Source organism: Cannabis sativa, chromosome 2, assembly GCF_029168945.1.
Source record: "Cannabis sativa cultivar Pink pepper isolate KNU-18-1 chromosome 2, ASM2916894v1, whole genome shotgun sequence".
Classification (NCBI taxonomy): Eukaryota; Viridiplantae; Streptophyta; class Magnoliopsida; order Rosales; family Cannabaceae; genus Cannabis; species Cannabis sativa.
In genome coordinates, this window is record NC_083602.1 from 5,175,852 (window position 1) to 5,247,940 (window position 72,089).

General features: G+C 33.3%; 5 protein-coding genes and 1 long non-coding RNA gene across 7 annotated transcripts; 4 read left to right on the forward strand and 2 right to left on the reverse strand.

The window, feature by feature from the left end:
- The first annotated feature begins 16,080 nt into the window (after nucleotides 1-16,080).
- On the forward strand, nucleotides 16,081-18,458 carry LOC115718717 (uncharacterized). Its single transcript, XM_030647538.2, has one exon. The coding sequence runs from the start codon at nucleotides 16,265-16,267 to the stop codon at nucleotides 18,131-18,133; it is 1,869 nt and encodes a 622-aa protein (XP_030503398.2). The 5' UTR covers nucleotides 16,081-16,264; the 3' UTR covers nucleotides 18,134-18,458.
- A 6,661-nt stretch (nucleotides 18,459-25,119) lies between these two features.
- Nucleotides 25,120-33,601, reverse strand: LOC133034674 (uncharacterized). The gene is made up of 2 exons (XR_009686070.1): nucleotides 31,907-33,601; nucleotides 25,120-25,266 (listed from the first exon to the last, which is right to left on the reverse strand). It is a non-coding gene; the product is annotated as an uncharacterized LOC133034674 (long non-coding RNA).
- LOC115719419 (beta carbonic anhydrase 5, chloroplastic) lies at nucleotides 25,188-29,180 on the forward strand. The gene is made up of 9 exons (XM_030648463.2): nucleotides 25,188-25,851; nucleotides 25,957-26,024; nucleotides 26,634-26,795; nucleotides 26,886-26,934; nucleotides 27,068-27,181; nucleotides 27,301-27,354; nucleotides 27,619-27,701; nucleotides 27,797-27,902; nucleotides 28,734-29,180. Exons 1-9 carry the CDS (start codon nucleotides 25,771-25,773, stop codon nucleotides 28,935-28,937), a joined length of 921 nt encoding a protein of 306 aa, XP_030504323.2. The 5' UTR covers nucleotides 25,188-25,770; the 3' UTR covers nucleotides 28,938-29,180.
- A 22,727-nt stretch (nucleotides 33,602-56,328) lies between the features above and the next one.
- Nucleotides 56,329-61,043, forward strand: LOC115718596 (NAC domain-containing protein 40). 2 transcript variants are annotated; one of them, XM_030647407.2, is made up of 4 exons: nucleotides 56,329-56,828; nucleotides 57,540-57,793; nucleotides 60,046-60,321; nucleotides 60,581-61,043. In XM_030647407.2, the coding sequence occupies exons 1-4, from the start codon at nucleotides 56,630-56,632 to the stop codon at nucleotides 60,989-60,991; spliced, it is 1,140 nt and encodes a 379-aa protein (XP_030503267.2). In that variant the 5' UTR covers nucleotides 56,329-56,629; the 3' UTR covers nucleotides 60,992-61,043. The 2 variants fall into 2 exon arrangements, with proteins under 2 accessions (XP_030503267.2, XP_060965954.1); XM_061109971.1 differs by having other exon boundaries at nucleotides 56,365-56,828; nucleotides 57,561-57,793.
- A 563-nt stretch (nucleotides 61,044-61,606) lies between these two features.
- Nucleotides 61,607-64,531, reverse strand: LOC115718595 (histone deacetylase 8). The gene is made up of 3 exons (XM_030647406.2): nucleotides 64,186-64,531; nucleotides 63,356-63,936; nucleotides 61,607-62,196 (listed from the first exon to the last, which is right to left on the reverse strand). The coding sequence occupies exons 1-3, from the start codon at nucleotides 64,454-64,456 to the stop codon at nucleotides 61,888-61,890; spliced, it is 1,161 nt and encodes a 386-aa protein (XP_030503266.2). The 5' UTR covers nucleotides 64,457-64,531; the 3' UTR covers nucleotides 61,607-61,887.
- A 1,725-nt stretch (nucleotides 64,532-66,256) lies between these two features.
- LOC115718597 (uncharacterized) lies at nucleotides 66,257-70,352 on the forward strand. The gene is made up of 3 exons (XM_061109972.1): nucleotides 66,257-66,514; nucleotides 66,774-66,955; nucleotides 69,763-70,352. The coding sequence occupies exons 2-3, from the start codon at nucleotides 66,788-66,790 to the stop codon at nucleotides 69,925-69,927; spliced, it is 333 nt and encodes a 110-aa protein (XP_060965955.1). The 5' UTR covers nucleotides 66,257-66,514; nucleotides 66,774-66,787; the 3' UTR covers nucleotides 69,928-70,352.
- The last annotated feature ends 1,737 nt before the right edge of the window (nucleotides 70,353-72,089 follow it).

Below are 72,089 nucleotides of genomic sequence, written 5' to 3' on the forward strand. Positions count from 1 at the left end.
GATTTTCATCATGATACTTAAATATTTCTTTTTCATGACACTTAATTAAATAGAAAATTATTTTTAGTTGAAATTTATTTTTTCAACTAAATTTGAATAATTTTCAAAATATTTTTTTATTTTATTAATCAAATTTCAAAATTGCATTTCTTAAATGCTGGAATTTCGAATTTTATTTGAAAAATAGATTAAAGTTGTAAATTATTTATTTTAATTTTGGAGCAACTTAAATCAATGATTTTTTTTCATTTAATGATTAATTAAAATAAATGAAGTAAAATATATTCTTTATTTTATTAATCAATTTTCGAAATTGCATTTCATAATGCAAGATGATTTTGAATTTATCTTGAAAAATAGATTAAGTTGTAAATTAATTATTTATTTTAATTAATTCTTGGATCAACTTAAATTAATGATTTTTTCATTTATTGATTAATTTAAAATAAATTGAATTAAAGTATATTATTAGAAATTGAATTAATTAGTCAAAGGAAAATCTAGATAGATGATATTTTTGCTTGAAGTATTTTTCTAGTGTATTTAATTAAATAGAAAATTAATATTTAAGTTGATTTTCATCATCATACTTAAATATTTGAAATTTTTCTTATATATATTTAATTAAATAGGAAAATTATATTTTTTGTTGTAAATTAATTTTATTAATTAATTTTGGGCCAACATTAAATTAGAATAATTTTTCCAGGATTTATTTTTTATTTTAACATGCATTTTTCGAAAATTGTATTCTTAAATACTTTAATTTTTCGAAATGCAATATATATTTATAGAAAATAAAATTTGAGCTGTAAATTAATTTAAATTAATTTTGTAACAACTTAAATTGAATATTTTTCTAAATATTTATTGAAAATTATTACTAAGATGGAAATAATTCATGTTATTTTCATATCCATCTAAGTAAAATTTATAAATATTAAATTAAAATTTATATTTAGAATTTTTCATTCTAAATTGGAAATTTTAATTAAATAAATATATATTTAAAATAAATAGATTAATAAAGAAAATTAAAGAAAATACAACTCTCTTTAAATAATGAGCTTTATTATTAAGATATTCGATCTCCATTGTGGGTTTTACACCGCGTTTGTTTTAGTGAGTAATCCTCCCTAATGGAGGAACGTTCATTAGCAATTTCGCACCGTTTAATCTCGAATGATAAGTAGTTTGTAAGTGTTTTGTATGGTATAGATCACCCTAATGGTGGCGACCATACTTGACTTGCAAATTATGAAACAATGGTGGAAGCTCATAAGATAGAATTGCCTTGACTCTCGCCTAAACGGGACAACGCTGAATTCCAATCTTGATCGAATAAAAGGTTGCTAGAATGTTTAACATTTTAGATGAGCTGACAACTCTATTCAATGAATGGTAACTTTGATTCTCGCCTAAACGGGACACTGATATCAGTTTGTTGAAAACCTTGGAAATTATTTAGGATTGTAAGTTTTAGTATTTTCACTTGTCATTCCTACTTGCTATATGTTTAATAATTTCTGAATTGTGTATGAATTTATATTGAACCATGTTATTTTCTGTTATTAAGTTGTAGTTTAATTTCGAATCTTCATTGTTGGTCTAACTTGGCTTGTTTATCTAATGAGATAAATCCCTAGTGGATTTTCACCATTAGACATACATAATAGTGTTAGATCTCGAAAGATAAATATTGTATATGCGACATCTAGCTGTTCATCAATTGATGACACCTTAGACTAGTATTTTTACGATATGAAACAAGAAGATTGTATAAATAAGATTACTTTGACTTTCGCTAATCGAAGCATCGTTGAATTCTTATTTTAAACGAAATTATCCTAATTCCTCTTAGCTTATTCATTTCGAATTAGCTCAATAACATATCATTGGATGAATGGTCTATAAATCATTTCATGTCATTCTATATTTTCTCTTAAGAAATTAAATGACGCATATGATTATTATCCCAAAATTCTATTCCCAATTGATATAAATCCTCAATCGTAGAAATCTCCTACTTGTATGGGCAAATCTGACTTAGAGTTTGTATTAGTAGTGCTGATCCAAGATAGAATTACTCATTATATTTGGTATAAATTTAAGTCTTTGACTTTAATTTTAGATTCCAAATAGAAATTTTCTTATATTTCTAATTCCAAAATACAATACAGTTACACTTTCTCAAGTGTTTAATATCCATCTTCTATTAATGGATTAAAACTGTATGGAATATGAGTTAGGTATTCTGTGACCAGGATCCACTTGCAGTATTCTAAAAAAACTCTTTGATGTAACTAAACCTATGTCATCAAAAGACACTACCATTTTTTTTAATCTATGACATTTGTATCTTGTTCATAGTGGATTTGACAAGATCAATCTCTGCAAAGAGTTAATATGCCTATATCCACTAAAAGTAGTTCATCTCATTCGCAGATGGATGTACATTCAGGGGTGATTATGAGTTTTTCGTTGTATTCTTAAAACGATAACTCTAGATTATACCTTTTAGCAAGAAATTTGAAATGTTTGAAAAATTTCATTAATTTCTAGCAATGGTTAAAACCATTAAGGTAAGTGGTTAAAGATCTTGCGAACTGGTAGGGGTGGAGAAATAGTTAGTAGATATGCAGTTCAAAGATCATTAAATTGATTTTTGAATTATATCCAAACTTACCTCCCTAGAAATTTCGAGTTGCATGTTGATGATTAGTTACTAGTCATTGCCTAATTCCTTCCATGGTAATACAATTTCAGAATGATGTAATGGTTGTATACTTAATGTAAATCATTACTAGATTCATAGATGATCTAATCAAAATCTTAAGAAAAGCTAGAACTGTTAACCATGTTTTGTTAGCTATTCTAAGTGATTAGGGGTGGACCATCCCATAGTCAATAGATAAGAAAGTGTTTGTTCAAATAAATACTACTTTTCTAAGAAAATGACTAAGTTTGAAAATAAAGTAGAAAATAAAGGAGATATTTATTTCTTGATTCCAAAAGTGTTCTATCATCTTATTTGACATATGATGATCACACTGCCTCTGTTGTCTTGTCACAACCAAAGAGGTTAAATACCATTTAGTTTTCTTAGACATAATTCACGGTACCTTGTTATAGTGGGAGAGTTTCTAGGAACTCACCTTCTTATGACTTGGGAGACACTAGTGATTTAAAATCCATTGTGAGTTTAAACAAGTAATGGATTGTCAAGATAAAAAAATTAAGAAGAAAGCCAAAAGAACTATGGTTTAATCCATTCACATGGAATAACCTAAACTTTTCTATTACAAGGACATAAAAGGAAATTTTCGTTTATAAGCCCATTCAATGGACTTAACAAAACTTCCTGTTCCTAGTATTATAGGTTTGAGTTTATCTAAACCTATGGCTTGTGGTATACCTGAGAATTACTTACTCTAATGCAAGCAACTTACTTTAGTAAGATGCTGAAGCATTTTCTTTCTAATGGCAATCTATAGAAGCTTCACAACTTCTTATGTATAGATTTTATTTATCTAAGGAAAAGTCTCAACTATTCCAGAAAAGATAAAGCCATGAAAGAATTTCTTATATCAACAGTGAGAGGTCTTAGATATGCTTTTGTATGCCTTAGACCAGACACCTGATGTTGAGTGGGAGTAATGAGTAGGTATCAGATTAATCCAGGAGAAGAACATTGGAAGACAATCAAGTAAATCCTAAGATTAAGAAGAGGAACTATATGTTAGTCTATAAGAGTGTGTTTAAAACTCTTAGACTACACCACATCGGATTTCGAAATTTGCCTTTGTGCTAGTAAATCTTTCTGATAAGATGGTGGTTACTCTGGGGGTGGAATAGTGATTTTGGAGAAGTGTAAAAACCTATCTGAAGTCTCTAGGTCTACCAGGAAGGGACTGAATGTTAAAGTTACAGGAAAGGTACTTATTCAGTCTAAGGAAAGTTCTATACATTTTTGGCACCATTCCAAATTGCCTAAACTACTAGTGTTAATTTCCTGATTAACCAAAAGTAGTTGCCAAAGGTATAAGAATCCAGTATCCTAAGAGAGTAGACATATAGAGAGGAATTTCACATTATCAATGATTTTGTGATTAAGGAAGAGTAATAGTGGAGGAAAGGTTGTGGTTAATTCAACCTTTCAGATCCTATTACGAGGAGTTTACTACTACTACACTTGATTTGTATATCGAGGTGTTGAGATTATTTGAAACACACTTTTTGTTTTATATTAGTGTACGTGGGAGTTTGTTGGGTTTTATGCCCAAAATAAAACTCATTTCAATATAATCAGATTTACTTATTAATATAGATCAGAAATAACATTTAATGTTGCATGGTTCACATGATTTATTTCATGATTATATGTACATAATGTATAAATTCATCTGAAACCCTTTTCACATACTTGATCCTGTTTGTTGTGTCGTCAACACATTGGAAAGTAAACATGACTATGTGAATAAAGTTTCCTAGATTTATCAGACATAGGGTTTTACTGATATGATAATCTACAACAGATTTTACTATCATTTGGAGAAGTGCTATGTTCTTTCCAGAGCATTGGTTAAAGTAAAGCTCAGGTTGGATTCATGGAGTATGCATCGGAAGGGACCGGTATTGAACTTTGACTTAGATTTATTAAACTTACCGTAAAATCTATTCAAGTCAATATCGCCTAGTTGATCCTAGATCAAATGTTCTTAATCCTGTTATGATTAGGCTCAATCTTGAAAGGCTATTCGTGTTCTTTGATTTGTTAGTTAAGCCTACTTTTAGGTCAGGGTGATACGTACATTTTGGGAACACGGTAGTGCAATTGAGTGGGAGCGCTAGCATAAACATGGAATCTATAGCTTCTATCTGGCGAATAGTAAGCAAAGGATGATCTCCTTCGAGCTTGACCAAACGAACATAAATGGTGGAGTACTCATTTCACATAAGCTAAAATATCATTTATACGGGGTCAAGTATTTTAAGGATAAAATACATTGTAGGGTGTAACGGTAATCTAATCCCTTTACAGTTTAGATCATTCATATAGAGGATCATTGATCAAATTAGGATTATAACAATGGATAACTAATGATGCATCTATATGGTGGAACATATAGAGCATTCTATATACTGAGAGTGCAATTCTAAGTTCTATGCGTGGATTTAACGAAGAATTAATAAGTTAGTAAATTTTAGTGCTAAATTCTTGATCTACTTATTGGAAGCTCGGTTATATAGACCCATGGTCCCCGCACTAGTTGAGATAATATTGCTTGTAAGACTCATGTAATTAGTTTTGATTAATCAATTATAATTCTCAAATTAGAGTACGTCTATTTGTGAATTTTTCACTTAGTAAGGGCGAAATTTTAAAGAAAGAGTTTTAGGGGAATATTTGTTAATTATGATACTTTGTATGGTTCAATTAATAAATATGATAAATGAAAATATTATTTAATAATTATTTATAGTAAATAAATAGTTAGAATTGGCATTTAAATGGTTGAATTAGAAAATTGGCGTTTTTGAGAAAATCAGATGCAGAAAAGATAAAACTGCAAAATTGCAAAAGTGAGGCCCAAATCCACTTGTATAGGGCCGGCCACTTTTGTAGGAAATTTAAACTGATATTTTCATATTTTAATGCCAAATAATTCAAACCTAACCCTAGTGGAATGCTATAGATAGTTAGTGAAGGCTTCAGGAAAATTACACTTTTCTTCTGACACTTCTGATTCAGAAAAACCTGAGCCTTCTCTCTCCCTATCTGGCCGACCACTCCCTCTCTCTTTCTTCCCTCTTGAATTTCGAAATTCTTAGTGTATGAGTAGTGCCCACACACAGCAAGTGATACCTCAACCATAGTGAGGAAGATCGTGAAGAAAGACTTTCAGCAAGAAGGAGTTTCAACATCAAAGATTCAGAGAAAGAGATCCAGGTTCAGATATTGATAATGCTCTGCTACAAAAAGGAATCAAGGGCTAGATATCTGAACGGAAGGAGTCATTATATTCCGCTGCACCCAATGTCAGGTTTCCTAAACTTTATATGTGTTTATTTCATCGTTTTAGAAAGTTCATATTTAGGGTGTTAATAAACATACTTGTGAGTAGATCTAAGATCCTGGTAAAATAAATTCCAACAGTTCCTGGAATGGAAAAGCCTCTGGTCCTACTTTGTGATAACAATGGAGCAATAGCAAACAGTAAAGAACCTCGAAGCCACAACAGAAGCAAACACATTGAAAGGAAGTATCACATTATCAGAGAATACGTGGCAAGAGGGGATGTACTAGTTGAGAAAGTTGACACAGAGGACAACCTAGCTGATCCATTTACCAAAGTCCTGGCCGTGACAGCCTTTGAAAAGCACCGTCAGAATTTAGGATTAATTGATATGTACTAATTAGTTTTATATTAGTGCAAGTGGGAGTTTGTTAGGTTTTATGCCCTAAATAAAACTCCATTTCAATGTAATCTATTTTATTCAACATCAATAAAGAAACAGAAGTATTTTTCATTCATTTGTGTATGTTTTGGTTCACTTTATCAATTGCTTGTCTATTTGATTTATAAATTCATCGTAAACCCTTTTCACATACTTGATCATGTTTATTGTGTTGTCATCACATTGGAAAGTAAACATGACTATGTGAATAAAGTTTCCTAGATTTATCAGACACAGGGTTTTACTGATATGATAATCTACAACAAGAGTTTACTTGCATTTGGAGAAATGCTATGTTCTTTCCAGAACATTGGTTAAAGTAAAGCTCAGGTTGGATGCATGGAGTATGCATCGGAAGGGACCGATATTGAACTTTGACTTAGATTTAATTAAACTTACCGTAAAATCTATTCAAGTCAATATCGCCTAGTTGATCCTAGATCAAATGTTCTTAATCCTGTTATGATTAGGCTCAATCTTGAAAGGCTATTCGTGTTCTTTGATTTGTTAGTTAAGCCTACTTTTAGGTCAGGGTGATACGTACATTTTGGGAACACGGTAGTGCAATTGAGTGGGAGCGCTAGCATAAACATGGAATCTATAGCTTCTATCTGGCGAATAGTAAGCAAAGGATGATCTCCTTCGAGCTTGACCAAACGAACATAAATGGTGGAGTACTCATTTCACATAAGCTGAAATATCATTTATACGGGGTCAAGTGTTTTAAGGATAAAATACATAGTAGGGTGTTACGGTAATCTAATCCCTTTACACTGTAGATCATTCATATAGAGGATCATTGATCAAATTAGGATTATAACAATGGATAACTAATGATGCGTCTATATGGTGGAACATATAGAGCATTCTATATACTGAGAGTGCAATTCTAAGTTCTATGCGTGGATTCAACGAAGAATTAATAAGTTAGTGAATTTTAGTGCTAAATTCTTGATCTACTTATTGGAAGCTCGGTTATATAGACCCATGGTCCCCGCACTAGTTGAGATAATATTGTTTGTAAGACTCATGTAATTGGTTTTGATTAATCAATTATAATTCACAAATTAGACTATGTCTATTTGTGAAATTTTCACTAAGTAAGGGCGAAATTGTAAAGAAAGAGTTAATATGGGCATATTTGTTAATTATGATACTTTGTATGGTTCAATTAATAAATATGATAAATGACAATATTATTTAATAATTATTTATAGTTATTAAATAGTTAGAATTGGCATTTAAATGGTTGAATTAGAAAATTGGCATTTTTGAGAAAATCAGATACAAAAGTGTTAAAATTGCAAAATTGCAAAAAGCAAGGCCCAAATCCATCAAGCCATGGCCGGCCACTTTTGTAGGCATTTTAAACTGATATTTTCATTATTTTAATGCCAAATAATTCAAACCTAACCCTAGTGGAATGCTATAAATAGACAGTGAATGCTTCAGGAAAATTACACTTTTGAATGAGAAAACCTGAGCCTTTCTCTCTCTACCTTGGCCGCCACTCTCTCTCTCTCTCTTCTTCCTTCATATTTCGAAATTACCTTAGTGATTAGAGTAGTGCCCACACACAGCAAGCAATACCTCAATCATAGTGAGGAAGATCGTGAAGAAAGATCATCAGCAAAGGAGTTTCAGCATCAAGGATTGAGAGAAAGAAATCCAGGTACAGATCTTGATAATACTCTGCTACAGAAAGGATACAAGGGTTAGAGATCTGAACGGAAGGAGTCATTTAATTTCGCTGCACCCAATGTAAGGTTTCTTAAACTTTATACGTGTTTATTTCAAGAAAGTTCATATTTAGGATATTAATAAACATACTTGTGAGTAGATCTAAGATCCTGGTAAAATAAATTCCAACAGTTTGTATCCTAAAAACCCAACACCTAAAAGAGGAGAAAAAGAGAAGTACACCATACAGCTGCCAATCTTTGAAGAGGAGTAATTGCAGCAAGTACACAGTAGAAGAAAGAAGAGAGGGGGACCAACCTTTTGCATTTGAATTTTCTTTTACCTTCTCTTTATCTTTTTCTTTCTTCTTTTCTTTGCTTATTTCTTGTCTTTAGATATCTCAAACTTGTTGAGCTGTAAAAAACGGGCAGCAGCCATGGATGAATATTTCTTAATTTGGATTTTATTTTTTAACTTGAATATGAGCTAGACTTTTGAGGCTTGAATGGCTACGAACTTCTAAGTTGGGTATGATTAATTTTTAAGCTTACTTTAGCATTTTTTTGCCTTTGTTCATTCAAGTGAGTTTCATTGTATTTGATTGTTGTTTCTTGGCCATGAATAACAATTTGTTGAGCTAGATCTTGTACCGGAAGGGCTAGATCTAGTAGTTCAACTTGAATGGAGCAAGTGAAAACCTAGAATTAGGTTTTTCTTTGTAAGTGGAATAGGAATATTTTATTTACCTTGCATAACTTACAAAATTGATGTTTTCAATAGTGTTCTGCCTGCTGGTTTGATATAAGAATATATTGAGCTAAGTGGTAGACTTAAATTTGTGAGTGTTGGAAAATTCTCACAAGCCTAGAGGAATTTTTGTTATCTCTGTGCAGAATGCTGGGGTAATGCTGAACCGATGCTGTAACACCTGGGGAAAAAACCTAACTAGAAGGAATTAGCTATTCAAGCCATTTTTACCATATTACAATTTTTATCTTGCAGCCAATTTTTCTAGCAGCAGTAGTTTTAATTCTAGCAAGTTTAATTCATGTCATTTTTAATTTTGAATCGTTACTCAACCATTTGCATGTTAATTCCTCTTACTTTAAGTTGTAATTAGTTGGTTTTGCATCAAACTTTGTTTGCAATCCCTATGGAGACGATCTTACTTATCACTTTATTACTTGTTTGACTGCGTATACTTGCGTATATAATTTTCACAACAAGTTTTTGACTTGTCCATTAATGTCTCTTTTCTTCTAGTAGATTCATTTTGTACCTAACAACCCTAACGTCACTTGGTGCTACTACTAGATTCAAGATTGAATTGGAATACACGAAATCCATTTTCTGTTTCACTGCTACGAGTTTGATTCTTAATTCCTTATCAACATTATCCATTGCCTAAAGGAAAATAGTTCGTCGTCACTAGTGTTACTAACCAGCAAGTTAATTTTACTGTCAAGGCCATAATGAGATAGGTTCTTTAAAACTCTCCAACTATAATTTGGTACTGTGACTGTCTAATGAGGAATAACAGTGGTATTTTCCTCTTCATTTAATACGACTTGTGTCATTATCGTTGATGATTTTTTTAGAAGAAACTAGCCTCATCGAAACCTCTTGAGTAAATCCAATGAGCAAAATCTCAAGAGGGAAAAAAGTGTCGAACAATATATTAATCAATAAAATCCGACTGCAAAGAGGCAATCGTAAAATTAGAGTAGCCCGGTCACCATACATAGTGATCATTCGAAGATAAAAGTTAGTTTTGTTAAAAAGTGAGTCACACTATTAGCAGTCCCATGACAATAAGAAAATGAAAGAAAATATACAATAAGCAACAATATCCCTCACTATGCACCCAAGATAAGAATGATAAAAAGTAGGGTTAATTGGGCAAAACCCCCAATACTTTCATTTCATTAGTTATTAACCTCTAAAACTCAAATTTTGGCGGTAAAACCCCTAAAACCACAATATTGTTAGCAATTTACAACTTCCATCCAATTTTAGTTGTTAAGTGCCAGAATGGCAGTCTACGTGTATCGTCCACATGTATACGCAATACACGTGGCACAATTTTATTGGTCCACGTAAATAATTATTAAAAATAAAATAAATAAATTTAAATTTAAAATAAATCATTTTAAAACAAATAAAAATTAGAAAAAAAAAACATAATTCCCAATTATATTTTTTTTTGTCTCAAACATTTCTTTTTTCTTGAGTTTTTATTTTTCTTAATCATTTTCATAATTCATAACATCACCACCACCATCACCATCCACAAACCGAATCACCACCACCACTGACCACCATCAATATAGGTACCAAAACCACCACTACTCACCAACACCATCACTATAACTTATTTTTCAAACCCAAATCACACAAATAAAACTTTAACAAAACTCAATCTAACAAACAAACACACATATATACATATAAAGCTCCAAACTCAGATCTGAAAATACCTAAAAAAAAATTTAAACAAACCCATATCACATAAACACAAACAAAGAAATACCTGCATCACAAATCCATGGAAGAAACAAAGTAACAAACCCAGATTGAAAAAAAAATCTCAGATCCAAAACGAACCTACATCTATCAAAATTGGAGCCATTGATCCCGTTCATCGGCGCTGCCCACTGTCCTGTCGACGCTTCCCACTGAGAAGAATAGGAGTAACGACAAAGGAGAAATCCAGAATGGGAGAGAGAGAGAGAGAGAGAGAGAGAGAGAGAGAGAGAGAGAGAGAGAGAGAAAAAAAAAGGGTGTGTGATGCAATCTAGAGAGAGAAAAATGAGGGTGTGATGGGTTCAACGAGTTTCGTAACTGGCGAGGTCATCCACGGCCTCCAGTTGAGCCAACGGTACCGGAGGTAGCCCATCGCAGTTAGGTTAAGAGGAACGAGCCAAACACGAGAGAGAGAGAGAGAGAGAGAGAGAGAGAGAGAGGAGAAAGTGAGCAAGAGAGAGAACAGGCGGTGGTCTAGGTCGGTGGTCTAGGCGAAGGAACAATAATGGCTTCTTTCTAGGTGGCATTTTTTTTTTGTCGATGGTGGTTGCTTCTACATATTAGAGAGAGAGAGAAAGAAAAGACACCTGAAGAATAAAAGTCACTGAGAAAAAGAAAAACAAAAAAAAATTATTAAAATTATTTAATTTTTATGTTAAATTAATTTATTTTAATTTTTTTAAAAAAAATAATAATTTATTTGCGTGGGCCAATGAAACTATGCCACGTGTACAATATGTACACATGGATAGTCCAACCTAGCACTTAACAGCTAAATTTGGATGGGAATTGTAAATTGCTAACTGTATTATGATTTTTGGAACTTTACCGCTAAAATTTGAATTTTAAAAGTTAATTGCTAGTAAAATAAAAATATTAGGAATTTTACCGCAATTAACCCTAAAAAAATATGCTTATTAATCACATTTACAACATTCAAGCAATCACACACACTCAACATTGACTCAGTTATAACCAAGTCTAACACAAAGGCCAAAGCTAAAGCACCCAAACTAGTTATACTTTCATCCATATTAATACAAGCATCACAATTGAGTTTAACATTATCCTGCTGCATCTATGATCCACCAAACATGTCTTAGCATTAGCATTATGAAATCTGTCCAGATACTCCATACACATACTCCACTTAACAACAACAAGTCTATTAGGCAAGCCAAACTCTTGATTCATAAAGGTATTCCTTCTAAATCAAATTCTCCACAAACAGACAAAATACTTCTCTAACAAAATAGATTTCAGTTCATGCATAACTAAAAGCAGGAACTAATAAAAATTTGGATGAAGTGGAATACCCAAATTTACAAAAAATACTAGATTTTTGATAAATTTACAATTTTATTGCCACAAATAATTTTTTTACAAAAATATTGTCTTTTTATAAAATAACCTAAAACAACAAAACAAAGCAATTAAAAACAACAGTAGAACAACTAAAAAACAACCGTGAAAAACAGTGAAAACTTAACACATAAAACTTACACAATATTTTTTTTTTAAAAAAAAAAAACATAGTATTTTTTCTTAGAAAAAAAAATCCGCAAAAAAAAAATTTCTAGTGTAAAAATTCCCAAAAAATTCAGCAATTTCTTTGATCGTGCTTAAGATTAAGAGATCACAAGTCCAAAGCCCATGTAACACAATCTTGGGGCCCTTAGTTATTATTGTCGTTAACGATTTTCACAGCAAATAGCCTTAAATAAATACTAATACCAATTTTTTAATACTTAAAGTTCAATAATTGTAGTCTAAAAAAATAAAAAATAAAATAACATATTTTTATCAAAAAAAAAATATATTTGTGTTTATACTTTATTCCATGTGTGAGTAATTAGTAGCTACAAAGCTTTAATGCCATAATAAATTTTTGAATATTGAATTAATGTTATGTTTAGTGTAATTTTATAAAAAAAATAATAAATAAATAATTCATCTATCATACCAAAATATAAATATAATAAGTATTGTTTAATAATTTTTTAAAATTTTATTATAAATATATTTTTATTTTATTATAAAAGTGATAAAAGCTCCATAATTACGTCTAGGCTATTCATTTTTTGTGTATTCAGAAAAAAAGGCCATACATTATATTCATTTGTTTTCCTTTGACTTGTAGCTATGCCAAATAAATAGGTTAATCCAAAATTCAAAAATACTAAAAACGTTTTAAATGTGACACCTTTTCTTTTCTTTTCTTTTCTTTTTTCTTTATTTTATCTTAAAATTTATTATTGTAATCATTTTACAGGTAAAATATAAAATAATAAAAAAAAACACCAACTCTATAAATATCTCGGCCTTCCACTTTGAAAACCCAAAAAGAACCTTAGTTATTATTTATTTTTTTATTGGAAAATTTTCACTTTTTTTAACTAGCAAAAATAGTTTTAGCTATTATTATTATTTTAAAAATAAAAATAAGAGAAATTACTTCATTTACTATTTTTTTTAACTTTTTTTTTAAAAAAAAATTTACGGTTTGAGTTTCTAAATTGGTTGCAGCGCTAGTTGCAATAGGGGTTTCTATGTAGAATTTCGTAAAAATGCAAAAAAAAAAAAAAAAAACTGTTTTGAAGTGTAAAAATAAAAAAGTCTCAAAAAATAATTAGCGGCAATACTATTTGAACTTTTCGATTCTGTTTTTCCTTAAAAAAAATTTCTATTAGCTGTCGTTGTCGATTGTCTGCATGGACACTTATGTACATGTAGCATGTTTTAATTGATCCACTTAATTTTAATTATTTAAATAATTAAAAAAAAATGTACATCATAAAAAATAATTTTAAATACTAAAAAATAATTTTAAAACGTAAAAAACCCTAAAAACTAATTCTCTCTTCTTTTTATTTCTCTAACCCTTTCCAAAATTTAATCCCGATTGTCCTCTAACGCTAGAGCTCCGCCCATATCCAACCATGTCCCTCATTCTCTCTCTCGATTGCCTCGTTTTCACCTATAGAAACCAGAGACGCAAACCACTCAAACATTATGTATCTCTCTTTCTTCTTCTTTTTATTTGCTTTTTTATTCACAGATTTTCATATTTGAATTTTGTGTTTGTTATACCCATAATTCGACTACACTTCAAAAGCTAACACGTGTCCTATAAGAAGAATATGAATCAACTTTAATGATATAATAAAGCTATATCATTAAATATAAATTAAAATAACTCATTATTATAAAATAAAAGAATGATAGATAATATCCAAAACTCGTTAGTTGTATAAGTCTCAAGCGAGATAAGGATAATAACTATTAAGCTGATATTGACGAGACATACATCTACCTCGGAATACATGGACAAAAAAAAAGAGATTCTTCTATTCAAGTAGAATAAATGTACACATACAACAGCCTCGGGTTATACATGACGAGACAATCACCTCGAAATACTGAATCAACTAAAGGAATGCAGCGAGGTGAACGACTTACCAACACTTAGTATTTTTTCCTTATGAAGATGCACAAGGAGGATAACTCATATCAAGCGAGATACAATCTTTCAAGTCAATAATAACCATCTAAAGGATAAAAACAAAGAACGGTTGAGTAGTTATTTTGTATTATCTCACATGTGATTTAAATAAAACGTGGGGATTGTCCACGTTTCATTAACAGTTATTTTGAATTGATCCTAAAAGAATAACTGGCAATCTGTACTCCTATAAATAGGGACAAATTTCACAGAAAAAGGGACGAAAAATTAAGAGAGAAAATATCATAAATTCTGATATTGTATTCTGTATTCAATAAATATCCTAATAAGAAGGACTCGTGGAGTATGCAGATTTTAACTGTACAATCACGTAAAAATATATGGAGTTATTGATTTTTCATTATTATTAATTTTTGTCAAGTATATATTACTGAAAGGCTAATTATTTTTGGTTAACGAAAATCTGCGTTAACAGTGTTTATGCAGAGAAGACGATCGGTACCACGGATCTTCATCATCGATGGCAAAGAAGGTCCTCCTAATCGTGGTGGCAACTTGCACGCGAAGAACAATAGAGAAAGAGTGAGACCGTGATAAAGAAAGAGAGATAGAGGACATTGTTCACCATCTTGGTCGCCATCCCTAAACTCTTACGCCGTTAATGGCACTTTCCGCTCACAATGGATCACAAGCGACTTTTTTGGACCGGTGACACTTTAGGCTCACAATAGATCACAAGTGATTCTGATACCATGTTAGAATTTAGGATAAAATAAATGGAATTCTATCTTAAAACTAATTAACAATGAGAGAAGTATCCCAATTATTTTATATATAACAATTTATTTTTACACGTAAATAATCTGAAACTAACTCTAATAAAAATTATAATATTTAATTATTACACACTATAATTATATTTAATTCTCATATCGATGGTCCAAATTAAATAAACAATATTATTATTGAATAAATACATCAATTTTAATAATTATTTTTAATTATATCTGTAGATTTCCAAAAACACATTTACTAGGTTTTTTTTTTCTATTATTTTCACAGTTACCATGTTCCGAAAACAAAAGTTATACTTTATAAAAAATTATAACAATTTATCTACATGTCTTTAATAAAAAAAAACTTATCAATAATTAGATAATAAATTTTGTTCCTTTTCGAAACATATAGAATGTTTTTGGATATATATTGTAAATTTTATTTCATATATACTTCGATTAATGTTTCATATATTATAAACTTAGTTCGTTTTTTTTTTTTTATTTTTTTTTTATTTTAACAAGTAACAATAGTTAGATCAACTCAATCATTAATACAAAAACCACATGAATACATTGTAAAATTTGACCCCACATAATTAATATTTGTCCTTAACTTATGAAAATAAGTAAGCTTCCAATTATATTTTATTTAATTTTAATTTTTAAAAAATATTAAATTCTTATTTCAAAAAGGAAATAATAGTGGATTTTTTATTTATTAAAATCATTTTTTATTAATGAATATTATTAAAATCATCTCTACATATGAATACATTACAAAATTTGACCCCTCATAATTAATATTTGTCCTTAATTTATGAAAATAAGTAAGTTTCATATAAAAATTTCCAATAAGTCCAAGCTTAGCTCAGCTTCCAATTATTTTATTTAATTTTAACTATTAAAAAATATAAATTCTTATTTCAAAAAGGAAATAATAGTGGTTTTTTTTTATTTATTAAAATCAATTTTTTTTATGAATATTGTTAAAATTATCTATCTACACAATTTTAGAGTTTAATGTGAAAACTGCAAAGTCAATTTTATATTATTTATTTTTATCAGATTTTACAAGTCAGAGATTCCTCATACCAGTTTCCATTAAATTACCTTATTACCCCTAACTAGTTAAACTAAAGAGACAAAATACAGTCTCTCGTAGACATTAAATGAATTGTACATTTTCGTCCAAAAATAAAAAATAAAAAATTTCACACACTTGAGTTGAGTTCATCCTCTTCCTCCGTTTTCTCTCTAACCCCTTCTGTCAAACCCATTTTTTCTCGAGAAAGAGACAGAACCCATTTTCTCGAGAAAATTAGAAATAATTTCAATTAATTAAATTCAAACTTGTCCGAAAATGGAGAGAACCGCAGAGGCCAAGCGGTGGCTAAGCACGGCGGAGAAACTTTTAGCGGCAAGAGATCATCTCGGAGCCAAGAGCTTCGCGATCCGAGTCCGTGAGGTCTACCCTGGTCTTGAGACTGTCGACGACCTAGTTGCCGTCGCCGATACTCTCCACGCTGCTGAGCAGCGGATCAACAACCAGTATGACTGGTACGCTATCCTTCAGCTACCGAGGTACACTCAAAATATGGAACTCGTTGCGACTCAGTACCGCCGACTCGCTCTGCTCCTTAATCCTCATCGAAATCGCTTACCTCACTCTGATGAGGCTTTTCAGCTTGTTACTGAGGCCTGGGCTGTCTTATCGAACCAGACGAGGAGGAATTTCTTCCATAGCGAGTTGAATATGTTTGCTAGGTACGATTTCGGTGCCCCGGCTGGGCCTGGGTCAGGTTCGGGTCAGTTGTTTGAAAGGCAATTCTTTCAGAGTCATCAACAGCCGCAACCACCGCCACCTCCACCACCTCAGCAGCAACCACCGCCACCGCAACCACCACAGCCGTTGCAGCCGAAACCACAACAGCATTCGCAATCGCAATCGCACTCGCTTCCTCAATGGCAATTTCATCCTCCTCAACCTAAATTTCAAACTCAAGCTCAGCCACAAGTACAAACTCAATCAAGGGAGCAAACACCGCCTCAACCTCAATCGAGAGAGCAACTGCTACCCCAACCCCAATTCCAACCCCAACAGCAGCAACATCATCAAATGAAGGAGCAACCACAGCCGCAGCCACAACCACAGCTACAGCAATCTCAATCGAAGGAGCACACACAACCACAATCACAACCACTACCACAACAACAACCACAACCAGCAAGAAAAAACCTTGGAACAATAGATGGGAGAGTCGAGGAGAACGAGGAAGAAGAGGAGAGGCCAAATCTCAACAATGTGGCTGAGTCAACTCGTGCATCTCTGCCGACTGAAACGATTGAGGAAGCCGAGTACGAGGGTGAGAGCTTCTGGACTGCATGCCCTTACTGCTATGTCCTCTATGAGTATCCGAAGGGGTACGAAGAGTGTGTTCTACGTTGTCAGAACTGCAAGAGGGCTTTCCACGCGGCGGTGATACCTTCCCCGCCGGTGAGAGGGAAAGAAGATACTTACTTCTGTTGTTGGGGTTTTTTCCCTCTTGGGTTTTCAGGGAACGCCAAAGATGTGAGTGGCTCTTCTGGTTGGACCCCATTTTCGCCTATGTTCTCTTGCCCCATTCAAACCCCGGGAAATAGAAGTGATGATGGGAAAGGAAAGAGACCCCGTGGTGGTTCCCCTAGGTTCATTTATAGAGACGATGACATTTTCGTAGAGCTTTCTGATGACAGTGATGAATCCGACGATGCTGACTGGCGGAATACTAGGAGACTTAAGAGGACAAGAACTTCTACTAGGAGTAGAAATACTCCTACCAAAAATGCCAAGACAACATCGACTACTACTAATACAACGAGGGTAACAAGAGCCAGTCAGAATGTAGGTGCTCGGGATAATGGTAGTAGTGCTAATGGTGAGAATGTAAATGGTGCAATTGGGTCCTCTAAAGGGCCACAATCAAGAGGGGAGTTGAGGAAGACCAAGGCGGTGGCTAGTGGTGGGAAGAAGAAGGGGGCAGTGGAACGGAGTAAATTGGATTTGAATGTGGAGTTTAGCAATGATGTGGAGGAGTCTGCTACAACTGGGGTGAAGAACAAGGGTAGAGAAGCAGGACATGGGGAAGAGGATAATATTGAAGGGAATGGGTTTTTTGAGGGTCTTGATGAGTTTCTTAGTAGCTTACCAATCTTAAATGTCGTAGGGGATGACAAGGTTAAGGCTGCTTAGTAAAGTAAGACAAGACTCCTTTTCTTTTGTCAATGCACCTGGAGGCTGGAGCTGTTATAATTGCTTGTATGTTGTTTTGCTACATTCCCCACTCCTTTTAGATGCCTGAAATGCGGAAAGGTGTAGAGCCTCTTTTGTATTATTTTCTAATGGTTCTCACTTGGTTAATTTTCATATAAATTGGCAGCATTGTTGTATTTTGTAGCTTTTTAGAGGACATCTTTTGTACTAGGTTGGTTAAGATGTTCAAGAAGGCATCTGTCTTTGATTCATGGAAGTCTCAAGTTAAGTAGACTATATTATCATGGAAGCTTGTCTTGTGAAATTTGACAGCATACTCTTTACTAGTAGCTTATATAATATGTCTCTCATTATCATGCTGTCCTCTGCAGGGTTTTCATTTGATATAAGACTAGACTGGTAGGTCTCTGAAATGAGCATAGTAAGACAGCTTAGAGAAAGTATACCTTAATGGTGACCTTTGGCACATATATTCCAACTCAAATGGTTTGTGTATGCATATTTTTGGACAATTTTGGATAGATTCTTATGAGGCAGCTTCAATTATAGGCAAAATATAGTTCTTTAATGACAATTTTGCTTGACTGATGCTGTGTAGGCTATCTAACAGTACTCAGGGAGCTCCATCTTGGTACATTATATCTTGTTTCCTTTGCCTATCTCTATCTGCATTTTACTTTTCCATATAGTAAGGTTTAGATGCTTGTTGTTTTTGTTTAATTTTCATGTGACAGGGAATATACATTCACAAATAATAGAGGAGAAAATAAAGTTTGCTTGCAAATGGGATAGAATTCTGAGTATTTGAACATGGGGACTAACAAATTTTCAAATCTAGGTGACTTTGACTAATTCTAGCTGATGATAGCCGTAATTTTCAGTAGTCAGAACCACCTATTTATGCTCATTCAAGGTTTAGTTGATTTCCCTTAATAACTTAGGAAGGTTATCCGAACAATGCTTCCTTTTTTCAAGTAAAACTTGGCTATTATTGCTAGAGAGCTCGTTGTGGTTATTGTTATTAGTCTATTGAATTAAGCTATGATGGAACTAACAGACTTTACTATGGCTCCAGGGTTTGTCTTAAGAATATAGAAATTTGTTGCAGCACATGCTGCTCTTCAATGTTTATGTCCCATTTCTCCATTGCTTGTTTATGCTTACAAGTTTATTCATCATTTAGGTGAGAGCTAACAGTAAAGAAGATTCTTTGAAAGCTTATGCAGTGTATACTAATCACTAGAATAACTTGCATCTATTTCTTTTTATGTTTCTGGTTAATTTATTTATGCATAAGCATTAACCTAAAAAAAAATTGGGTTTATTCAATTTCAATGCATTGGGTTCGTGTAGTTTCGGTTGTTTATGTGTTGTTTATGATATGAACTACTGACCATTTTGTTCCCTCAATTTGGTTGTGTGGAAATTTTGCCATTGTGTTGTTGAAATTGAAACATAAGTACTGGAAATTCACTTGAGTTTTTCGATGCTATTCAATTAAATAGTGGATTTTATCTTAAACATGTTTTAAATATATGTTATTCCAATCTTTGTTTCTCAATTTCAGGCAAAAACTTGAAAAGTCTGTTCCTTATTCTGAATTAGACGTGGAATTCTGAGTTGATTCTTGTGTAGTAGGGACAGCATCCTTTCATGTTTCTCATTTACAAATCCTTTTTTGAAATGAAACATTTTAACTTGGGAGTTCCCATTTATGTAATTTATGGGTAGTTTTTTTTATTTAAACATTTATATATTATAATGTTGGGACTTGAACTCACACATACACCTAGCTTCAAGTGGTGACTTATGGGTAGGTTTAATACTAGAACTTAAAGAATCTCTAATGGTAGCACTCGAAAAGACTACTTTGGCATTCAAGTCTAAACATCGATAACAACCAATCAAAAAAATATATATTTTTTGTATTGGCACCAATGCTAAGTTTTGGTATCACTCCTGCAATAGAGACATAATATTACCTCAAGTAGCCTATGAGAGGGTGTGTGGGGTTTTTGGGTTCGAATCGCAAGTTATGATAGTATATATAAACGCTCTAATAGAAAAAAAGGCTTACTTTTTTCCCTCATTCACCTCATCTTACTTGATCCACCTAAGCATACATTAGTGATGCTCTTACAAGTAGATTTACGAGCCTTATGAGTAGAGAATTGAATCCTTTTCCTTTCCTATTCTTCTAGCCAAAAGGAAAGCTTAAGAGCTTCACCATTTCTAATGCCATTGAGTAAAGTTGTGCACACTTTTTAAAACTAAAACATTACACACACTACACTTCTACTTATGTAGCAAGCCATTTTATTTTAAAAACCAGGTAGGACCCATATATAAGTGATAAGTGAGCTTGGAAAAATTCATAGTATACTCTTTTTCAGTATACTCTTTCTCAATTTTGGTATCTACGAGAGTTTTTTGGTTTAAGTGTATTTTCATGAAGGTATACATTATAGTGATTTAGGAGTGCTTGCGAATTTTCAGAAAATTAATACTTTATCGTACTAAAATAAAGTTTAAATATTTTGTACGCTTGATTTTTTATACGAATGGTAAGTAATTGTTTGAATTTTGAAAAACTTATTTTCGGTATTATAAATTATTCAGAATTTTTTAAAACTTTACAAATTCTAAAAGTCTCTACTGGACGCCTAAATAAATAAACGAAAACACCTCTTATGAGAAAGTTTACAACAGACTTCAATGGTTAAAATATACTCATATGAACTTTAGCTAAAGGTGTTAGATAAGTTTTACATTTTGTTAAGAGCATTCTCAGGTCTGTAATCTATCTTTTATAATAAATAATATTCATTGAATATAGAGATTAGCTAATATACATTAGTAGTTATTTTTATTACTTCTGAGCTAAAACTATTTTAAAGAAGAAATAATAATTAAAAATAATCTAAAGAATTTGAGAGCACTCTAATTTGTAAAATATGTAAAATAAAAAATGAAGAAGCTAAAAAAAATAAAAAATTAGTGAGGTAATTTTCAAACAAAAAATTAAGATTTTTGTCTATTAATATTGTTGATCAAGATTTTTGACAATTAGTTAATCTTTTTTAATTATAAACTAATGAGATGTTTAAGAGAAGGATTTAGAGCTAGAAAAGAAAAGAAATATAGAGACTATAATTTTTACATGGTTAGAGCATTAATAAGCTTTAGTCCACGAGTCACTTGTATTAGTGCTTAGGATCATATTACAACAATAGTATTTTTTGTTTTGTGCAAGGATTAAGTTAGAGAATTCCTAGTGTCTTAATCCTCCGCTCATTTTTCTCATCCTTTTACAGTGACATTCTCTCCTTATTTATATGAAAAACAGGGTGGCCATAAATGGTCTGAATTTACTTTCCCTTACAAGTTGTAGCCTATATGGCTATTTTTCTAAACAAGGAAATGTTCCCTTGCAATGGGCTTGTTGAATAGGCTTAAGGTAGGCATTTGATGAGACAATACGGGACATGTCCGCGACTGATGGGACTGCAGATGAGCAAGTTGTCGCTAGGCGTTTTGGGAGGATGTATCTCTGCTTTTTTATTTGAACTCATTTTTTAGCTTGTACGGAAGGAGTCAACAACGGTGTTTTTCCTCGAGAAACGTGGTGAGAGTTGAGAATAAGTACATATATTAGGGGTTCATGAGGTCTTGTGGCTCTGTGCTGAGAGGCCACGTATATCAATAAAAATCAGTGGCAATGTTTGCCCCCCAAAGTTCCAACTTGCATTCTTGTAAGTTGAGACTTGCTACAAGACTACTCTTCGTTTCCCTCCAGGAGGGTTTTTATCATGACGTCATAGCTAGATGGGATACAATTGTTTGCACGAGTACATTACGTGTTACTTTATGAATGGCTCATATGTCAGCATGCTTTTTTGCCTCGATTCTGGTGAAGTCGATTTGCATTTTGAAGTAGAATCCTGAGACGTTCCATAAATGCAGAGTGACAGTCAGATACTCAAGTACTCCAAACATCTGTTAATTAATGTGTTTCTTTGCATTCGTCCTTGGATCAAATTGTGTTACTTGCAATTTGAAAGGGGTCTTTGGATGAGAAAGGGCCTGGATCGAGGTCTTGAGTCTTATAAATAGCACTTGTCTCTTCTCTTTCACACTTTCACATTTTAAAAATTTCTTTAGAGTTGGAATACTTTTCAAGCAAACCTGATTTTCTTCTACTTTTCTTTGACGTTGCCAAGCACGTTTTTACTACCACCGCTTCATTGTGCCTGCACAACTATTCGAACCTCAATTTTGTAATAATTCATTTTCTTTTCTTAAACTATATGTTTGGCACAATGCTTCCAATAATTAGAGCAAACTTTCTTTTAAGGGAAATTTTTATTTAACTTTTAGAATAGTTTTAGGAATCTCCTTGATGGGCTCCTCTTTCTTAGATTTTTTCAATCTACTTGAAAAAGGTGGAGGAATGACATAAGTTGGTACAATTGGTTTGTACGGCTTTTTCAGTGATGATGGACCCACTAAAGTAGGAGATTCGACCTTTGGTGGAGATGATCCTTCAAGGGATGAATTGTTGACTCCTTTAGTTGGAATCAAATCATTAACTTCTTGGTGTGGTGGTAATTCAAGTTGTGCACCACTTTGGATAGTGATGCCACTGACATTCTCTATTGAGTTACTCTCCACTTGTGAAGGCATAGAGTTTGAACATTGAATTTCATACTCACTCATAGATGTATCCATTAACTCCGTAAGATTCTCTAACTTTTGAAGAGATTGTTGAAGGCTCTACATAGTTTCATGACAGCTTTGTTGAAACTGTAAGGAATTAGCTACTAACATTTCAATCAGCTCAGCAGTAGTTGAATTTTCACTATATGGTGCAACATGAGTAGGTTGTTGAAATTGTGCACAATTATGTTGCATCCGAGTAGTAGAAGACTCCAAAGTGTTGAGCAGATCAATAAGAGAATGATCTTGATCTTGTGGTGCTACATGAGGATAGTAAGAAGTTAGTTGAACATATTGATTGATCCCACTATAGGAAGTGCTAGAATAATTTTCCCATTGTTGAGTGTATGTGTAAGTGTCGTAGTACATCTGCAAATTCATAGCCATCAAAAGCTACATCAACTTCTCTTTTGCTTATGTCTCTACTCATCTTGGTCTTTAGTGCATTACACTCATCCATAAAGTATCCTTCCTTGTGGCAATAGTAGCATTTCTTTCTAATCTTGAACTTAGACTTCGAAGTAGGCATGTGCCCACCTTTGTTCTAGTGATCTTTTAACTCTCTTTTATCTAATCTTCCCCTAGTGAACAATCCTTCACAACTTGATTCAACTCTGCCTTCAAACTTCTTTTGAATCTCTTTGAAATTCAAGGTAGACTTTCCTTATGACATGGTTAAAGAGTCATTTTCATACAATATAGTGTCAGTAAAATGCTCAAATGATTTTATAAAAGAGCTCAAAAGGATAATTATTTGATGTTCCTCATCAATTTTGACATTTGTATGTTTAGCTGTAGGATTATCTTGTTGAATTTGTCCATATGCCTCCTTAGTTCTTTTGATTCACCCATTCTCATGGTGTACAATTTCTTTTTCCGATACAGTTTGTTGGCCAAAGATTTCTTTAGATAAATATTTGCCAACTTGTCCCAAAGTCCTATGCCAGTCTCTTCATCTGAAACTTCGCGCAAGACTTCATCTCTAAAGCTCAACAAGATTACACTGAGATTTGATATGTATCTCCTTTTCTTTCTTCTAATCTTTAATTTTTCCCAAGGCGTTTGCATCAATGGCCTCCGAGATACCTTGGTGGACTAAGAGAGCTTTCATCTTGATCCTCGATAGCCCAAAATTATTTTTCCTTGTGAGTTTGTCCACATTGTATTTAGCTAGAGCCATTCTTGAATCTTTGAGTCTTTTCTCGAACAGTTATTGATCACTTAAGCTTTACCAAGCTCTGATACTATTTGTTGCGAATTAATACCTCATTAAGAACAACATAACAATAAATTCAATCAATAGTTGTACACAGTGGTGATAACTAATTAATTCAAAATTAAATTCACCACACTCATGAGACTTGCTCTTTTACAAACCAGCTTACTTGAGAGAATTTATTTCGAGAATCCATCAAAGAACTTACAATTTGTAATCTAATAATGTTGATCCTAAAACTATCTGTCTTGAACTCTCTAATTTGTAGTTGTTAATTTAAAAAAATGAGACACGCTTTATTTATACAACTCGGTTTAGGGCTTTAGTTGTAACAGAATTAACTATTTATGGTGAGTTGGTCAAGCTTAGACAAAAAATTGACTATTAAAGTGGTGAAAGTAACAACATATATTTTATTGAATGTGTTATAATAACTCATATTTATCTAATTTGATGGGAGTGCTCTTATCCTTCAAACTTATTTGATTAAGTTTCTTATTATTTGTTATGTTGAGAATCGTAGGGTTCCATCTCAAAACCAATTGGTGATGAGTAGAGTAGCTCATGTTCTTTATATATGGCTCAATATTTTTACATTTAATCTATGTCGGACAATATTGTTCAATATGCTCATTCTTTATTTCTCTTCCTCTTTTATCTTATTTCAATTAAATAAATAATTAAAATGTAGTATAAGAGCACAACTATTAAGCACTTAAGTGCTTGACACCACTATGTAATGACACTATAATTGGTTTTTTCTATAATTTTTATTAATTTAAAATAAGTGAGACTCAATATTGAACTGTACTAATAACAATATTACACCTCACAAGTTTACTAGACACCATGAGTACTCTTTAGTATTTTTTTAAAATTATATATAACTCGATATTTAATTTTACTTATAACGATATTATATTTTAGAGAGTGGTAGATATTATTAATATTTTTATGTAATATAAATATATGAGGTAAAATAAAATATATATATTTTTTTTAAAAAAAAGTAGAGAATTTGTTGAGTAGGGATTTTTTTTTTTTGGTAATAACACAACATTTATTTAGGTGTAGTGTAGGGTATACCTTCTCTATGTTCCACTAGTTACTTTTTCATGGGAGAAGTCGGATATGCTATTTTACTTTCTCTTCAGGTAAACGGATATGCTCCTCTCCTCTCCTGGAAAATTCATACAGTAATTCTTTTGGGGTGAAAAAAAAAAGATTTTTAAGTAATTAATTACATTTCTTTTTGACTAATTTTATTCTATTTATTTTATTGGTTATTAATATAATATAATGTGAGTGAATGAGAAATGGAGAGAGCTGGCGTTTAAAGCAAGAACAAACAACAAGAGCAATTGCTTTTACATGTGTGTTTGTCTGTGTTTGGAAAGTTCCAGAAGAAAAGTAGGGCCTTTTTTCAACTTCAAATCTCAATCTTTGATGAGCTGGGCATTGATCTAACTTGACACTTTGCAAAAATTAATAATAAGTTATTAGTTGTTTAATTAAACTGTCATTGTTTTCTCCGTCTTTCTTGGAGAGAAAAAGATCGCCAAATGCTCATCGATCAAATCACCCTACATTTCTACTTTTTCACACCCTATTATTATGTTTGTTCCAAGAACCCAACTTTTTTCTTCTTCTCTCAAAATTATACCCACTTCTTTTTTCATCTTCAATGGCGTTTCTTTCTCCTATTTCTCTCTCCCATGACCCACCTACTTCTCTCATTGCTCCTCGCACCATCGACTCAACCCAAGTCAGTATGCTCTTTTCTTTTCTTTTCTATGCTTTTTTCTTTCTGTGTTTGCTTATCTTTTTCTTGGTTCTGTTTGTTTACGTGTGGTTTTCTTTTTTGGTGTAGATCTTTGGTTCTAAGCTGAAATCAGGGGAATTGCAGCATACCCAGTTGAGATTAACGGCTAATTCCAGGTGGGTTGCTGAAAGATTTTTACTTTTTCTGTGTTTTTTTCAAATATTATGATGTGGGTTGCTCTCATATTCTTTGCTAGTTAAATAAAAGTATGTTGTAATAATGCATGAAGGTTGGAGAATTTAATTTGAATGTGGTATGTTATCATGTGAGGACTTTTTGCAATTTGATTTTGAAACCTTTTCTTTTTTCCCACCAGATTTGCCTAATTCAACTCTGCTACTGCTAATCAATCTAACTTTTAATGGCACAGTAAATTTCTACTTTTTTTTTTTTTTTTAAATTTGAATAACTATTATAAGTCTGAGCAGTTAGCTGTTCATGGTGGTGGTGGTGGAGGTGGTGCTGCAAATTTATGGATTACAGTTTTTATTAGTGAGATTGACTTGATGGAATTCCTTGGGTCGTTTCCTTGGTTTGTGTGGAAAGCTTCTGAATTATGTTGTTTCATGGTTTGTACAGAAATGTTTTGCAATATAGGATTGTGAGGGCGTGCAATCCTTGGATTGACCTCGAGAGATAAGAATGTTTTCTTTTGATGTAAACAATCTGTGAAACTCTACTTTAAAGATTTACTTGTAAAGTTGTTTTTAGTTTATAATTTGCAGGACTACTCCAGGTCTAACTATGAGTGCTTCGAGGGAACCACCGGCATTGACTCAAGAACACAGAAACAACAAACTGGAGACAGTAGTGGAAACCGAAAGTGGAACTGATTTGTTTGACAATTTGAAACGTCGTTTTCTAAGCTTCAAGAAGCACAAATACATGTAAGCATAGTCTCTTTTTCTTTTTAAGAATGTCTTTTATTTAAACAAAATCACTACTGTTGTCTAACTTTCTGATCAATGTTTCAATAGGGAAAACTTAGAACACTACGAGCAACTTGCAAAGAATCAAGAACCGAAGGTTGTGATTAATTTGATTGATTTTCTACAAGCCTACACTATTATTATATTCTTGCATTGTACATAAGGCTTATGTTCTGGTGAAGCTCGGTATTGAAAATAGTAACTTTGTTTACTGATGATTTGTTGAACAGTTCATGGTGATTGCTTGTGCTGACTCTAGAGTTTGTCCCTCTGCAATACTGGGATTCCAACCTGGAGAATCATTTACAATACGCAATATTGCAAACCTGGTGCCCCCCTTTGAGGTGTGCAACATATTTTGTAGAATTATGTGTGGTTCAGATCTACTTGTGCTTATTCCTACCTATCTTTGTTTTCTCCACTGTTTTTTCTCATTTTGTTTTCTGCTTTCAATATTTTGTAGAAGGGACCATCGGAAACAAATGCTGCATTAGACTTTTCGGTGAATACTCTAAAAGTAAGGTTTCTTATTTAATATATATTGTTATGATGTGATTGTAGTATGCTTACTTTGAATTGATTTCTACACATCTCTAGTTACCAATCTATAGTGATACAGGAAATGTAAGCTGATGAGAGCTGTTTTGTGTATATGTCCTCTTTTTCATAGCTTTTATCTTAGGGGTACTACTTTCACAATAACATTGGTATGCCTAGAAAATCTCTAAGAAGTCTTTCTTTCTTTCTTTTGGGGCTAAAGTAAATGTCATTTCTTTTGTAGGTTGAAAATATTCTAGTTATTGGCCACAGCTGCTGTGGTGGCATTCGTGCTCTTATGAGCATGGAAGGTGAAGGGGATTCAAGGTTCAATTTTCTTCATTTTCTATTTCATGAATTTCGGCTGTTATGTAGAAAACTAGTTATGACTCTATGTCTGATTCTTTTAAACTCTTCATCAGCAACTTCATTCATAACTGGGTTATTCATGGAAAGAACGCAAAACTGAAAACAAAGGCTGCTGCTTCAAATCTGAACTTTGACCAGCAATGCAAACACTGTGAGAAGGTAATTAAAGCCACACATCTATTAGAATTTTTTTAAATAGCCCCATGTAGGATTTTGTATTCAATTAGTTTTATCCTTTTCCTTTCCTAACCTTACCTATCTGGTTTTGCAAAAGTTTCATGTACATTTCTTTATAACTTAGAATTAAGGTAAATTACCATGAATGGATTGGAACCCACTGTTTTTGCTGATTAACATCAAGAAATGCTAAAGGGTATCAAGATGTGTAGCACCACCACGAGGTGTCATACTAATATTAGTTTGTCTAAGTATCGGGTCTCTCATATATTTAATTTAATAACAGTTATAGATAACCGGTAGCCATTTGTAAGATGCCAACTTGTAGTGGTGTCGGGTACCATATAGTATCTAATAACAATGCTCTTCACAAAATTGTCTTTTTACTAGACTATACGAAAGTAATTCTGTTCAATCAATTGCTCCCTTTCAGTGTATTGTGCACGATAATTTTCTGTGTATTCTCTATCATCATTTTCTACTTGCCAGTTTGAACACGACTTTTCTTTACTTCATATTTTCTAAAGTTTGGTCCATTAATTAGTTCCCCACATTAGATAAGTTAGATATAAGGGTAGTACCATAGTAGTTCCCCATTTAATACAAGTAGGTGGTCATAATAACTTCTCTTTCTCTTTTTTTTTTACCTTCCCTTACATCATGGTGTTTTCCTTATCACTATTTTGTCAAGATTACACTTAACACCAATGTATTACAACACTAAATGCTGATCAATTTGTATTCCCTTTTCTGTTTTAGTTTCAATCATTGTCGAGTTAAGAATGCTGATGTTGTAAACTATCTTTAATGCAGGAATCGATTAATCGATCGTTGCTAAACCTGCTGACATACCCTTGGATAGAAGAGAAAGTTAGGGAAGGAGTTCTCTCGATTCACGGGGGTTACTACGACTTTGTTGACTGTACTTTTGAGAAATGGACAATGGATTACAAGGAAACAAGCTTAAGTGAAGAAGACGGCAAAATTTCGGTCAAAGATAGATTGTTTTGGTGCTGATATTTCTTTGTTCTTATATTTTTATTTTTGTGTGAAACTTTTCAAGGTTTTCAAAAGCTCATTTGTAGCTGAAGGAGTATAGATGTGTTTGTGAAATAAGGATTTGAATCTGGAATTTATGTTGTGAGTTTGAATTTGTTTTGAATTTCGGGAAATATAACCCTGTTGTAAAATAGCTAAAATTTGTCTGAACCTTTTGTGTGATATTTCATGTATTTCAATAAAGGAGAATTTTCATTTTTATGGTTTTTCTTTTTATTGTTGGGAAAAATAAAAAAAAAAATTAGAAAAATAGTTTAGAGTAACTAGTTATATTATACTATTTTGTTCGTGTTTTTTAATGATTTTTTTTCATAAATTAAAAAGAAAATTATATTTTTGTACAAGTTGTATAAAAATCTCATATAATTTTGTCAAGGAATAGTGTATAAATTAGGGGTGTACATCAATTTGCTCAAACTGCCTGTACCGCAAAAAAAAATGCGATTTGAAATTCTTCGCGATGCGGTTGCGGTTTGAATTTTTTCCAAACCAAGCGGTGCAGTGCGGTTTGCAGTTTTGAATTATTAAACCGCGATTCAAATTGCACCGCATTGCATGTTTTAAAATTTCAATTTTTATATTTATTTAATCAAGCCCATATGAGCCCAACCTAAGCCCATAAATCTTAACGCAAAATCCATAACTCTTCACAAACCCTCTCTTTTTAGCAACAAACTCAAGCCCATACATGTGTATTGAAATTTGGAGTTGAAAGTTTGTGTTTGTTTTATTTTTAATCTATTGCAGAAAGTATGTTAGTTGTACATTTATATTGTTGTCGAATTTAATTAGTTTCAAGTTTGTTATTTTTAATTAAGTGTGTTGTTGAAACATTAAAAAGATTATTGACTTATGGTTGTTGTTATAACTTTTATTAGTCTCAAGTTTGCTGTATTTTCTTAAGTGTTTTGAAATAATTATATTAATGATAGTTTAATTATTTTATGATGATTTCAAAAAAAAAATTATTATAGTTCAAACCGCAGAAACTGCACCGCACCACATCATTTTTTGCGGTGCAGTTTTTGCGGTTTTTTAGTATCGCGGTGCGGGTGCGGTTTGGAAAATTAGAAAAACCGCATGTGCGGGTTGGTTTAAAAAAAATGGTTAAAAACCGCACCACCCGTACCGCGAACACCCCTAGTTTTAGGAATACCACCACTCACTTGCTCCCTTTAGCTTTGTAACTAAAGAATAACGATTCAATCCAAACTCAACACACAATTGTACATATATGTATGTAACACATTCTATGTAACATGTAGTGATTTTGATAAACAAATTAGTGTAAATTTTTAATTTTTAATTGATATTATCATACGTGAGTGTAAATATAGTCTTCCCCACTACTTTTTCTTCAGTTTTCTTTCTGACTACACCTCTCATATTTTTGTAATTTAGTAACAAAAAATACTTGCAGTTATATTTCTGAGCTACCATGTTATGGTTTAGGTTGTTTTGTACAAAGTAATTTCAGCTTTATTAGCTTGAAAGTAGATGAACCAATTAAAAACTCTATACACCTAATTCATTGAAAGTCATTTCAAAGAATATATAAGAATCAAAGAGTCTCAAACCAACTAAAAGAACACCAAATTTAACAACTTTTATATGTATCTATAGTATTATAGTATAAGGTGATGTGTAATTATTTTATGGAGTATGAATATAAATAATTAGAAGAATAAAGGCTAGTTTCATAATATTTCAATTTTTTTTTTAATATCATGAAGTTTTTCTAAACTACAACATAGGCTAGCATTGATGATCATTATCATCAAATTATAATTAAGATAGGTGAGAAATTGTACAAAAATTGTCCTTATTCTTTCTCACCAATCAAACACCAAACAATCTCAATTCTATCTATAAAAAGACACTACTTACTAATAGAACATAATCATATGCTTAAGATCAATTAAGAAAGAAAATAATATGGCTATTATTACTAACCATATTAAATGTTTTCTACTCATTACTAACATGTTAATCATGTTGAGCTTCATTAGCACTATCCAAAGAGTTGAGGCACGCAATCTTTTGGAGACTACAACTACTACTACTTCTGATGATGAAGATGAAGTGCCACAATCATTAGTACCCGAATTTCCCGGCATACCTAATCTCGCCGACCAGCTCCCGAAGTTTGAGTGGCCGCCGTTGCCATTCAACTTGCCGGGATTTCTTGGCAGTACTAATCAGGACAAGCAAGAGGATCATCATGATCAAGTGCCAATTGTTAGCAAAGACAAGCCTTCACTCACTGAATCACACTCAGCTTCTAATCCTTGATTTGATATATATCATTAAGAAAATACTAGTTTGCTATGTTGAAGGAGTACTACTGATACTAATGCCTCCTTTCTTATTATAGTTTATCTTTATTTAATAAAATATTTATGTGTGTTTTTGGTTGATGTCATTTCATGCATGGAGGTGGTTTATTTTATATGTTGCAATTATTATAAGATTATTTTAAAATCTTTTCCATTTAGATGGTTTGGAATTTTTTTTTGGGGAAAGGTTTAGAGTTTTGATTAACTTAATAATCCCTAACACTCTTATTTCGCTAGCAATTAACTCTCAAAACCTAAATTTTAACGGCAAAACCCATAAAACTCGCACTCTGTTAACAATTAGACATTTTAATCTATTTTTATCTATTAACTGTGAGATTGACAGTCCACGTGTGTCAAGATAGTGCCTACATGAATACAGTGTACACATGCTACAATATTATTGGTCCACGTAAATAAATATATAAAATAAAATTAAAAATTAAAATAAAAAATTTTAAATTAAAAAAATATATTTTTTAAATCATCAACATGCATCACCTAATTACAAGAACACCAAGAACTAATACAAATATTATCAACAAGCTTTTAATTTAAAAATTAAATCATGAACAAGATCAAGCTAGCTACCTTAAATTCTCTAAGTTCCCAAGCAAGCAAAATCACACCAACTTCAAGCTTTTCTTCCAAATCAATTGAAATAAAAAATAGAGAGGGTGAGAGAGAGAGAGGGGTCGGTTAAGGGGGTTCAAACTCAGAAAATGGTTTTCTAATTTCTAAACAAAAAATTGATTTTGTTGAATACTGACTTATGTGGTCAAATGACCAAAATACCCCTAAGGCCATATATATCATACACATATAAATAAGGGCAATATTGTCATTTAGCACACACACAATAATTCAAATTTTCTCATTTATCATATAAATGTCATAAATAAATTCTGAAAATGTATTTTGGACCCCAAATTTGGTTCGGCTTAAAATACCTAGTTGTTACTATACCGTGCTGACTTGTCAAAAAATACCTGCAGATAGACAGAATAAACATATTATATAATAATATAATTCATAAACACAGTATATCATAAAATTATGATTTTACCCTTCTCGTGACGAAATTACGAAAATACCCCTGACACACTAACGAGATCTTAAAATGCAATATATCATAATAGTTTTCACATATTAAATTATATAATAATATAATTCCTTATTAATACATAATTAATCTAGTTTATTAGGGTTGCTAATCCGGTTATTAAACCTTAAGGTATTACATTCCCTATAAAGAAGAGCTCTACTAGTTCATTTTTTGAAGTTCAAAAAAGTACTCATGAAGTCAGAGTATCTCTCCCTAGAAATTAGAGCATCCAAACTTAGTCATTATCTGTAATTCATCTCATGAGAAATAAAATTTGAAGTAGACGTAGCTCTATTACTGTCGATTACAGAGAGTGAATTACTATAAATCATTGTATCTCTCTTATTTATACTTAACTTATAATACACCGATATAACGAACAAGTGTGACTAGATATTTGTGTCCAGATTTATGCGAGAACAATTATAATCAAAATTTAGTAAGAATAATTACAAAATTATTCTTATTTTACTAGACAACAAACAAAACATTAAAATTTAGAAAATTTTGGTTAACAATTTTTGTACCATTTTCTTTATATTTGGCTCTTTTTATTTTGAAAGATCAATTCTTGCCACAAGTCAAAATAACCTTTACTAATTAGCAACAAACTTTGTAAAACTCCTTACTTAACAAAATAAGGGTATGAAGTTATATATAAGTATTATACATCTTTGGAGAGAGCTCCATTTTCATGTGCGACTCCAACGAATCCTTCATTTTCTTCTACACATTTTAGTGAGCTTTAGCTGAATTTATTGTTTACTACATAATTTTTTTTTGACATATTATTTACTTATAATTATTTTCAAATAATGTTAATATTTATTTTGGTAAACTCACTAGGAGAACATAAATCTACCAATACATTTTCCCTAATTCAAAATGTTACAGTAATATATGTCGAAAAATCTCTAAATAAAATGGTGTTTGATAATAAAAAAAGAATGCCTGAATACCCGAATGTTTTCTAATTTTAATTTGATAATAAAAAAAACGATGTCTGAATGCCCAAATATTTTCTAATTTCAATTTGATAATTAAGGGTTGCTTAGTTGGATATAAATGCCTGAATGTTTTTATTAAATCATACTGAGAGCAAGAATAGATGATGAGAAAATTGAAAAGAAGAAAATTAATGTGAATATTTATACTTATTTTATAGTATGGTGTTCTCACTTTTTTTTGTAAAATGAATTGTAAAAAATGCTCTTAATTTTTTACTGTCTATTTTTTTTAAAAAAAATGTATGATAATGACATTATTGTATGATAAAAGTATTAGTGATATCTTGCACTTTTTTTGGTGTCATATCGCTATTAGTGTAATTAAGTATCGGGTTACATATAATTTAAGAAAATAATTTTTAGGCAATATCGCTAGAGTGCCACCTATAAAAGATGTTGGGCACCACTGGTATCTAATAGCAATCCTCAATTCTAATTCGTGTAACTCAACTAGCTCAAACATAAATTTTCTATTCAAGACTAATCTTATTAAAAAAAATTATTTTCATTTAAGTAAATGTCATAAACATGAGTTTTAAAATGTGAGTTCCTGCATGCTGTTGTTTTGATGGGTTTTATAAAATTAAGGGAAAAAAACAAAAAAATACAAAAAAGGAAAAAAAATTACAAAAATACTTTGGGCCGGTCCATTAAACATTTATACAGTCCACATACAAATATTTACAAAAATACCACATTCACTAAGCCTTCAGCTGTACAGAGCGAACCATGAAGGTGAAAATACCGCGATCGTTTCAAAACCGCAAAACAACCAAAATGAAACCAAAACGATAAAAATACAACTATTAATTCTGGCGAAATCAACTGGAAAAGAAGACCTGCAATGATCTAAACAGAAAATGACGAAAAAAAAATCAGAAAAACTGTGAAGAAACTGAAATTACACATTTGTTTTCTATTTTATTCGATCAAAATAACTCCCCCTAATATCGAAATCTATATTCATGAAATGTAGATCTGTAACAAACAGATCTGGAGCTCCCACCAAATCCAAAACAATGTATGATGTGAAATTTTAAAAAAAAAAACCTCATGAATAATACATCTACGTTATATACAGTTACATTTTGATTGATTACTGGTTTCCAATATAAATATATATATATATATATATTTTTAGAAACACAATAAGAAGAGTAAATTCGAATTAAGGTACAACCAGTTACGTATAAGTCAGTTTGTTTTTTGTTTTGGTTGCCTTATAGTTGCATTATCGTTTTATGTTAGTTTATATATTATGCAGGAATTTAATTTGACAGGGACTAAGAAATAATAGTTATACATAGTAAGTTTTGTGCAAAATAGTTGCATATTAGTTTTATAATGAAATAACATATGCAAGTAGCAAAACTATAATAAAACTACAAAACAACTGTATACAAACTAAAATACAGGAAAAACTCTTTGAACATCAACATCCATGATAAATCTCATTGTTACCCATTGATGATATAAAAATGGACAGGAAACAACTAGACAAAAAACATATTAAAAAAAATACATACAGAAGGTGTTTACACTATTAAAAAACTATGAAAAAACTATTACAAAATGAGAAATAATCAAATGAAGAAACTGAAATGAAAAACAATAAAACATCTCGAAAAACAAAAACAGAAAAAAAAAAAACAACAAAATAAAATAGAAATTAAGACTAAACAAACAAAAATGAAAAACTCATAAAAAGAACAAATAAATTAAACTAAAAAAATAGAAGCCCTAAAAAACCAAACAAAACTAAAAGAAATGTTAAAATGAAAAACCTAAAATAGTAAAATCGATAAACACAAAACACATTAATGTCAAATACGAAAAAAATTTCAAAAAGGGAGGAAACGAAAAAGAAACTGAAAACAAACCTGAGATCGAAGACCAGCTCCATCTTAATCATTTTTTAAGCATTATCTTGATGAATTTTTTCCTGGGCAGCAACCTTTAATTTTTTTTAGGAGGAGCTCGCTCACGTTTCGATAGTTGAGAAGCAAAATCGGAGTCATCGTCTTATTCCTATTAGCTACAGATTTCAACCCCATTTTAGAAATTTTCTTTGGTAAAGGGGGAGGAGAATAGTTCAGCTATGGAGGTTTTATTTAAAAAAAAAAAAAAAAAAAAAAAAAAAAACTGAAAAGAAATTAAAAATAATAAAAAAAAAAGGAAGAAGAGAAAAAGATAAGTGAATGATGTAAGGTGTGATTGATATAAGTCATCAATCAATGACGTGGCTGCATGCATGGAATTGATGTGTAAGTGGTATAATTGTAATAAAAGAAAAAGGAAAGGTAAAAATAATGATGTAAGCGTATAAGAGTTTTTTTGTAATAAATTGAGTAAATTGGATTTTTGATGTAAAAATTTCTAAAATTAATGTGTGGTAAATATTAATTTGGAGTCCTTTGTTGGTTGTGGGTGGTGGGGTTAAGTAGAAGAGCAAGAAAATTCCCCCAAAGAGAAATTCTGAAATGTGTTCTTTGATTTTCAAATAAGACGGCAAAATCTTTACTCAAGTCAATAATGATGAGTAGAAATGAAGTGGTTGCTATGAGAGTATCTAGACCCCATAAAATTAATTGTCTAGCTCTTTCTTCTTTGACCATTCTTTATGATACATTATTTCATTTATATAATCTTTCAAGTCTTCACATTCTCATATTCTCATCTACTTCTTTAAAATCTCTCTCCACTTTCTATTAATTCTTCTTCTTTTTGAGAGTTTTAAGATGATGAGTTTCCATTTTGAAAGCATAATTAATGCCAAGCAACTCATTCAAAGGCCCTCTTCTAACACAAGAGATGTCCCAAAAGGCTATTTGGCCGTTTATGTTGGTGATGAGAACAAAATGAAGCGATTTGTTATCCCTATTTCGGTATTGAAAAGGCGATCATTTCAAGAACTGCTAAATCAAGCTGAAGAAGAATTTGGTTTCGATCATCCAATGGGAGCTCTTACTATTCCATGCAAAGAAGACACCTTTATTGATCTTATAATGTCTAGCTTGAGACAGAGAAAGAAGCTTAATTTCACAATTTTGTAAGGCATATCGTATAATGTTTGTTCAGTAAATAATTTGATTGGAATTTGGTATCATTTTCTATATAAAAATCTCACAAAGAAGCTTGTTCACAATTATTTTAAGAGACTATTGTTCTAAAAGCACTTGACTAATATCTAAATGGAAAAGCAATGCTATATGAAGCTTAATATATGCTTTAATTTAATTTATTTGTATATAACATTTTTAAGACAATGAAAAAACAACATGACCTGTTATTATTAAAGAGACGTAAATATTGTGAGAAGTCTCTGTTTTTGTGGAAGAAGATTATGATGTGAAAGTAACTGGGTCTGTTCTCTTACAAATTTACAATCAACCTCAAAATTGAATTTGGCTCTAGCAATATCTCCAAGATCTGCAACTAATTTTTGACCATTTACTTAACTCAGAATTCAGAAGCTTGCTCTTGTAAATATATAAGGGATAATTGCGGCAAAAGTCTCCAAAAACTTAGAGTTGATGCAGATTAGTCTCCAACCTCAAAAATTGACGGTAATAGTCCCCAAGGTGACATTTTCTGTAAGTCCGTTGGTCCCTTTTTTAACTGATCCGTTAAACCCAAATAAAGTGCCACGTGTCAATTTTTTATTAGTCCAAATAATAATTTTAATTAAAAAAAAGTAAAATAAAATAAAAAATTAAAAAATATATTTTAAAAGAAAAATTTCACTTTTTGGCCTTAATAATACAACACATATCAAATTTTATACCCCTTACTAATTTGTACAAAGCAATTCCACTATTTTTAAATTCTACCCAAAATACCCCTTACATTTAATTTTCCCACTCTCTCTTTCCCACTCTCTCTTTCCCTCTCTCGCTCTGTCTTTCCGTTTCTCTCTCCGTCTTTCCCTCTCCTCTTCGTCCTTGCCCACGAAACAAAACAACCAACAACCCAACCCAACCCGACCACGACCACGACTAAACCCAGACGCCGACGACGACGACCCACCCCCACGACTAAACCCACTCACAGACGCGACCGACGACGACGACCCACCCCACGACTAAACCCACAGACGCGACCGAGGACGACGACTCACCCCCACGACGCGACCAAACCACCCACGACGACCCACACAGATCCACATTGATCCACGACGACCCACGACCACCCATGACCAGCACGACCACGACCACGAACCATCGAGGGAACCCGAATTATAACCGTAAGTTCTTTTCTCATTAAAAATTAGAATTTTCATAGATTTGGATACGAATTTGTGTATGTTCTTCAGATTAGATTATTTTAGATTGTGTATTCGAATTTGGATGGTTTTCTGCATGTTCATCAGTTGTGTCTATTTGTTGAAACAATGTTATCGATGCGATATCGATAGGATATCGATATAGTATCGACAAAATGACCATTAGAAATGTCTGTGTGATAAAGTGTATCGATAGGATGTCGATTGTGTGTCGATAGAATGTCGACATATGTTGAGTGAAAATTTTTTGAACTGAATTTAGTGTTTAAATTTATTTGTCGACCACATGTCGATTGTATGTCGATATATTGTCGACACAATGTAAATTCATTGATATTATTTCGTTGTCGACAGCATGTCGATTGTATGTCGATATGTTGTTGACACTTTATGCTATTATTTTCTGTGTGATATATCGACCCCATGTCGACATGATGTCGACGCAATGTCGATAATATTGTGTGATGATGTGTTGTGTTGATTTTATTGGAATATCGATTACATGTCGACAGTATGTCGATATGTTGTCGAACAAGTTGTGTTGTTGTTTACTTTTGGATGATGTCGACTGAATATCGACATGATGTCGATGTTATGTCAACCTTTCTTAAATTTTTTGACAGTAATATTTTTTTGGTTTTTATTTTTTCAGATGGCTCCCAGACTCAAAATTCCAGCATCCGAGCATTTTACTGGCCGCGTTACTTACAGAGGCACCGGGACTTTTGCGAAAATCAAGGCTCGGTTTGAGGAGTTCCATTTGAATAACACGGCGAAGGAAAGCCGTTTCGGCAACTTTTGGAATGTCGTTCCCCTTACATTCTCCTCGGTGTTATTTCACCAGCTGATGCTGCACAAGATGAAGGTTGATGCTCAGGAGGAGTTGAGGATGCGGTTTTACGTTGGTCGGAAGGAGCTCAGATTCGGAGTGCTTGAGTTTGCACTCATTACAGGCCTGAACTTCTCCACCGGGCCAACAGAAGAGAAGAAGGCTGCGCAGGTTGCTTGCGAAGGCTCAGACCAATTGATCAACAAATATTTCAACCGGTCTGGTAGTGTGAAGACAGAAGCACTCCAAGATAGGTTCACAAACTGTCAGAACCCGGAAGACTTGTACAAGCTCGGCTTGTGCTTGTTTGTTGAGTCAGTGCTTCTGGGTCACGAGGCTAACGCGCTGATTACGCCTGACATACTTAGATATGTCGAAGATTTCGAGTTCTTCTTCTAGATTCCTTGGGGGAAGCACTCATTCGCCAGACTCATGCACTCGCTTCAAAAAGACATGTTGAAACAGAAGGCGAACTACGAGAAGAAGCTGAGTTCGGATGTTCAGCATGAGTGCAAATACCCAGCATATGGCTTCGCACCTGCAGTACAATATTGGGCGTATGAGGCCATTTTGGAGGTAGGGAAGAGGTATGGCATGAATCACGGGATTCGGTTTCCCAGGATGCTTAGCTGGACGAGCAAGGGTGATATTGGGAAGAAAGAAGTCAGTGCATTATTTTCTAGACGGGTATGAATTTCACTTATGTTCAGAGTAATTATTTAACATAAATGCTTGTAATAAATGCTAAATGATTTTATTCTGATATTTTTTGAACCATAAACAGAATCTTGAAGTGGTGAAGGGGTTACTTCCACGGACAGAGGAGGAGGCATTTGTGAGGACCATATCTTACGATAGTGTGGAAAACCTGGTTGATGATGGTGTGGATGACACAGAGGCTGAGGCAGATACTCAGGTACCAGACACTCAGGAAACAGACACTCAGGTACCAATTTTTGGAACTTTTTTTTATGATTGTTTTATTGTTTTTGTTCTGTGATATTATCGTATGCTTACCGTATTTTTTTGGTATATATTTTTTCAGGCCACTGGTTCAGACCCTCAGCCTAGTGCACCATCTTCATCAGGCGTTCGTGGTGCCGAGTACGGTGATTTAGTGGGGAGGTTGGATAGGATCGAGGCTAACCAGAAGGGTATGTACGTTTTTCATGCCTAGCTGAAGAAGGCATACGAGACCAGCCTTGTAGAGCTGAAGGGTGGTCAGAACGTGATTATGGAGCAGCTCCAAAATATATTGGCCATGTTGAATCGTCCGCTAACGACAGCTTCAGCACTGGAGGCCCCAGCAGATCCATCTACCCCCTACCAACTGCATCACCCCCACTAGAAGAGGAGGAGGTCTTCCCTGACGGGTACGATCCTTATGAGGGAGCTCCAGCGACTCCCATCGATACAGGTGTTATCCATGTACATGACAGCGAGTCCCAGGGTGACATTCTGTCGATAGAGGCACAACCTGCAGGGGTTAAGAGTCGGAAGAGGAAGAGAAATCCTCCTGTATGGTTCCATGACTACACGGAGATGAAGAAGAGACAGAGACCTTCTTTGACGTTTGATCCCCTGGCGCCACCGGATCAGCAAATGTTAGATACTTTCCGAAAGTGGTGTTGTGGACTCATTCCGAACCACCGGCTTTGGGATTTGAGAAGGGGTGATTACGGTCCATCATTCTTTTGGAAGTTGCCGATACCACAGGAATGGCTTACAGATGACGTAAGTAAAGTATTTTATAATATTACTTTACTTTACAACTTTATGTGCAATTAATATATTTTGTTGTCTAACTGACATTTCCCTTTATATGCAGCATATAGATGCAGCAATGCATATGCTGAGGAGGCGACACGCTGACTATCCACTGACATTTCCTCAGAAGGGTATCATTCTATCCACATTCGTGACCACCATGATCAGCAGTGCATGGACGAACCACAGGGGTGTGAGGAGAAACTTTGTGTGGGAGGGTTATATCCTGGAGTACTGCAGAGGAGTTCATAAGGTATTGTTTTAGTAAGATTTTAAATGTTGAACTATGATTATTAGTTTAATTGTTAATTGTTTGGGCGGATTATTATGGTTTGTTAATTGTTTCGATGTTCTCCGTAATTACAGAACCAGTTCTTTCCGAGATGGATGGGTAATGACTTCATTTACTTCATTTGCATCTTCCCGACCAAAGGCACTGAGTCACAGTTGAAGTTGACATGGAGCTGTGGAAAATTAATGTCTACGACTGTGATTTCAGCGTCTGTCATTGGACCGCCATGGCACCCGTCTTGAAGACTTAGGAAGAACTGCTGCCCTCGCTAATCCATGCAACTGGGGATTTTTCACGTAACAACCAGATCATGGCGTTAACTAACAAGGACATCATGGTGCTTCCAAAAATGCATGCGAGTCGAGCCACTCACGACTTAGTTCCGACGGCAACAATCAGGTACATAGCGATAAAAAGTACTATAGTATTAAAATATGTTTTTACGTTAAACTAACTTTATATTTTATTTTGCATTTAGTGGTGATTGTGGCGTTTATTGCATTGAGTATGTGGAGCATCTCATGATGCAACGTGGATTGACCGATGTCATGCAAGGCCAGATCAAGTTGTTTCGTGAACGGTGGTGTGTTGATTTATTTTACCAGAATGTCGGCTGATTATATATGTAATTATAGTGACATTGTATATTTTGTGTAATTAACATTACAGTTATGTATATATAGACTTTCTCTTCGTTCAAATTTTGATAATTATTCGTGGTTTCAAATATAAAATATCGATATTATTCAACAAAAATAACTATTAAACCTAAAATAATTAAAATATTCAAAAAATATTCAACCTCGACATTATTTTAAAGCAGTTTCGAACCTGAAATAGAAAACATGTTATTACAACGAATAAGTACACTACGCCTCAAATGCGGGCTTTGCATGTTGCTCTGTTGTGGCCTGAATTGCCACAGCGGCTGCAGTTTCGAGGTACAGAACATTTTTTATCACCAGACGGGAAACGGTTCTCCCGTCTTCCTCCAGCGTTGCTTTTTCTTGGATGACCAACAGGCTTCTTTTCCACAGGTACCCCAATTTTCATATTCTTGATGTGTTTTGGGAGAACCCAATCATCCTCGTCACCAGCAAGATTGATGGTATCATCGTAAATCTTCTTCCACGTTTCTTTTGAATAATAAGGTGAGCAAAGCGTGTACACACTTGTGTTCATTTTCAATGCCGCGGCACATGCATGAAGGCAAGGGAGTTTCAATAACGTGAGCACGCCGCAGGTGCATGTTCTTTCAACTAGGTTCACATCACCACCTCTTTCACCGTTAGGTCCCCTACCAACGTTATACAAATTGGCTCCATTTCGTTGGACGCGCCTGTACCTTGCATTTTCATGAATTTTTGCCAAGTTTTTTTCAAAGAGCGTGGCCAAAGGGGTGGTACATTTGTCAGCATTTTCGAGGCGATCAGCGAACCACGATTGTAGTGTGAACCTGATAAATTGAACCAAAGTAGTTATTGGATATTTCCTGAACTCTTCTGTAATACTATTGAAGCTTTCGGCAGCGTTGCTCGTCATGATGTTGTATCTATCGCTCAAACAATAAGGGTGAGCCCACTTCTCAAACCCTATACTCTCCACATATGCAGTAATGGCCGGATTCATCTTTCTAAGCTTCTTGAACTCTCAATCACATTCAGTCTTCGACCATGCGTAAGCAACATTATATATTTGGTTGTGAAAAGCATCAGTCTTGAACTTGGCGTTCACGTTCATAACAATGTGGTGATAGCATGCACAGTGGACTGCTTCGGGAAAAACAAGTTCAACAGCATGATCAATGCTTTGATGCCTATCTGACACAAACACTAAGTTCTCAACCACGCCAATTGCTACCCTCAACTTCTGTAAGAAATACGTCCAAGAGTCGTTATTCTCACTGTCAACGATACCATAAGCAACCGACAACAATTGGTTGTTCGCATCGTATGCCATAGCAACTAACATTATACCGACGTACTTCGTCTTCAAGAAGGTGCCATCGATACTCAAAACAGGACGACAAAAAGAAAAGCCCCTTCTACATGCACCGAGTGATATAAAATAGTACTTGAACCGCTCATCCTTTAAATACAAGTCAGTAATGGTACCTGGATTCTTCTGTTCCAGCATGGACAAGTATCCAGGAAGCTTCATGTATGAAAACTCAGGCGTACCCCTAGCATACGTAAGTCCCATCTCCCTGCACCTCCACGCCTTCACATAACTCATCTGGATACCATAGTTGTCAAACATGTCCCTCTGTATGTCTTTAGCCTTGTACTTAGTTCCGTCTTGGGTGTACTTCCCCTTAATAAGGTGGCCAACCACCCATGGTGCTGCTTGACGATGATCTGAACGTCTCACATTCAAGTTACATGTGTGTTCATTGTGAAATACAGTGACCTCGAAGTTGTCAGAATGCATCTTCTTCCTCCCCCTAAATCTCCATTTACAAGCTGGAGCCTTGCATGTAACGTACAACACATCAGGGGATGACTTCTTCACCATCCACTCAAAATTGTTATTAAGTGCAAACCTACCCACTACTTGTCTCAATTCTTCCTTGTTTTCATAAAAATTACCAAGCTCTATCACCCCTGCTTCATTACTTTGTAAACAAGTAGTTAGCTCATGATTTCCCATTATATCTTCCTTTGTCCACATATGAGCTTTGAACTTGGTACAAACTTCAAAAGAGGAGAACGTTGAGAAGGTTGCATGACGAGAATGAGCATGTTCTTCAGTTCTGCCTTGTCGACTACTGCTAGTTCCAGGTGTAGTGCGATTTTCACTACGAGGTTGTCGTTCTCGCTGTGTACCTTGGCTACTTGGTACACACTCTAACCTCAACGAAGGTCCCGCTACGGCTTCATCGACTGCCAAATCATGTTCATCGTCCATATTCAAATCTACAATAGGATCGTTATTGTAGAAGGTTGTATCGAACTCTTCAAATTGATGAAATCCTGTCGCTTCTTGTTCTTGCTCTACATTGGTCAGAACCTCTACATTGGTCGGAACCTCCTCATTCACACCAATCCCAACATCTGTTTCGGGAACGCAAGACCCTACCACACTCCGAGGGAGAGGATTAGTAGGCGGCGTAGGCTCCGAATTCCCAACTTTTCTCACCTTGGTCACGAATAATGGCATAAACTCTATATTTGACATTGTTGCCCTCATCTCTAAGAACGTTCTCAGTTGGCGTTCTCTCTTAATAACCTCTGGCGCAACCATTTGTCCCTTCATGTACAAGGAACAAATCTCCAACTTTAAATCATACGCTACAGGATCAACTTCCAACTCTTCATATAAAATTTGGCGCAGTTCTTGTAGGGTTGTCTCGGTTGTTACTGTCAAGGTCAAGCTGCTATCTGCTTTGTAAATCCAATTATAATTCTCACATAACCAAACATCATCGTACGATACAACAAGGAACACTTTGTCTCCTGCAATTTCAAACCAAACAAACAAGGTGAGTAAAGGAAAAAAACACCAAAAAAAAAACAAATATCGACATCCCATCGATATCAATCGACATAATGTCGATAACAACAACAGCAGAAAATATGACACGTATCATCGACAACGTGTCGACATAGTATCGACATAATGTCGACAACATTACGAAGCATGCAGGTGTCAGTCCTCATCGATATATAATCGACACAACATCGACATCATATCGACATATACTCCCAATGGAATTTGCATGTCAGACACGTGTATAATGGTAATAAATCCATTCCTATGTTGATATAGTATCGACATAGTATCAACATTCACTCGACAAACACACATTGCATGTGTTTCAATTTTTACGGTTACACATTTAATGTTAATAAATTTTACCTACGTTCCCAACAACCCTTCCCAACTGCCACGTTGCATGTCAGACCGTGTCCTATCGATAAGCTATAGACATAACGTCGACATAGCATCGACAAATAAGTATGGCGTGTCATTTAATTGGCATGTTGTCGACATCATATCGACATAGTATCGATATTCTGTCGACAAATACACCATTTCATGCGTTTCACCTGTACAGTTACACATTTAATGGCCATTAAATTTTCCTACATTCCCAACATGTATACTGCTCTATAAAAGCAAATCCCTTTCTTATTCATAAGTGCTCTTGTCTTCTACTTCTCTCTTACACTTAAAAATTTCTCTTATTCTTAAGTTCTAAATATGGCGCCTAGAAAGAACAAGGGCAAATTCCCAACCTTAACTCCTGAAGAGCTGAAGCAGGAGGATGATGGCATAATTACTCCTGAAATGCAGAAAGTTTTTGACGCCGATAGAGCTTTCGAAAAAGAACGAAATCTGAACGAGTTAAGGTTGATACAACTTGAAGCTCAATTTAGCAAAACTGGTGTATGGCCGACTCCACTACTAGGGTTCCCTGAAGGATGCCGTCGTTGCAAACTAGGCATCTTTAACGGTAAACCGGTGAAGCTTGAAACATTATGCAAGTATTGCAAGTCTCACCCACAAGCCAAACAATTTTAATAATTTGTTATGTTATGGCTTGTGGTGAGTTTTATTTAATGTTTGTTTGTTTTTTTTTTTATGAACTTTTTTTCTGTTATTTTTAATGTTATTTTTAATGATATTTTAATGTTATTTTATGTTTTATTTATGGCTTTTTTCATTTGCATCGATATATTGTCGACGTAGTGTCGACAAAATGTCAATAAGTTCTAAACAATAGGTTGATTGCTTTTTACGTCAACATGCTATCGACAAACAGTCGACAAAATGTCGACAACTTCTAAATAATAGGTTGATTGCTTTTAGTCGACATGCTATCGACAAACAATCGACAAAATATCGACAACTTATAAATAATAGGTTGATTGCTTTTCGTCGACATGCTATCGACACACTGTCGGCAACACGTCGATAATGGTCATCACTGACCTTTCCTCGCAAAACCATCGACAAACCATCGATAACAACTGGAAAACCTAGATTTCGACTGAACCAGATCTGCCAGATCTCAACCATTTCAGACCAAAAAACAGCAGTTCCAACAAATACGACACATATAACAATTTTAAACTACATAAAGTCTAAGAAAATGCTTAAAACACAACTTACCCATTGTAATGGTGTAAGATTCTTGAGTGATATTGGGGTGTGCTTCGGTTTTCCACCAACACCCACCGACAAACAACCATTCAAGAGGGAAGAGAGAGTGGGACAGACGAGAAAGAGGGAAATTTTTGAGAAGTTTTTTCAGTTTTTTCTAAAGAGAGAGAGAGAGTGGTGCACGAGAGAGAGGGAAGAGAGAGAGAAAGACCAATTTCAGTTTTTAACAATTTTATTTTTTTTTAAAAAAAAAGGGTAAAATGGGAAGTTCATGTAATCAATAGACTAAATTCGTACAAATTAATGGATGGTATAAATTTTGATATGGATTGTATTATTAAGGCCAAAATATGAAATTTTCCTTTAAAATTATAATTTTATTTTATTATATATTTTCTTTTTATTTTTTTTTTCTTATTCATCTTCTTCAACAAGTTCGACCAGAGCATCACCAAAACCCCAACCACATCCCGACTGCCAGCATTCCCAGTCGACCCCAGCCAGCCCTAGCCACCCCCACTTCAACCCCGATGTTGTCAGTCGGCCACCATAAATCAACCCATTCTAAAACAATTTTTTAAAAATAAATAAAATATTCCTAAATAAACCATATGATATGAGTGTACAAAAGCATCAAATTCAATTTCTAAAAGCAAGAAGAAAATCAAACAAAATGCAGCAGAGAGGACATGCTTCTCTCTCTATCTCTCGATTTATATTTTTTTCCTGGGTTTGCTTTATCTTTAGCTTTCAATAATGGGAAGCAACGAAAGAGACAAACCAAAAGTACATATAGATGAATCAAATTATATTTTGATGAATAGAAATTAGGGAAAGAAATTAGAAAAAAAAAAATATCACAATTTTATAATATGAAAAAACGAACACTACATTCTTATTAAAAAACAACACTATATTTTGGGGATTTTTTCCTGTCAAAAACAAACCTGCAACACCAGTACCAGACCAAAATTTCAAAATCCCCACGTCCCAAATCCCAGTTCTCCCTCCTATCCGATCTCATGAGCCCACCCTTTCTCTATCTCGTCTTTATCTCAGCCACGCCCAAATCTGACGCCGGACATTCTCGGTCTTGCAAGCTTGAAATGAACCCAGAAAAATCAAAACTCGAACCCCGATATTCCACCCTCGAGCCCCTTGCCTGTCTGTCTTTCTCATTTTCTCCTTCTCGGATGTGCGCGACAGTGGTGGTGCTATGGTTAAACTCTCATGGTTGGCTGGGATGATGAAAAAGATGAACAAGAAAAAAATGAAAAAAAAAAAAAGAAAAGAAAAGAAAAATATATAATAAAATAAAATAAATTTAAAATATTAAAATATATTTTTTTAATTTTTTATTTTATTTTAATTTTTTTAATTAAAATTATTATTTGGACTAATAAAAATTGACATGTGGCACTTTATTTGAGTTTAACCGATCAGTTAAAAAAGGGACCAACGGACTTACAGAAAATGTCACCTTGGGATTATTACTGCCAATTTTTTAGGTTGAGGACTAATCTTCATTAACTCTAAGTTTTTTGGGACTTTTACATTATCCCAATATATAATAATAAATTTATTTGAAATTGAATATATTTAGCAAGGCCGAGATTGGACAGTTATTGTAGATGTTTCCAAGTTTTAAAAAGCATCGAATAGTTAGTGTTATCACACAATATAAGTTAGACCATCTCTTTGTAAATTTTGTGCAAAATTTAGTTCAAAAAATAAAGTTTTTTTTTTTTTTTTGATAAAAATACTTGTTATTATAAATTAAGGAAAGTCATTTATAATAGCAGAGTAACATGAAGAAGGAAATAACTCCGACCAAAAACAAGCCTCATCCAACTCTAAAGCATACTTTGCTAATCTTGAGCTGTCATTGATACATTGATTTTTTTATACTTTTGTGTATAAATGTGGTTATATGAATTTTTTTTTATTAGATTTAAATCTGAGAAATATATTGGTGTTGGTGGTGATGGTTTTATTTGTGGGGTTTCAATAGAATGGTGTAATGGTGGTGGTGGTTTTTTTATTTTTGCCGTGATAATGGTGGTGCTAGTTGTGGGAGAGAGGAGCGGGGTGGTGGTGATTCAATATGCTGGCTATGAAGAAAGAAGAAGAGGAAAAAAAAAATAGAAAATAAAAGAAAAGAAAATGAAGAAAGAAAATAAAAAGAAGAAAGAAAAAAAAAATATTTTTAATTTTCAAATGTTTTATTTTTATTTTTGAATTTTATTTATTTAATTAATAAATTATGTGGACTAATAAAATTGTGTCACGTACATTATGTACACTTGTACAATCTAACATGACAGTTAACATTTAAATTTAGATGAAAATTATAAATAGCTAACTGAATTTTAGTTTTGGGAGTTTTATTGCCAAAATTTAAAATTTAAAAATTAATTGCTAGTAGAGTTAAACTATTGAAAGTTTTGCTGCAATTAATTTTTTTTTTTTTTTAAAAAAAAAAAAAAAAAGTTACTAGCATAAGAGAAATAGAACAACATACCTAGCCTGCTAAGTTTACGGCCTCTCCAACATAATTGGGCCTTCCAAAACAGTTCTGGGTAGGCCATTTTGTTAAATGGGCCCATATTTTTTGTATCTAGTTTATGAATTGAGGAAATTTTATTAGGGACCTTATAAAAATATTTATGTTTTTTTTTTTTTGTTATTTTTTACATTTTTAAGTTACATTTTTTTTAATATTTTTATTATATCAAGTTTTTAAAAATATTGTGTTAAAGTTTTAAAATTACAAAAATATTATTTTTCAGTAAAATAAAAAATAACTAAAAAACAATAAGATGAAAACAACTATAAAACAACAAAAAGATAACTACAAAATAACAGAAAAATAACAAAACAATGACCTAATTGCAATATGCAAAACAATATCAACTTCTTAACATATTTTTGTATTACGATTTTTTTTACTTAGTTTCGAAAATTTGATTTATCTTTTTGTACTGTTACTAAATTATTTTTTTCAATGAATTTGTTGTTACAACTTCATACTTTCAATCTTTTTTCAATTTTTCTTTTTAAGTTAATGAGAGCTAAAATAATAATTTATTTTTTAAGAGTTAAATAAATAAGAGGCTTTTTTATTTTTACACTTTAAAACAGCTTTTTTTTTTTTTTTTTTTTTTGCATTTTTACGAAATTCTACATAGAAACTCCTATTGCAACTACCGCTACAACCTAAATTGCAACAAAAAATTGTATAGAAACCTCTATTGCAAGTAGCGCTGCAACCACTTTAGAAATCCAAACCGTAAATTTGAAAAAAAAAAAAAAAGTTAGAAAAATAGTATATGGAGTAATTTCCAAATAAATAATTACGTTAATAATAGAAATAATAAAATCTTATAATTTTGAAATAGGGTATATAATATAATGTGTAATATATAATTGATGTGCCAATATCTACTACTATATATTATGTCAATTAAAAAAATAAAAAAATCTTATCATTATATTTTAATAAAACCTGTCAAAAAAAAATAAACTAAATATATATATATATATATGTATATATAAACTAATTGTGAGGAAGAAGCAAAAATATACACCATAAAAAAATATACATGAATAAAACAACAACTAAAAAATAATTGTTAAATAAAAAAAATATTCTAAAAATAACTAAAAAATAACAAAACAAATGCACAAATATACAACAAAAAAATTGTGTGAAATAAACTAAAAATATATACCGCATTTAATTAATTGATTAATCAAATAATATATTGGTAATATTAAAATACAGAATCTCAATTGGCATTAGAGAGGTTCACTAAACTCTTAGTGAGATCTTGTGGTTATTTTTCATTTGACTTGTTTTGTGTGAAATGTCATTCTTTGCAAAAAGTGACTCTATATCTCGTTCTTCAAAGGTTGGCAACAAGAAAAGTGTGTCTAAATTCTTGGGAGAAAGCTTATATTCAAAATCTTTTATTATATCCAACAATAAAAAAGGTGTACAACGTAGAAAATATCGTGGTTTTGGACACATATAATCGAGATGTGCAAATATTTTAAAAAGAACCAAAAAGGTTATGAATATTACTTACTGTGAAAGTAGTGATGACGAGGAATCAAATAATATTGCACTAACATATGTGTTTTCTAGTGTTCTAGGTCATTTGCAGGAAAATAAGAATTTTATTTGTCTTAACAACATTGTTTTGGTAAATAAAGATGTTAATGATGCTTTGGGGATGAATTAGATTTAGATGAGGATTCCTTGAAAGAAGCATACAGAAGTATGTATGGTGAGTGATTGAAATTGTGTTCAAAGTATCGTTTACTGACAAATTTGAACTAAATGTTAAAAATTTTGAAAATGAGGCTATTGAGAAAAATATTAAAATTAAACGATTATTCAATAAATTTGAGCATATTGAAAAAAATACAACAATGCTAAATCCAAGTTTTTTAATTTTTAAAGAGGTTCAGAATACAGAAATCATGATGAATCTCAAATTAAATATTAAATTTGTGTGGAGGTTCATCCAATGGAAGTTGCATTACATTTTTCAAAAAAATAAAAAATAAAAAATAAAAAATAAAAAAAATCCTGCTTGTTGACTGTATTTGTATAGGGCTTTAATGTGTAGAGCTGACAGTGACACCATATTTTGTTGTGGTGTGCCAAAAGACCTGGCCGATAAATAGCTCTACTCTCGAGTAAATTAAAAAACAATATTCCAATAAAGAAAAGGTTCAAAAACAACAACAATGAAACGATCACGTGCAAGGGTTATTTATGTTTTGCATTTAGCATTAGGTACTTGTGTTGTCTCTATTTTCATTTTTACACTTTAAAATTATTAATAGTTATATGAGATTAGATACTTATAATATTATATAAAAAGTATTAAATATTATAGATTTTTTTATTTTTACACTTTAAAATAATATTTTTTTTTTGTATTTTTACGAAATTCTACATTGAAATCCATATTACAACTTATTAGGATTGGGCTTTTATATTGGGTTGATTTTATTTTGGGCTTTGTTTTAGATATTTGCCACTTTGTATAAATACCTTTTTTCCCATTTTATTGGGTAATGAGAAATACCAATTTCTAATATCCTAATATGGTATCAGATGAAACTTTCCATTCTCTCTCATTCTAAACCCATCACCTTCATCAAACCCTAACCCTAGCCATGGTTCAGACAAGAGGCCGTTCATCCACGCCGACGTTCGCCAATGCCGTCGACCTCCCTTCTCCGGTTGAAGCTTCTCAGCAGGTTCCTTGTGCGACTCCTCCTCCGACGATCGTGCCGCTTCCTGAAGATTTGATTTCAACAGATCCTTCTCCTTCGACGATCGCACCAGTCGAAGGTCACCTCGTCGGTGCTTCGTCTTCACAGTTTTCTTCTCTGCCACCTGAGACCTTGATCGAAGGTGCTACTCCGACCATTCCGCTGCCAACTTCGCGTCCCGCTGGACCGTCTTTTTCATCGTCGATCCCTACGATGACTCTTCTGGAGGGGTTCGCACCTATTCCCTCGGTCCTCTCTGGTTTTCCAGCACCGCCTCCTATGGCTCCGACGGCTTCCTCATCTTGTCCACCTGGTTTTACTACCTTTGACACTCCTCGGGTAAATCTTGATCGACCTTCCATTGATGAATGCAATCCATATCACCTTGGAACTGGAGACAACCCGAGTTTTCTCATTGTTCCCTTTCAATTGACTGGCCAAGATAATTTCCAGTCATGGAAGCGCGCTGCCACGATCAATCTGGCTGCCAAGAACAAAACTCCATTTATCGAAGGTACTCTTCCTCGTCCTCCTATTAATCATCCATACCGATCTGCTTGGGATCAATGCAATAGTATGGTTATGGCTTGGATATTGCAGTATGTCTCACGTGAAATTGCAGCGAGTATTATGTTTAAAGATTCAGCTCTTGCTATGTGGAATAACCTCCATGATCGGTTCAACCAAAGTAACGGCCCTCGGATCTTTAATCTCAAGACTTCTTTGACTCGCATCAAGCAAGGTGCTAACTCCGTTACAACCTATTTTACCCAGCTGCAATCATTATGGGACGAGATTAATGAGTTTCAATCCTTTATGCCATGTTCTTGTGGCTGTACTTGTGGTGCGATGCAACAAATTCAAGATCACTATTCTCGTGATCAAATTTTGTAGTTCCTTACGGGTCTCAATGACTCTTATATATGCTGGTGCTCGTGATCAAATCTTGATGTTTGAGCCACTTCCTCCGCTGTCCAGGGTTTTTTCCATGATAGTTCAGCAAGAACGTCAACGCTCTCTTGCTCCTCCGAATGCTATGGTTGTTGCCGCTTCGTCTAGCCGCCCTCCTCCGTCTCAAAACAATAGCGGGAATCCTTCTCGGAGCAAGAAACCTAGGCCTACTTGTTCTCACTGCCTCAAACCTGGACATTTGGTTGAGAAATGTTACTTTCTCCATGGTTTTCCCCCTGGTTATGGTGACAAACGCAAGCAAGATTCCGCCAAGTCCAACCAAGCTTCGGCTACTATTGTTACGGGATAAGACACCACTTCACAGCTGCAACTCAACCAACAATTGATCCAACTTCACAGCCGCTCCGAGTGCCTCTAATGTGTTTGGTAACCCTAATTTTTACTCTATTTTTTGGATTGTTGATAGTGGTGCTACTCACCACATATGCAATAACATTAGATGCTTTACTGATTTTGACCACAATATTATTGCCTCTTTAGTCACTTTGCCTAATGGCCAACAAATTAAAGTCACCGCTTCTGGTGTGGTTCAGCTTAACAAAGATATTAGGCTGAAAAATGTTCTCTTTATTCCTGAATTTAGATTCAATTTATTTTCAGTGAATGAAATTTTGGAAGATAACACTAACTTGTTGTTGTTTTCTGAATCTCATTGTGTCATTGAGGACCCCTCTCAGAATTTAACGATTGGGACTACTAAGAAAGTTGGGAAGCTCTTCTTCTTTGAGCAAGCAATCCGCTTTTTTACTTCTGATGATTTGATTTCAGTAAATAATACTTGTACTAATGATGATCCTTGGCATTTCCGTCTTGGACATCCTTCTATGTACATTTCTCGTTCAATAAATAAAACATTGCAATTTTCTTTGAAACCGAATGACTCTCATTGTTCTATTTGTCACTTTGCTAAGCAAAAACAATATGACCGCTGCCCCTTTTGATTTGATACATATTGATACTTAGGGTCCTTTCCATATTGATAGCATTGAAGGATATCGTTATTTTTTTACCATTGTGGATGATTTTTCTCGTTTTACTTGGGTTTATATGCTCACTAACAAATATGATGTTTCTTTTCTAATTCCTCAGTTTTTTCAGCTTGTTGCAACTCAATATTCTATGAATATTAAGGCCATTCGCTCTGACAATGCCAAGGAATTTAATCTTACTGCCTTCTATGCTTCGAATGGCGTCAATCATTTTCATTCTTGTGTTGATCGGCCCCAACGAAATTCAGTGGTTGAACGGAAACATCAACATATATTAAATGTGGCCCTAGCTCTTCTTTTTAAATCACATTTATCTTTACCTTATTGGAGTTATATTGTTAACACTCCTGTTTATCTTATTAATCGTACTCCTTCTAGGTTGCTTAAAATGAAATCTCCTTTTGAACTCTTACATAATAGGCATCCCCCTTATGATCATCTTAAGGTTTTTGGGTGCCTTGCCTATGCATCTACTCTTGATGCTAAGCGCCATAAGTTTTCTCCTAGGGCTAAGGCTTGTATTTTTATTGGCTACCCTCATGGTATGAAAGCTTATACTTTATTAGATATTGAGTCTCAAGAAATTTTTCATTCTCGTGATGTTATCTTTTATGAGAATACATTTCCTTTACATAATAAGACTTTGGATCCTAACATTCAAAATTTCTTTAATGCATCTCTTTTTCCCTCTACAGGATCAACAAAGTTCCAAGGACACAATGACTCTTTGGGTTTCGGCTTGCCCCAAAAAGAACAACCAGCAGCCACTACCACATCAAATGACACTGCCACATCTCCTCCGCGTGTCCAAACCACCAAATCTGGCCAAAAATCTCAGCCCCCATCTCACTTGAATGATTATGTTTGTACCCTTGATGGTTCCTCTACTTCTACGGCTCACCCTTGGTGCAATTTCTTGTGTTATGACAGGTTATCCCCTCAGTTTCGTGCTGCCATTTTGGCTGCCAATGCCATTATTGCACCTACTAGCTATAAAGAGGCAGCCACCATTCGTGAATGGAACCAAGCCATGGACACCGGATTCATTGCTCTTGTGGCTAACAAAACTTGGGATGTCGTTCCTCTTCCTCCCGGTGAACATGCTATAGGATGTAAGTGGGTCTATAACTATAAATATAATGAAAAAGGGGAAGTTGTCAGGTGTAAAGCTCGGTTGGTTGCCAAAGGCTATACCCAAAAACACGGGATAGACTACCTTGATACTTTTGCCCCCGTTGCAAAATTTAATACTCTCAATATTACTTGCTATTTCAGCAATCAACAATTGGTCCTTATATCAATTGGACATCAATAATGCCTTCTTGCATGGTGATTTGCATGAAATTATCTACATGCAACTCCCCAAAGGCTATACTCCTCTGGGCATTGTCCCCAAAAATGTCGTTTGCAAGCTAAACAAAAGTTTATATGGTTTGAAACAAGCTTCTAGACAATGGTATACTAAACTTTTAGCTAATGATTTTAAACAATCTCCTAATGATCATACTTTGTTTATCAATAATACTAACAATACTTTCTTAGCTATTCTTGTGTATGTTGATGATATTGTTATTGCTTCTAACAATGATGCTGTTGTCCAGAATTTTAAGAAGCATTTACACCGACTTTTCAGCTAAAAGACCTTGGTCCTCTCTGATTTTTTTTGGGGTTGGAAATAGGTCGTTCCTCGGCTGGAATTTCTATTTCTCAGCGGCCTTTTACACTTCAACTTCTTCATGATACAGGTTTTTTGGGAGCCAAAGTTGCTTCCACTCCCATGGAACCCAATATTAAATTGAGCAAAGATGTTGCCACTCCTCTTTCGGACCCAACCATTTATAGAAGACTCATTGGTAAGCTCATTTATTTGTCCATTACCCGTCCCGACATCTCTTATGCTGTTAACACTTTAAGTCAGTTTTTACATGAGCCACGCACACCTCATTTACATGCTGCACATAGGATTCTTCAATACCTCAAAGGCACACCTGGACAAGGACTGATTTTTTATGCTAATTCTAATCCCCATTTGTATGCTTTTGCTGAATCTAACTTTAAAGATGCAGAACCACAACTTAAAATTTTTTCAGATGCAGATTGGGGCTCTGTGTTGACACCCGAAGGTCTATCACAGGGTATTGTGTTTTTCTAGGCCATTCCTTGGTTTCATGGAAGTCCAAAAAACAGCCAACTGTTTCAAAGTCTTCCGCTGAAGCTGAGTATCGTGCCATGGCCCAAGCTACTAGGGAAATCACTTGGCTCCTTGCTCTCTTATCAGACTTTGGCATCCATTACACCAACCCACCTGTCTTATATTGTGACAATACCGCCGCGGTTTTCCATGAGCGCACGAAACACATTGATATTGATTGTCACATTGTGAGGGAAAAGCTCCAACAAGGCCGTCTCAAACTCCTACATGTTTCTACAAAGGACAACATTGTCGATATCTTAACTAAACCTTTATTTCCCAATCAATTTCAATCTCTTGTATCCAAGATGAAGCTTTATAATTTGTACACTTCATCTTGAGGGGGGTGTATTAGGATTGGGCTTTTTTTATATTGGGTTGATTTTATTTTGGGGTTTGTTTTAGGTATTTGCCACTTTGTATAAATACCTTTTTTTCCCATTTTATTCGGTAATGAGAAATACCAATTTCTAAAATCCTAATACAACTAGCGCTGCAACCTAAATTGCAACAAAAAATCGCACAGAAATCCCTATTACAACTAGCGCTGCAACCACTTTAGAAACCTAAACCGTAAATTTGAAAAAAAAAAAGTTAAAAAAATAGTGTATGAGGTAATTCCCCTAAATACATACTAATATTTGGATTTATTTAGAACATCGTATTGTATTATATTGAATTAGATTATATATTATATTTTTATATAATATTATGTTAAACTTTAATTTATACTAAAATATTATATATTTAGGTGTCCATAAAAGTTAATACTACATATAACTTTACATAAAATATAATTTAATATAATATTATACAATACAATACGGTGTAATACGACATACCAAATGAACCTATAAAGTATTAATATTAAGCACTAGTAGTGTCTAATACTACTTAAAAGAGATACCCTACAATTAATTAACAATATTTCTAAAAAAGTAATAAAATAGAATGGAATAGAAAGGAAAATATTTTTATTCTATCTTTTATTTGATTATATTTTAAAATATTAAAATATCATTTCAATAGAATGACTTTTTTACTATTTTAATTGAATGACTATTCCATTTTTAAATAAAATGAAAGACCATTTTAATACAAAATTTGAAAAAATTTAATAATTTTTTTTATACATTTTAAATTTTATGCCAAAAGCCACTTAATACTAATATGACATGAAGAGTACATTTTAGCAATTCTCATTCTTATGACGTGCCCTTCGACAAGGGCAACCGCTTAGGACACGCAAACAAAAAATGAGAAAGTAAAAAAGAGAAAACAGAAAGAGAGTAGATTGCAATAAAACAATAACTTCAATTACATTTTAAATTTGTTTTTGGTCAGTTTCCTCTTTCCCACCGGAAAAAGATAAACCATTTTCCCCTTCTTCCAATTCCTTCTTTTCTTCTTTATTGCGGTTTCTCTTCATAACTCTCTCTTACGACAAAACGACGCCGTTTAAAGAGAAACCCGTCGTTTTCCGCCATGGACGAAGCAGGAGCTTCTTCCAGGGAGGCGCAGCTCTCCATAGCTGCTTCCTCCATGTTCCCTGGCTTCAGGTTCTCCCCTACCGATGAGGAGCTCATATCCTTTTACCTCAAGAAAAAGATGGAGGGCTCCGAAAAGAGCATTGAGGTCATCACTGAGGTTGAGATTTGGAAGTATGAGCCCTGGGATTTACCAGGTACTAACTAACTAACTATACCTTAATTTGACCTCTTTCTCTTACTCTATAAATTTCAGATTAGGGTATCGTGACATAGATGTTATTTGTTTATTTAATTTTGGGAAGAAATTGGATACTGAATTCTCCTTGTCGTTCTGTTCATTTGTTTGTTTTGTTTTTTAGTGTTTGGATTTGGGACCTAAAAGTTGAATACTACTGTGCTTAAATTGTGGTCTTTACAGCTAATTCATGCTTATCACATAAAGAGCTTTACTTTCCTAAAGTAATTTCTTTTTAGATAGGAACGTAAAAGATATATAAAGCAAAAGAGTAAATCATAAAGTTGGGTGAATGACTATCTTAATAGGAGAAAGTTTGGTACATAATTTTTTGCAAATGATAAATACAATAAATAAGTGAAAAATAGTATTTTGAAGATTTTATGGAAAGAAATTAATGACTGGTCTCTAAGATCAAACAGTAGTGTTACATAATGACATGATTTAATTTGCAAATTTAACAGGGTACAACTGCCTCTGTAACTGTTTAGCTAACCAAATAGAGGACTTGGTAGCAATTTGATCAATGCACACAAGAACACATGTAGAATTTCATTTAACATTATTAAGCTCAATGCATATGTCAAGAGTTTTGAATAGAAGTTACTAATTTCTTTTGTCGAGTTTGGACATCTGAATATCTGATTATTGTTGGTGTATTTTTAACTAGCCAAGTCTGTAATTCCATCAGACAGCGAGTGGTTCTTCTTTTCTCCTCGTGGAAGGAAGTATCCAAATGGCTCGCAGAGTAGGAGGGCAACCGAGTTAGGTTATTGGAAGGCCACTGGTAAAGAACGTAATGTTAAGTCGGGTTCAACATTTATTGGTACCAAAAGGACACTTGTGTTCCACATAGGTCGTGCACCGAAAGGGGAAAGGACGGAATGGATTATGCACGAATACTGCATGCTTGACAAATCCCAGGTATTCTTGTTAGTGTTAGTATTACTTACTAGTCATTTTTCAGGCTGCTACATTGGTATGATATTAAGTAGGTATCAGGTTTAATGTATCTTAACATATTTTGTTCCTGTAGTTTGTATAACTAACAATCAGTTCGGAGCTTAGAGCTTGAAATGTTCGTAATACTATTAATTGTATAAGAATTTGGGAATAATTAAATTGCAATCATGTTGGTTATCTCCCACTTCGAATATACCCTTAATCAGGGAGCTTAGGGCAACATAACCTTAGTAATATGAGTCATTCAAACTTCATTTCCTCTAAATTACTCTAGAATAGATTCCGATGTCCTGATCCCTAGCTTTGTTTTCTAGGCATACTAATATTTATCTATCATTACTTCTGATGATCCAAAAAGTATTATGGAGATAAGGGAAACTTTTCATTATACAACATCAAGATGTTGAAACTTGATTTTATCTTCTTGATATAGAACTCATCAATTTATGGATAAGATTTGAGTTCCTGCTCTTTTGATCTTTTGTATCTTTCCACTTTATTGGTTTGTACTTTGTACTGCTAGTGAGTAGTCATAAACTGTGCCTCCAAGATCATAACTGTATGTTAAATATAAAAAGCTTATCATTGTTTTAGTACTTGTCTCTGCTTAACCCTACAACATTTGAAGATTGGGAAGCTGTAGCAATTGATATGTAGGCGGTCATGAGGGATTTGAACTCAAACCTTGTCAGAGGAAACCACATCCCTAACCATTTGATCTACCATCCATAAAGGGTAATATAAAGGCCTTATCATTGTACACAACCTCTTCAGTGAAGATGCTATACTTGCCTATTAGTTTAGTAATTCAGCTTTATCTCCTATGACACTAAATGAAGAAGAATCTGGAAGTGGCCTAGTTATTTTCTCTGTAGCCAAGATGTTCATATTCAAGGGGATTTAGCCTTTTACTTGAGAGTTTCCCTTTTCAGTTCTGGGGGAATTTCCTTAGTTTGGCTCCATCATTAAGTCCTTAATTTTTTGGGTCAGTCAAGATTCTTTGTTTCTTATTTATCAAAAAAAACTATTTGCCATTTATTGCACAACGACTACTTCACTGTTGACATTATCACAGCAGTTTCCACATGTTTTATGGTTTTCCCATCTTTAATTTTCACCTAGTTTCCCCTTGCTTTTCCTTTCAAGTAAAACTACACATCCCAACTTCTTAAACCCATTAATATGGCCGATGAATTGCCATTTTTCAAAAGTTAGATGAAATGTTTACAAAACAGCAACTGTAAACGGCATCATACATTTGCAAGCTGATTCAATACTACCACTCTCCTCCTGTGTGTGTGTGTGTGAAGACAGTTCTGTTGTCGTATTAGTACGAAACTCTCCTTTCTTGTAGCAATAGTATGAAAGTTGTTATAGAGTGATACATTTGTTTTCCTTGTCTCAGGAATCTTGTGTTAGTCTTAGCTAGTAATTCATTTAAATATTTTGTGGAAATCGAATTCATGGATGCCTGTTAGCTATTACTGTTATATTCTAATCTCTACCTTGATTAAAGGCCTTTGATAGATATGGTTTGAGCATGTGATTTTGAAGCTCCCTTAAGGTGAGGTGTCAGGATTTTGCCTTGAGGCTTGAGGGCCTCAATGCTTGAACCTCTCCTCAGTTAGGCGAGTACTGTCCTAAATTATAGAACTTTTTAGCTTTGTGATTACGAGATGATCCATAAAGCTATTTTCTAGGTTTTCTGGTTGGAAAGAAACAAGAACTTTTCTAAGTTTTGTGGTAGCAATGTTAAGTGCATTAGGGACTGGGAAAAGATTAAACATTTAACATTGTTATTAGGTAATAGTGGTGCCTAACACCACCATAAGATAGCGCCTTTACGAGGGTGAACGATTTTCTACAATAGTTATTAAATTTAAAATAAGGGACTCGATATTAAATTATATCAATAGCAATATGACATCTCAAATAGTGGTGGCACCACTAATGCCTTTTAGCAATTTTCTTAAACATTGGTAGCCATAAATGGTTATATACTGTGAATAAGTTTAAAGTGTGCCTACTTGGATTTCTAATCATAATTATTCAATACTTTGGATTCTATCAATAATAACATGGTGGAGATGTCTTATGCAAGGTTGAACTATTGAAATGCTGAATATATCTATCTAGTTTATCTAGAATCGGATTGGTGTGACTTTACCTAATAAAAGTTGACATGTATTTTAATTTTGCACTTTGTACCTCAGGACTTCATGGTTGTTTGCCGCCTTCGAAAGAATGTTGATTTTCGTCTAAATGATTCTACCAATCAAGCTTCTACAACTCAAACACCATTACCAACAGTGCCCGATAATAACTGTGCTGTCTCTGAAGCTGGTGCTGATCAAGCTGAGAAGGCAGGTGAATGCTGTTCGAAGAAGAGTAGTAGTTATGATTCTTATTCTGTTGAGCAAACTGATTCAGCAACTGAATCCAATCAAAAATTCACATTGGAGGAACCTGAATGTTCTGGCCATCGGAAGGTTAGTTTATTTTTAAAAATAAAGAAAATCATTTTGCTCCTCTTTATTCTCCCTGAAATTTCTTTCCCATGACTTCATATGACTGCAATACAATTATTAACAAAAAAAACATTCAAGTACAATCCATACACAAGAAACTTGCGTCCTCATTACTATCCCTTATGTGGGCAAAAAAAAAATCCAGATTGAGATTCCCTTTGTATACAAACCTTCTTAGATGATCACTCATGATTCCTGTTCCTTTTTGTACATATTACAGGATTATGTTGATGAAGATGACTTTTATGCGGAAATACTGAAAGACGACATAATCAAACTGGATGAAACACACATGCCTGCTGGTTTTCACATGCGACATCGGACTGTTGCCACACCCGAAAATGTGCAGAAATCTCAAGAGCCTGTGGAGTCTATCGCTTCCCAGGGTACTGCAAACCGAAGAATCAGATTGACGAAGGAAGCACCATTAACCAGCGATGAGTGTTTTACTGGTGAAACTAAGAAGCCGTCGTCTAAAAATAACAAATGTGTTTTACTGTCTAGGTTAGCAGTGAGTTGTCATCTTGTACTTGTATTATTGCTTCTTCTCACTTTTATGGCTTTCTTGGGAGGTTTATGGCGTGCAAGAAGGGTCATATACAACTCCTTGTATAAGGGTTTCTTGCGTTGATTGTAAATATCAGACTAGTTCACACGACCCTAATTGTTTGTTAATTGTTTAATACTGATATACCATAGAAGCATATTCATAAGCATGGCGAAAAGTACACCAAAAGAAAAATAAAATTGAGGAGAAAACAAGTTATAGGGTGTAAATATAGAGAGGATGATAATCTTGTAAAGTTATGTAATATTATCCAAATTAATCCATCTTTTATTATATTATTATTATTAATTAAAACACTTGTAAAAGACAAGAATTAGATAATTTTGTAGACAAATAAAGTGGCACAAGGGAACAATCACTCAAAAGTATTAGATAAGATAAAAAGGAAAATTTACACATTTTAGTACAAAGAAGCTTTTCATTACATGTTGCACAATACATGTTAATGACTAATGAATGGTCCTCTTTCCTATTGATGATAAAAACTTCTAATCCGATGCAATGCAATTCATCACATTCTTGGTAAAAATAACTCTGGAAAAGTGTCAGAATCTTAGGAGACTAGAACAGTTATATCTATCATCAAAAAAGTATGTTGTGGCAATATAAAAACCACATAACATTGAAAAATGAAAATCATGTTTCCCTGTGTTTTATAATATAATTACTTAAGAGAAATAAATTATAACTACATTTACTTCCATTAAGTAAAAAAAAATTACAATATTCTCACTGAAGCAAAAGCTAATAAGTTCTAACCATGAAAATATATATGTAATATGTTTTTACTACAAAAAATCTTATTTTACTCCCAACAAATTTCGTAACATTAAGTCTAAATTAGTGACAATTTGTAGACTTGCTACTATCAGGGCCATGGAAACGAACATGTTTACCATCCCTATATGATTTGTTTATGATGGACAATGCCAGCTTAATATTAACAGAGGTTTATTCACTTAAAACTCAGCTTGTTTCATGAATGGTACCTTGTCTGTTTGGTATTTCTTTATGGACTTAATAACCTCTACAGGAAAGGCTTCATCCTCTGGGTAATATGCGATGGGATCAGATAATAAAGAAATTGGTAAGTTGAGCACACCTTCAAGTGTTGCATGAAGACAATAAGCTGAATATGTGACATGATATCCACCTTCTTGGACTACAAGGATGCGCCCACCAGAATACCGATTGGCTAGGCTATGGACCTTCTTCCCTATCTCTCGAAAACCCTCCATCGTCAAGCATTGCCTTCCATTAGGATCAAACTGAAAAAACAAGATGTAACATGTCAAAGGATAGAAACATGAAGTTGCTGAAGCACCAGTTTACTCTAATCAACAACACATAAACTTCAAAAGAAGCTAAATATTCCCAAGCAGGCTGTGAAATGCATGGACTAAAAGACTCAAATGTTGATGAATGCTTCTCATGTCGACGATCGGTACAGGCACAGCGCTACTAAAATTTGTAAATATCAGTTAAGAAGTATACTAGAGCAATTACTGCAGATGCTAAGTTTGAGAAATAGGAAATATCTACTATTACTTTTAGACTGTAAAAGCATAACAAACAAAAGTTGAAGCTCTTTTTGTTACTGTTTGTATGTCTATTACAAAACCTTTTCAAATTACAAAATATTTGAATATATGTAAAATAAAATATGCCATCATCAAAATATATATTGATTATAATAAATCCATTACAGCTAAAAAATTTCACTTTATACGCAACAATAAACTGTTGGAAGTGAAAATAATTTTGACAAGAAACATTTTATAATATAAAAATGTGTGCAGTGTATAAGAGGATGAAGATCTTGCTTTTGTTAGGATTTGAGATAGAAAATTTAGTATTAGAATTGCATAAAATAGAATAAAATATATTAAAGGTTACTACAAATCAAACCAACTTTAATAAAAGAATTTAATCAAACCAACTTTGTGGAAAAGTTGGTGAGCAGAGTGCTTGGGAAGACCTTCCAATAAATTATGCATTGCAGTTCAACTTGTTTCTACTTAAATGCAATGTGCAACAATATGCCTTCCCTAAAACTGGTAATTTTCTCTAATTTCCCTCTCCTCTAATTTGGAATAAGTTAATTGTCAAGACATTCAACTCATTGTCCCCAATGATCGAGACGCTGTAAAATGTGGTCGAGTATCTACAAACATGGATGCAACTGGAAAAGTGGCAGAGTTTACTTCCTAGGTTTTGATAGTAAATGGAAACAGCAAAGCTTCCAATAACAACATGAAAACTAAAGTTCAATAGTTGAGATCATATCTTTACCATGATTAAAAATTCTTTCAAAAGAAACTTTGTAATCTAGTTTCATAAGTTATAGCTTGATTAGAATTCTGACAAGAGTAATTGAACAGCAGAGTTATTAAAATGAATGATAACATAACAAGAAGAGAAACTTACAGCACTTGAATCTTGACCAACAACCAAGACCATCATATCAGGCTCAAAATTTTGGATAGCTGGGACAACCAATTCCGAAAAAGCATATTCATATCCTCGATCACCCGTGCCATTAGGCAAAGGTATATTCAGATTGTAGCCATATCCTTTCCCCTCACCAAGCTCATCTATAGATCCATTCTGAGGATGAGATGAACCCCATGAACCATGATTCATATGAAGTGAGATCGTAAGAACTTTATCTGACCGATAAAACCCCTCCGCGGTTCCATTGCCATAATGAACATCAATGTCAATCACAGCTACTTTAGCACAACCAGAATTCAAAGCCAAATTAACAGCAAGACCAGCATTGTTAAGGAAGCAGTATCCATCAGCTTGGGTAGGCTGAGCATGGTGACCCGGAGGCCTGACCAATGCATAAGCAAGTTTTCCATGTCCATCTAGAACATACTTCATAGCTGATAAAGTAGTACCAGCAGCAAGAAGAGCAGCTTCCCATGAGCCAGGATTCAAAAAAGTCCCTCCACAAAACATCTTACCCCCTTCTTTATCAGCTTCAATTAGTTCATTTATGTATTCTGAAATATTTTGTATGTCAAAACCCACATCACTCTCAGCCTAACTAGATCGGTCATGCATTGTGCTGGTGTCATATATCTTTATTATTATTAGTACAATTTTAATAATTACAGAAATCCATTAGCTATTCATAGGGAACAATCTCATAGTTGTTTAACTAGTTCGTGTATGAGTGATTCAAGAAAAACCCATTAAATTTATTGGAAAATAAACAGAAATTAATAGAGATAAAAGAAGAGAAATGGAACCTGTGGAGTGGAAAGAGAGCAATTCAGAAGTGAGAGCTGGTTTTCCAGAATGCCAAGTAATGTAGGGAGAGATAGGGCCTCTTCTGAGAATGGAGAGCATGTTCTTGACTCTTTCAGAGTTTTCTGGGTGTTTTTCTAAGACGTCCAAGAAACCAGGATCGATTCCGGAGTCGAAGACGCCATTGCCGGTGTCATGAGCAAGCATACCCTCGTGCCAGAACACGTGAAGGTTGCCACTGCCAGATTGAGGAGAAGAAACTGATGCAGCCATGGATACTGACTGAGATTCCTTCCTATCTCTACAAAGCTTGAAACTTGCAAATATGGGTATTTATACAAGCTGAATTACTCATATATTATTATTATTTTTTTTAAATTTAAGGTTTGACTTGTTTCGGTAATTTCTACAAGTTATTATGTGATTAGTTGCGATTTTAGTTGCTCATTTCGTTATTATGTGAGTTTTTATGTGAATTTCTAAAAAATATACAAACAAAAATTATTTTAAATTGTAAAAATAAAAAAATCTCTTTACAAATACAGGTAACTTAAAGTGTACTAATACACTTCTATTTATTTCGTAATCTATGAGAACGTTTTAGTCTTATTTTTTTATGGTCATGTGAAATCTTACAAAAAATTAAAAAATGTAGAAAAATTTACACGCTAAAAATAGGATTTAAACAGCACGTGTGACTTTTTTTTTTATTATTTTATATGCATGTGAAATATATAGTGTGAATACTATTTTCTATATTTGAAATTTTTCAAAAAAAAAAATCAAAATTTTATAAAATATCTTAAATAGCTATAATATATGCGATTAAGAAATAAATATTTTTAGACTAAATTTTTTTCCTAGATATCGAAATAGTGGTATATTAGTGCACCTCTTTTAAGGGGTGCTTGTAAAATTACCCTATAAAATATTATCTAAAATAAAATAAAATACAAAACATTGGGGGTGTACCATAAAATTTTTCGATAGTATTTACTCTATAAAACATTGGGGGTGCTACAATGCACTCCAAAAAAGTGTGCACTGAGTCTGATACATCTCTTATTGTTTCGACATTCATGAGAATTATTTAATTCAATTATTTTTATAATCATTTATGATTATTAAAATATCATGTAACTTTTTAGAAACATGAAATAATTACTATATAGAAAATAATATTTAAACAATTTATTTTATACCCATATGAAATAAAAGAGTTACGCATGCAACAAACTAATTGAACCTTATTTTCAGCGTGTTAATTTTATTTTTTTTTTTAAATTTTACAAAATATCTCAAATAACTATAATCTATGTGATTATGAAAAAAAATTCGACTAAAAATTATCATAGATGTCGAAATAGACAAAAAGTAAGTAAAATTTTCCGACATTGAGATTAGAGCATCTCCAATGGAATGTTATTTTTTGTTAGTCCATGTTAATAAAATTAAATTCCAATAGTGGTATATAATATGATTTAAAGTTGTGTAAATTTAATATAAAATATATCATAAGCTAAATTTTGAGAAATGCTAAAAGGTACCAGTGGTGCTAAGCACCCTCTACGTGTCAATATAGCTATTGGTCTAATTTAGTATCGAGTCTCGTATAGTTTAATATAATAACTTTTAGGGAGTATCGTTAGCCAATCGTAAAGCAACACATCTTAAGGGTGATAGGCACTACTGGTGCCCAATAAGAATGCTTCTAAATTTTGTACCTCAATAAATATTACTCTTTTGCTATTTATTAGTACGTCTTTTAACATTTTAAGTTTTTATGCACTTTTAATAAAAAATTAATGCATGTATTGACTTTTTTAATACATTATTTTATAAAAAAATAGTTAATTTATTCCTATTGCATTAGATATTGCATTGGAGAAATATTGTAAAATTTTGTTTTCAAAAAAAAAAAAAAGGAAATATTGTAAAATATAAACTAAATATAATATTAATTTATTTTTTGAAACAAATTTAACCCAAAATTTATACTAAAATTATAGCCTAAGAAAATGAAAAGAAAGAAAGAAAGAGTTATGAGTACCAAAAAGAAAAAGTCATAATAAAGTAAAGACGCCTTTACAAACGGTAAGAGACGAAGAAGAGTTGGTTTGGTACCCATATCAACGCTTAACACTCCATTTCCTCTCTGCTCAAGGGTCCCATCGCCATCTCCATCTCCATCTCCATCTCCACCCACTGCTCTCTTCTCTTCTCAATTCAGTTCACTTTCGTACCCTTTACCAAACACCATTACTTATTCTTTCTCTCTTTTTCTCAAAACTGGTCATGTCCTTAGGGTTTTCTTCTCAACCCCACCAACTCGTAAGTTTATTTTTCTTCTTTCTTTTTAATTATTGGAATCCTAACCCTCAATTTCACTGAAAGTCACTCTCTTTAATCTCAATTTTTCAAAAATCGTAACTCTTTGTTTGAAGGTTGATGAAGAAGAAATAATTATTGGGTTTTGGAAAACCTAATGTAATTATACATTTGTGGGTTATTTAAACTCTATATCAAGTGGAACTTCTGATGCATATTATGCTTTTTGTTTGTTTGTTTGTTCTGAAATAATTTTGAGCAGGTTTTGTGAGTAAAATGTCAAGGCCTGTGTTACTTGTTTTTCTGTTGATTGTTCTAATAATCACCTCTCAGTTTGAGTGGAAACAGCCACTTGTTATTGACCTTGATGCCACTCCTACTATCTCTCAGCAACAGCAGCAACAACAACATGTTTCAAAGAGGGAAGAAGTCGTTAAAGAGAAGGTAGGAATTCTCTTCAACTGTTTTTAGTGTTAAAGAATTATGTTCCTTGTGGTGGTGAATGAAGTTGTTGATTGTGAAACAAAGATGGGTTTTTTGTTTATTTCCTTGTAAATGATATGATAATATAACTTTGAATAACTTCATTAGAGACTTGGGGATCACTTTATTGAAATACATATGCATCATAACTAATGCTCAATCAATAGATTCATATAACTTCAATGTTATGTTTGTTTAATTTGGATCAGTTATTTTTTGTTTCTTCTGATTGATTCTGTGGTTGTGTGTGTGGTGAATCACATTTTCATCAATGATACATATTTAACAGCAGAAAAATGAAATTGGGCAGTTTGGAATTGAATTGTTTTAAAGCCCAATTGATGGAGAAGGATTCATCATTAATTTTACTCCCAACTGGTTCATATTCAGCTTACTTCTTAATAAATTGGGACGGGCAGTATGGCTTTGATAACATTGTAATCTTAATCTTTTTTTATCTTGCATATAGAATATCTCTTTGTGTATGATGAGTGCATGGAATGGGGTTATAGTTCTTGACAATTTAACCTTTGTTTTTTTAGTTGATGTCTTTTCTATAAAAGGGAAGACTTGTAGGATCATACTGGCTACTTTATGGGAGGAATAAAGCCTCATGATATCGTCATAATAGATAGTGTCATAATAATCCCATGATGACCATGGTTAATTGTCATTTGTCACCAGCAATAATCTTGTGGATTTTGTAGGTTTGGACAGTTGCTATAGGAAAACAAAGAAAAATGAAGGAAACTAACTAGAAAAGTATGGGTCTACTACCATCCCGCTAATTGGATTCAAGAACCAGACTGAAAAGGAAAATTAAATATCTTCATTTCATCCTGATTCAAAGTAGGATCTTACAAAGTTAAATAGTCTGGAAATACAAAGAGAAACAAAAGACCTTTTGAATAAAAATTAGCACATTGGAACATAAAACATTAATGGCCGGTGCCCCGTGCAAAAGAACACTTCATTAACTATTAGGAAAGTATAGATGTATGACAGACTTATCCCTTGCCTACATTTATCATACTTGAACTCGCTTTTGGCCGATAGAAAACTGCATCAAATTCATCTATGTTAGAAGGAAAGAATAGGAATTAATTATGTTTTTGTGGTATCAAGTGTAGTGTAATGTAGATTTTGTAAGTATGTGTTTGTTTTACTACTTGATGTGTAATGTAGATTTTTTTATTTTTATTTCCTCTGTTAGTTTCTGTGGTGCTGAGGTGGCTCTATGAGAAAAGTGTTATATAGAGAGTTAGAGCGGAGGATGCTAGAATAATTTAGAGGTAACTTTCTTGTTTGGGAGAGGGAGGCATCTTTTAAGGAATCTGTACATTTCTAGGGTTTGGATTTCAAAGACCAGCCCTTCTTCTTCAATAGAGAAAATTAGTCCTTAGTGAATATATTGAAGATTGTTTGAGAATTACATCATTTATTCATTTAACTACTTAAGTTGACTTCCCTACTCAAAATTTTTTATGTGGAGATTCAATTACATTGAAATCCTTATTGTAAAAATCCAAACATCTGTTCATATTTTATTCTTTTTTTTTCCTTCACCAAGTTTGTTTTGAAAAAATCTATTCTTTCTTTCTAAGCAAAGAACCTATCATGTTGCTAGTATAGCTAGATTCCAGAGCTTCTGACTTCTTTTTGACCTCGGACCTATTCCTCCCGATAGTAGAATAGGCTACACCCAATGCCCTATGAGAACACTCCCATATGATGGTGGAAAACAGGCACTGCGATAAGAGTTGGTCTTGGGACTTGACTTGGTGCCCTGCCTGCGAAGGTCCAACCAATGTGGGGAAATATGCAAGAAGGGTCTTCGTCTCTGTAGGGTGTCATTTGGGTTCAGCTTGCCCAAATTTAGTATCCAACTAAAGCACTTAATTTTGAGTAAACAACTTCCTTTGAAATGTAGGTGAAAAATGAAAACCTTTCTCCAGATCAACTGAGTGACCGAAATAAGAATTTGAATGAAACGGATCTGGATCTGTCTAACTTCCATATCCTTTAATCTTCTACCAGGATGTTGGATTAGATGAGACCAAAAATAAAATATATTTTAAATGTTAGTCCTCCACCAATTCTCTCTCATTGATGTTCTGAAATTAATTCAAATCCCAAGAGAACTTGTTTTCCCTGATACATTTTTGCTCACATCACATGGAGGCAATGCCAGGTGTTGGTAACATGCTGAGAAGAGGAAATCTATTAGCTAATCTAGTATCTCCCACCTTCATAATTAGCATCTGTATATGCTTCTTAAGATTCTTCTCCCAGGACTGACCTTTAGTTTAGTACATACATCTTCATGTTTACAGCAGCATCTGCACTTGCTTCTCCAAGTTTATGTTATGGCTCGCATCTACAAGAGTATATGCAGGTTTACATGCCAGCTTTTCGGTTTCAGATAAAAGATCAATATCTTATTTCTGTGATGAGATAAAAATGTACTGTGGTAATATGATAGGTCCTCCTTTTTGAAATTATCATTGGGTATGTAGGCTTCCCCTAAATGAAACTTTGACCTCTTAAAACGTGTATTTTTTTTTTCTGTTTCTTCCCTATAAATCGGACTCGTCTTTATGGTTGAAATTACTTGCTGTATACGTGTGTTTCAAGTTTGTGTGATTTGTGTATATGCATATCATTACTCATAGTGTTCTTGAAACTCTTTTATTACTTGCACATTGGTTGATTATTACTTTACTTAAGGCCTTAAGGGAGTTTCTAATGATAAAACCCACTTGTTTCAGATCATTTTATCCCAAGAAAAGAACATTCAACGACTTAATGAACTAGTTCGTAGTCTTCGGGAACAATTACAACAATGTAAAGGAAGCAATGAGGCAAACGGCACTGCACGCCCTTTGACTGCACATGTCATCGGACTTGAACGGCAGCAGCTTCTTGAGGGCTAAGCTGGATATCTTTCAATCCAGGTCAATGCTTTTATTATATGCTGTTTTTACTTAATATAATATATCTTTCTGCTCTACTCAATTATAGTTGGGCTGCATTTACATGTAAATTAAGAGACAAACCACTCCCGAGGATCAATAACCCATAATGTAATACTCTTTACATGGTCAATTTATGTGTTTTTTTGCATGTCTCCAGGGTAATTTATATTGTTTTATTGTTATTAACCAAACCAAAATGATCTACATCAAATATCTAATTTCAGATTTGATTGGAGGCATTGAGTTACGTTGTTGAAATCCAAAGTAATTATATATTTATCTTTATATGTTGTTTTATATAAAGTGGTGTACTGGTTTATATTTAAAAATATATGTTGGCAATACTGTATTGACTATTTTCTTTGAATAATGTTTTAGTTACATTTACTCTTTTTTTTTTGAAAGACTTTTAGTTACTTTTACTTGAAAGTACTTATTCATCAAGAACAATTACACCATATTAGAAAATTCTGGTGAAACGATAGAACTCGAAACTGCGGGAACAACCCATTCCAACTAAGAATGCTTTCATACCGCTTCGGTTGCTGGTTTGGATCGTTGCGAAGCTGTAGTTTTCACGTGGCTCGGGATGGGGCCCGTGGTTGGGGTGTGTAACACCACTCATTCTATATTGGTATGGCTAGGTTTGAAATAAAAACTATTGCACCCTAGCGCAGGAATAAGACTAGCAATATCCAAAACAGTACCATCAAAATCAAATTAAGACTTTCCAAAATTGTTTAACCTATTGGTTTCAAGTGCTTAAAGGGTCTTGGGATAAACCTTGATCTGGGGTCAAGAACATCACCATTGCAGTCCCTAACCACCGCACTGCACCTGTACTGCAAAACCGATCTTATTCCCAAGACGGATATGTTCGCATTGACCTTGAAAGCCTCGTGCAAGGAGAAGTCCGATTCCGAGCTTCATTTGTCTTTGCCATATCTGGTTTTCTGTTGGATTTTATAGTCAACTAACCTTTAAACTTTCTCTTTGTGAGGAGAGGCAACCACCCTCAAACTTACTACTATATTATCGAGTTTTAGCAAAATATTATAGGGTGCTTCTACAGTGGACTCTCTTAAAAGGGATGCACTAATGCTCCATCTACCTGTTTTGACACTCAAATAATCTTTTTGTTCAATTTTTTTTTTTTAATATTCGTGTATGTTATAGTTAGGGGTGTTCATCCGATCCAATCCGCACTTTTTTGGTCAAACAACATCTAATCCGCACTAAGTGCGGATTTCATATTTTGGATCCAATCCGATCCGCATAAGAGTTTAAATCCAATCCAATCCAATCCGCAATAGTGCGGATTGGATCGGTTATTTTGGATCGGTTACTTTTTTAATAATAAATTATTTAATATTTCATAGAAAAAAAAATTAAAAAAAAGACTATTGTTTCTTAATCTCCAATACTAATCTATTTCCATCTCTATTTATATACAAATTAAACCAATATACATATATATATCAATATATATATACTTATTTTTAGATTTACACTAAAATATATATATATCTAATTACTAAAATAAATAAGCTAGTATATATATATTTAAACTTTATGTGTATGTGTCTATGTGGATAAGAATTATTTTTCTTGTGTTTTTTATTACAAAATAAATAAAATGCACCAACTCAATATATTACTAAAAAAGATTAAGAAATTAGAAGTTTGTGTCTTTTTTCAATTAATATATATTACATATTATAATTTTTTTAAAAATATATATAATTAAGTGCGGATTGGATTGGATCGGTTACTTTTTGAGGTCAAACAACATCCAATCCGCACAAGTGCGGATTTTAGATTTTTCAATCCAATCCAATCCGCACAAGTGCGGATATCCGCATTTTGCGGATTGGATTGGATTAGATCGTGCGAATTGGATTGGATCGGATACTTTTTGAACACCCCTAGTTATAGTTATTTAAGATATTTTACAAAATTTTGAAAAATTCAGAATAGTTTACAATATAGAAAACGATGTTCAAATAATTTATTTCACACACTCATAAAATAAAATAATCACGCGTGCAACACATTGTTTGAAAACTAATTTGGCGGCGTGTTAAATTTTCTTGAATTTCTTAAAACTTTCCATAATGTCT

What these genes read in the sequence shown, in the direction of transcription:
- LOC115719419 (XM_030648463.2), top strand. Translation starts at nt 25,771, where the DNA reads ATGGCGTTTCTTTCTCCTATTTCTCTCTCCCATGACCCACCTACTTCT. An exon ending in TTCAAGAAGCACAAATACAT is followed by an intron (nt 26,796 to 26,885) that starts GTAAGCATAGTC and finishes ATGTTTCAATAG; the next exon opens with GGAAAACTTAGAACACTACG. An exon ending in ACCTGGTGCCCCCCTTTGAG is followed by an intron (nt 27,182 to 27,300) that starts GTGTGCAACATA and finishes AATATTTTGTAG; the next exon opens with AAGGGACCATCGGAAACAAA.
- LOC115718596 (XM_030647407.2), top strand. Translation starts at nt 56,630, where the DNA reads ATGGACGAAGCAGGAGCTTCTTCCAGGGAGGCGCAGCTCTCCATAGCT. An exon ending in TGAGCCCTGGGATTTACCAG is followed by an intron (nt 56,829 to 57,539) that starts GTACTAACTAAC and finishes ATTTTTAACTAG; the next exon opens with CCAAGTCTGTAATTCCATCA. An exon ending in AATGTTCTGGCCATCGGAAG is followed by an intron (nt 60,322 to 60,580) that starts GTTAGTTTATTT and finishes TACATATTACAG; the next exon opens with GATTATGTTGATGAAGATGA.
- LOC115718595 (XM_030647406.2), bottom strand. Translation starts at nt 64,456, where the DNA reads ATGGCTGCATCAGTTTCTTCTCCTCAATCTGGCAGTGGCAACCTTCAC. An exon ending in GCTCTCTTTCCACTCCACAG is followed by an intron (nt 63,937 to 64,185) that starts GTTCCATTTCTC and finishes AAAATATTTCAG; the next exon opens with AATACATAAATGAACTAATT. An exon ending in TTGGTCAAGATTCAAGTGCT is followed by an intron (nt 62,197 to 63,355) that starts GTAAGTTTCTCT and finishes TTGTTTTTTCAG; the next exon opens with TTTGATCCTAATGGAAGGCA.
- LOC115718717 (XM_030647538.2), top strand. Translation starts at nt 16,265, where the DNA reads ATGGAGAGAACCGCAGAGGCCAAGCGGTGGCTAAGCACGGCGGAGAAA.
- LOC115718597 (XM_061109972.1), top strand. Translation starts at nt 66,788, where the DNA reads ATGTCAAGGCCTGTGTTACTTGTTTTTCTGTTGATTGTTCTAATAATC. An exon ending in AAGAAGTCGTTAAAGAGAAG is followed by an intron (nt 66,956 to 69,762) that starts GTAGGAATTCTC and finishes CACTTGTTTCAG; the next exon opens with ATCATTTTATCCCAAGAAAA.